The 72089-nt window shown below is 43.2% G+C and overlaps 2 protein-coding genes, 1 long non-coding RNA gene and 1 other non-coding gene across 8 annotated transcripts in view; 3 read left to right on the top strand and 1 right to left on the bottom strand.

The window, feature by feature from the left end:
• LOC120062547 (F-BAR and double SH3 domains protein 1-like) overlaps positions 1 to 23411 on the bottom strand; it is a 32125-nt gene extending 8714 nt beyond the window's left edge. For 3 of the 4 annotated variants that reach the window (XM_039012599.1, XM_039012600.1, XM_039012602.1), the window contains exons 1-14: positions 23334 to 23411; positions 16684 to 16781; positions 16163 to 16208; positions 14596 to 14669; positions 14192 to 14336; positions 12639 to 12775; positions 8167 to 8230; positions 7697 to 7825; positions 6967 to 7089; positions 6553 to 6648; positions 6257 to 6376; positions 6073 to 6177; positions 3681 to 3962; positions 3493 to 3576 (exon numbers count right to left, since the gene is read on the bottom strand). In XM_039012599.1, the coding sequence (XP_038868527.1) occupies positions 3493 to 3576; positions 3681 to 3962; positions 6073 to 6177; positions 6257 to 6376; positions 6553 to 6648; positions 6967 to 7089; positions 7697 to 7825; positions 8167 to 8230; positions 12639 to 12775; positions 14192 to 14336; positions 14596 to 14669; positions 16163 to 16208; positions 16684 to 16781; positions 23334 to 23354 (1524 nt within the window). In that variant the 5' untranslated portion in view covers positions 23355 to 23411. The remainder of the gene's footprint in view (positions 1 to 3492; positions 3577 to 3680; positions 3963 to 6072; positions 6178 to 6256; positions 6377 to 6552; positions 6649 to 6966; positions 7090 to 7696; positions 7826 to 8166; positions 8231 to 12638; positions 12776 to 14191; positions 14337 to 14595; positions 14670 to 16162; positions 16209 to 16683; positions 16782 to 23333) is intronic. The other variant, XM_039012601.1, reaches the window with a different exon arrangement.
• Positions 23412 to 40213: 16802 nt separating this feature from the next.
• Positions 40214 to 49329, top strand: LOC120062546 (stress-70 protein, mitochondrial-like). Its single transcript, XM_039012598.1, has 17 exons — positions 40214 to 40505; positions 41512 to 41570; positions 41703 to 41790; positions 42053 to 42234; positions 42353 to 42477; positions 42611 to 42684; positions 45091 to 45197; positions 45315 to 45477; positions 45592 to 45684; positions 46038 to 46247; positions 46328 to 46555; positions 46667 to 46771; positions 46879 to 46996; positions 47123 to 47217; positions 47358 to 47450; positions 47613 to 47753; positions 47953 to 49329. Exons 1-17 carry the CDS (start codon positions 40425 to 40427, stop codon positions 48040 to 48042), a joined length of 2052 nt encoding a protein of 683 aa, XP_038868526.1. The 5' UTR covers positions 40214 to 40424; the 3' UTR covers positions 48043 to 49329.
• A 913-nt stretch (positions 49330 to 50242) lies between these two features.
• On the top strand, positions 50243 to 55245 carry LOC120062545. 2 transcript variants are annotated; one of them, XR_005478408.1, is made up of 14 exons: positions 50243 to 50301; positions 51307 to 51358; positions 51569 to 51623; positions 51793 to 51837; positions 52084 to 52167; positions 52368 to 52405; positions 52582 to 52646; positions 52868 to 52907; positions 53082 to 53134; positions 53499 to 53543; positions 53790 to 53873; positions 54073 to 54108; positions 54287 to 54357; positions 54739 to 55245. It is a non-coding gene; the product is annotated as an uncharacterized LOC120062545 (long non-coding RNA). The 2 variants fall into 2 exon arrangements; XR_005478407.1 differs by lacking the exon at positions 51793 to 51837.
• On the top strand, positions 50827 to 51027 carry LOC120062601. Its single transcript, XR_005478421.1, has one exon. It is a non-coding gene; the product is annotated as a small nucleolar RNA SNORA74 (small nucleolar RNA).
• Positions 55246 to 72089: the final 16844 nt, after the last annotated feature.

Below are 72089 nucleotides of genomic sequence, written 5' to 3'. Positions count from 1 at the left end.
GCCTACTAGAAAGTGTGTGCCCTCAGGACTGGAGGGAAGCTAAAGTCATTCCACTACCCAAGAATAGTAAAGACCCCTTTACTGGCTCAAATAGCTGACCAATCAGCCTGTTACCAACCCTTAGTAAACATCTGGAAAAAATTGTGTTTGACCAGATACAATGCTATTTCACAGTAAACAAATTGACAACAGACTTTCAGCATGCTTATAGTGAAGGACACTCAACAAGCATAGCACTTACACAAATGACTGATGATTGGCTGAGAGAAATTGATGATAAAATGATTGTGGGGGCTGTCTTGTTCGACTTCAGTGCAGCTTTTGACATTATTGATCATTGTCTACTGCTGGAAAAACATATGTGTTAGGTCTTTACACCCCTGCTATAATGTGGATAAAAAGTTACTTGTCTAACAGGTGTTATTTAATAGAAGCCTCTCAAACATAATCCAGGTAGAATCAGGAATTCCCCAGAGTAGCTGTTTAGGCCCCTTGCTCTTTCCAATTTTTACTAACGACATGCCACCGACTTTGAGTAAAGCCAGAGTGTCTATGTATGTGGATGACTTAACACTATACACGTCAGCTACTACAGCGACTGAAATTAATGCAACACTTAAAGAGCTGCAGTAAGTTTCAGAGTGGGTGGCAATGAATACATTAGCCCTAAATATTTCTAAAACTAAAAGCATTGTATTTGGGACAAATCATTCACTAAACCCTAAACCTCAACTAAATCTTTTAATAAATAATGTGGAAATTGAGCAAGTTGAGATGACTAAACTGCTTGGAGTAACTCTGGATTGTAAAATGTCATGGTCAAAACATGTTGATACAACAGTAGCTAAGATGGGAAAAGTCCATAATAAAGCACTGCTCTGCCTTCTAAACAACACTATCAACAAGGCAGGTCCTACAGGCCCTAGTTTCTACCTTCTTAACACTATCAACAAGGCAGGTCCTACAAGCCCTAGTTTCTACCTTCTTAACAACACTATCAACAAGGCAGGTCCTACAGGCCCTAGTTTTGTTGCACCTTGACTACTGTTCAGTCGTGTGGTCAGGTGCCACAAAAAAATTGCAATTGATTCAGAACAGGGCAGCACGGCTGGCCCTTGGATGTACTCAGAGAGCTAATATCAATAATATGCATGTCAATCTCTCCTGGCTCAAAGTGGAGGAGCGATTGACTTCATCACTACTTCTATTTATGAGAGGTATTGACATGTTGAATGCACCAAGCTTTCTGTTTGAACTACTGGCACACAGCTCGGACACCCATGTATATCCAACATGTCACAAGAGGTCACTTCACAGTCCCCAAGTCCAGAACAGACTATGAGAGGCATACAGTACTACATAGAGCCATGACTACATGGAACTCTATTCCACATCAAGTAACTGATGAAAGCAGTAAAATTATATTTAAAAAACAGATTAAAAAAACACCTTATGGAACAGCGGGGACTGTGAAGCAACACAAACATAGGCACAGACTCATGCATACACACACACACGATAACATACATACTATACACACACATACACATGGATTTAGTACTGTAGATATGTGATGGTGGTGGTGGAGTAGGGGCCTGCACACAGCGTGTTGTGAAATCTGTGAATGTATTGTAATGTTTAAAAAAAATTATAAACTGCCTTAATTTTGCTGGACTCCAGGAAGAGTAGTTGCTGCCTTGGCAGCAGCCAATGGGGATCCATAATAAATACAAATGAGCTATTTCAGCCACACCCGTTGCTGACAGGTGTATAAAATTGAGCACACAGCCATGTAATCTCCATAGACAAACATTGGCAGTAGAATGGACTTACTGAAGATCTGTGACTTTCAATGTGCCACCTTCATAGGATGCCACCTTTCCAACAAGTCAGTTTGTAAAATGTATGTCCTGCTGGAGCTGCCCTGGTCAATTGTAAGTGCTGTTATTGTGAAGTGGAAACGTCTAGGAGCAACAACGGCTCAGCGAAGTGGTAGGCCACACAAGCGCACAGAATGGGACTGCCAAGTGCTTAAGCACGTAGCGCGTAAAAATCGTCTGTCCTTGGTTGCAACATACACTAGCGCGTTCCAAACTGCCTCTGGAAGCAACGTTAGCACAAGAACTGTTCATCAGGAGCTTCATGAAATGGGTTTCCATGGCCGAGTAGCCGCACCCAAGCCTAAGATCACCTTGCACAATGCCAAGGGCCGGCTGGAGTGGTGTAAAGCTAGCTGCCATTGGACTCTGGAGCAGTGGAAATGCATTCTCTGGAGTGATAAATCACGCTTCACCATCTGGCAGTCCAACGGACGAATCTGGGTTTGGCGCATGCCAGGAGAACGCTACCTGCCCCAATGCATGGTGCTAACTGTAAAGTTTGGTGGAGGAGGAATAATGGTCTGGGGCTGTTTTTCATGGTTCGGGCTAGACGCCTCAGTTCTAGTGAAGGGAAATCTTAACGCTACAGCATACAATGACATTCTAGACGATTCTGTGCTTCCAACTTTGTGGCAACAGCTTGGGGGAAAGCCCTTTCCTGTTTCAGCATAACAATAACCCTGTGCACAAAGCAGCCTTCCCCCAAGGCCAGTCAAGTTCTTCCACACCGATCTCGTCAAACCATTTCTGTACGAACCTCGCTTTGTGCACAGGGGTACTGTAGAGTACAGTACAGTAAAGTACAATACATTATAGACATCTATGTTTGGGCTACATTATAATATAATCTGTAATTTTACATTTAGTATCCTTGATTAGACTATAATTTTATGAAAACATATATTATATTAACTCAATCATGATTGGCTTGATTTAGTTACCAATTTTAGAATGTGGATAGTTCAGGATACTTTATCTTCTGATAAAATGTGAATGTTAAATTGTCACAGTAAACGAGGAATGATTGTTAAATAGTCAAATCTGTGCTTAGTCTGCTCAAATAGAAGGTTTAATTTATTCTGAAGATAATACCCACCAGAGGGCTAAATAGTCTTGAAAAATGTTGGCAGTAACCAGGACATAAAGTTAACACTTTTAGAGAGCGGTAACATGATGGCCAATAGTGGTTGTAGTTGAGATCAACTGTGTGGGATCTTATTAATGGTTTACAGAGAGCTCGCCTAATGTTGACAGTGCTTAATGTTGGTTGCAATTGACCCGTTATTTTTCACAACTGTTACGGATCAGTAAAGATAAAGTTGAAGCGACATAATGCCTCTCTTTCTCAAACAGGAAGACCGGCAGTTTGTTTACTTTGTGCTTAGTAGAAACAGGAAGTGAGGAGACCACAGGCATTTGGTAGAGTGGGCAAATGCGTGGGAACAACTGCCTGCTACAGTAAATAGCACTGTTCCATGAGACAAAAGTTGCATCCCAAATGGCACCCTATACCCTACATAGTTCACTGCTTTTGACCAGAGCCCTATGGAGCCTAAATATGGAATAGGGTGCCATTTGGGACGCAGACAGAGAGAAATCTGTCCTCATTTACCTTCAGCCAGTCCTCCATGTCTCCATCCTCTATCACCTGAAGCTCTTCTCCCTCTGTGATTGACAGCTCGTCTCCTTGGCAGGCCTGCAGGAAGATGGGCCAGCAAATTACACACAATAACACCTGAGAGGAAAATCCCATTCCTGTAATGTTGACATTTCTAAAATGTTAAGTCCTGATATTGTCACCTGATAGCTGTAGAGAACCATGCAAGCCAAGGGGTATCCACACGGCACCGAGCAGGAAGTTGAATCGATGAAAGTGTCACCATCTTCATCGTAGTCGTCGAAGTCTGTGAACTCAAACTCGTCCTCGGAGATATCTCCGTTGGACATGCGTGCCTCGCTCAGCCTCCTGTCCTTCTCCAGCTCCTCGTCTGCCTGGGTCATAGCACTGCTCATCCATGGCTCCACGTCCACCCCCGCCGACGCCAGCAGCGCCAGCCTGGACTCCGCCTTCACCCGGCTCACCTGGACACACACACACACACACACACACACACCACTTACTACCACCTGTCACCCCTCCCACACGTCTCTCACAGGATACCTTGTACCAGATTACTTTTCCTCAATGTCATCCCTTTTACAGCCACAACTCAATGTAACACCTCAGACACTGTAACACCTCACACACTATAACACCTCACACACTATAACACCTCAGACACTGTAACAACTTACACACTGTAACACCTCACACACTGTACCACCTCACACACTGTAACACCTCACACACTGTAACACCTCAGACACTGTAACAACTTACACACTGTAACACCTCACACACTGTACCACCTCACACACTATAACACCTCACACACTGTAACACCTCAGACACTGTAACACTTCACACACTGTAACACCTCACACACTGTAACACCTCACACACTGTAACACCTCAGACACTGTAACAACTCACACACTAACAACTCACACACTGTACCACCTCACACACTGTAACACCTCACACACTGTACCACTTAACACAATGTAACACCTAACACAATGTAACACCTAACACAATGTAACACCTAACACAATGTAACACCTCAGACACTGTAACAACTTACACACTGTAACAGCTCACACACTGTAACAGCTCAGACACTGTAACAACTTACACACTGTAACAGCTCACACACTGTAACAGCTCACACACTGTAACACCTCAGACACTGTAACACCTCAGACACTGTAACACCTCACACAATGTAACACCTCACACAATGTAACACCTCACACAATGTAACACCTCACACAATGTAACACCTCAGACAATGTAACACCTCACACAATGTTACACCTCAGACAATGTAATACCTCAGACAATGTAACACCTCACACAATGTAACACCTCACACAATCTAACAGCTCACACACTGTAACAGCTCACACACTGTAATACCTCAGACACTGTAACACCTCAGACACTGTAACACCTCACACAATGTAACACCTCAGACAATGTAACACCTCACACAATGTAACACCTCAGACACTGTAACACCTCACACAATGTAACACCTCACACAATGTAACACCTCAGACAAAGTAACACCTCCACACTGTAACACCTCACACAATGTAACACCACACACAATGTAACACCTCAGACATAATAACTTAAACACACTACATATTAATAAGCCATCATACTAATATTTCATTAAACAGCACAGCAAAATAAGCGTTGTAGTCAACAAGGACATCTGGGGTTGGCAGTAGCATCATACTAGGTTCATATTAGCAGTATATTAACAGCATATTGGCTGCATTATGTTTCCTAAACCCAACTTCTTTCTTGTAAGTAAAGAAACATGGTTTTCCAGGCCAATACAAAAGCTTGATTACATCACATAACGCTTACTCTGAGCCCAAGACAACTGAATAAAGCAGGAGGAGGTGGTGGGTTGAAGGAAACAGTTCCAACTGACTCATGGTGCCAGCAGCATTTGCATTTGTCCTTGTGGGAAGTAGGAAGTAGGCAGTGACACACATTCCATTCAGATCCAGATAGAGGGCATCCACCTGGCTCATCAATGGGCCAGGCAGAGTGGAGGAGAGAGCCCTGCCGTTAGCTCTACAAAGGCTCTAGTAGTAGAAAGCATCCTGCATCTGCAGAGCCATGGCTATAGGCCTAGAACACACGCAGCCTTGGTCTCATCACCCACCAGTCACTTAGCATTAAATAACTACATTCACCTCTACACTACCCCATAGGAGAACCCTTTGAAGATCCCTTTTTGGTTCCAGGTCGAACCCTTTTGGGTTTCATGTAGAACCCTTTCCACAGAGGGGAACCAAAAAGGGTTCTATCCAGAACCAAAAAGGATTATCTTATGGGGACAGCCAAAGAACCCTTTTGGAACCCTTTTTTCTAAGAGTGTAAAGAAGGCTAACACCAGCGTATCAAAGAGGAACTCTGATAAAGCCTGGTTAATGACTGCTTGCCTTATCATTATCAATTTCCTGGTAGGTTGGAATAGTAGGAGGGTAATGTTAATGTGAGGTCATTAACATTACGTTGGGCTAGTAGTAGCTAACAGTAACAGTAGCGTTGGGCTAGTAGTAGTCCTACCTGTGCTTTCCTCACACTCTCCTTCACCTCCACCATCTTCTGTTCCACGCTGACTCCTGTGTCTCCTGACAGCAGTTTGAAACGCCTGTCCAGCATCTGCAGTGCCTATGAGGAAGGTAGACAGAGGTTACACAAGGTCAAGCTCCCGAACCAGAGGTAAACAGAGCTTTCGCCCACTACTCACCCTATCTCCGTGTGAGATGATCTTGTAGTCTTTGGCAGCCTTAGCAGACCACTTGCGGGCCTCCTTGTCCAAACAGCTCTCCCCCTCAGCACTGGAGCTATGTTGCTTCAGAATGCACACCTTTAGAAAGAACAGGAGAGGTGAAGCTGGGATTATCTCACACACAAAAGACTACATGAAAATATCAACATTTTCACCTCAATCAGGGTTGTATTCAAACAGCTTTGTGGATATTAATTGTGATATAATGGTGTTTACATGGTAATCAAGAACAGTGGTACCACAGTGAGCCACACCTTGTCTTGAGGGGCAACCTGGAAGTGAAAGCCGGCTGTTCTGGTGAAGACCGGGAACTCCTGGAGGAAGATCTGGATGTTTCGTTCTCTAGACACCTATCAGAGAACCAAACAAACACTCTCATTACTGCCACATTGGCACATTATTTCTTACATAGTTCACTACTTTGGACCAAAGCCCTATGGACCCTGGTCAAAAGTAATGCAATATATAGGGAATATGGTGTTATTTGGGACACAGACACTAGTTCACATGTCTCCCATAGAACAGAACATCAGTCAGTGGTCTGTCTGGCCTCCATCAGCGGTGCCCAGGTGAGGAATGTCACAGCTCTGGGTATTACAGTGGGGCTACAGTCTGTGGAAGGGTTTTACTGTGAAAAGGGCTTCAGTGGATCCCACGCATGGCCTCACCTTGGTGGAGTTCTCGCAGATCTGGCTAAAGTTACTATGCGTTGACCGGCAGGTGTCGATCTCTGTGCAGCACAAGAGAGTGAAGTGTTCTCGGATTTGCTCATACAGGTCACTGTCCAGTCTCTGTTGGGTAAACGACAGAGGTGAGAGCTGGGGTTATAGCCAAAGCCCTGATGCAGTACAAAATCAGAGGTGATTTGAGAAGGAAATGCCCTTTCCTTATTTTCCTATGTTTCAGTCATTCCAATGTTTCAGTCTGAGGGATTTGAATCAACTGATTCATAATGAATTACATTGGTTACTGCAATAACAAGAGTTGAGTCACTGAGTGATATTTCCCTTGATTGAGAGAGAGATACTTTCAAGAAGATTGTTGTGTTATGAATGTTCTGAGGGGAAAATACCCCTGAAATGAATGGTTTCTACTGAGCTGAACATTTGACTCACCTGATTACTTTGCAAAGGTAAAAAGCCAAAAAATAACATTTGAGGATTTCCTATTTGGGTTCATTTCTGTGTAGTTTGTGCTCTCCACTCTACAGCTAAGACAACCACAATGGGACAGGAAATTATGCCAACTAGCAGTGACTCATCACAAACACAAAGGAAGGTTTTTTCACTGACAGGAGGTATGTCTGAGGGGACTATGCAGTGTGTTCAGTCTTATGACAGACTCATGATGAGAATCCAGAGAGACAGTATGCCGTTAGGAGATGCCAGGTGGTCTTACCCTCATGATGGCAGGCAGCTCTGCAGTGTAGTAGTACTGGTGATGAGAGTTGATGGCAGACAGTGTCAGAAGGTACTCATTACGCACCTCTGTCAGTCTCTGGTCACACTCCCTCAGCCTGGTATTCAGCTGGACAACGGTTACAGGCAGGAGTGAGTAGAGGATAAAATATGTTTCATTATTACAATCAATTCTACTATCAAAATGCATTTGATTTGATTGGTAATCAATAGGCTAAGTGCAAGGTGACTAAGAGGAGTACAATATTCAACAACGCAACTGCACTATTCCTACATGTTTTACTGAAGACATTCCTTCATAGTAAAGCATGTAACGGATAAAACACGATTTGCCCTTTCAGAAATATGTGTACTCTCTGTGTACTAACTAGCCAGGTGACACTTATGTGGCGGTGGTGGGGTACTTCAGCCTATACAGACCTTCATGTGTGTCAGCCTACAGTAGCCTACCTTTGAACTCATTTTCTGCAAGCCTGTCCTAAAATGGAAAATTCCATGGTCACTCTTCTTGAATCTGAAAAAGGTCACATGGGCACGTGATAGAAATAATCAAACCAAGACTCTTAATGACATTATTATGAATAATAATCGATAGACATAAAATATGCATTTCAACCACGTATCTGAACTAAAATGCAATGACTACAGGTTTACAGAACATTTAACATGCCACTAACTGCTCCCTCTCAGATGATGAATAATTGAACTATGGTACAAGTAGCCTTAAAGGCCCAGTTTCAGTCAACAACTTGATTTTCCTGTGTGTTCTATATATTTCCACACTATGAGGTTGGAACAATACTATGAAATTGTGAAAATTATGATTATGCCCTTTTAGAGTAAGAGGTGTTTGAAAAGACCACCAGAAATTTCAGCCTGTTTTGGTGGGATGGAGTTTTGGTCTCCCATGTGACATCACCAGGTGGTACAGTGCCTTGCAAAAATATTCATCCCCCTTGGCGTTTTTCCTATTTTGTTGCATTACAACCTGTAATTTAAATGGATTTAAATTTCCACGTGGACGGGGATATTGGAAAAAAATTGTAGACTTTCAGGTACTCAACAAGAAGGTCTGATTTCATTACTACTAAAACAGGACCCAGGTGGTAAGTATAAAGATCCAGTGCATTTAAAAAACTGGAGGCCTCTTACACTTCAATGTTGTGATGTGAAAATCCTGGCGAAATGCATCGCACAGAGAATAAAAAAAGTTTGACCAGATATTGTTCATCCTGATACTATTTTTTTACATGGACAATATATTGAAGATAATATACAACAATTACTTGAAACAATTGAACATTATGAAACATCAAAGATACCAGGCCTGGTCTTCATAGCAGATTTTGAAAAGACGTTTGATAAAGTATGGCTACTTTAATTTCGGTGAATCTCTTATACAATAGGTTAAAGTTATGTACAGCAACCCCAGATGCAAAATAGTAAATAATGGTTACTCCTCAGAAAGTATTGAGCTTTTAAGAGGAGTAAAACAAGGCTGTCCGCTGTCTCCATATCTATTTATAATGGCCATTGAATGCTAGCTATTAAAATTAGATCCATCAAAAACATCAAGGGGTTAGAAATCCAGGGGATAAAAACTAAAAGGTGTCAATTTATGCCGATGACTCAAGTTTTTTCTAAAGTCTGCAATCGGGATCCCTGCACATTGAAGATCTTGATCACTTTTTTAGCCTTTCTGGACTAAAACCTAATTATGACAAGTGTACCATATTACGTATTGGATCGTTAAAAGACACAGTGTTTACACTACCTCTACACCTGCTGTATTCGGCGCATGTGACAAATAAAATAACATGTGATTTGTAGTTTACCAATAAAATGGACGGATGGTGAAGTAGACATACTTAGTATTCACATCTCAAAAAATATAAATGAACTTACCACAATCAATTTCAACAGAAAGTTCGCAAAAATAGATAAGATTCTGCAGCCATGGAAAAATAGAAAAATATACCGGTTTCATTTGAGGACCAACATGTTGACAGCTGCACCATGCAGGTTGCAAAATAAATGGGAAGAGATTTTTGATTTACCGATTCCATGGCACATGGTTTATGAACTGGTACAAAAAAACAACACTTGATTCAACACTTAGAGTTTTTCAATGTAAATTATTATACAAAATTCTTGCCATCAACAGAAAGTATTAACTTTTTCCACATTTTGTTATGTTACAGCCTTTTTCTAAAATGGATTAAATGTTTTTTTTTTTAATCCTCAGCAATCTACACACAATATCCCACAAAGACAAAGAGAAAACAGGTTTTTAGAAATTTTAGCAAATTTATAACAAATAAAAAACAGAAATACCTTATTTACATAAGTATTCAGAACCTTTGCTACGAGACTCGAAATTGAGCTCAGGTGCATCCTTTTTCCATTGATCATCCTTGAGATGTTCCTACAACTTCATTGGAGTCCACCTGTGGTAAATTCAATTGATTGGAAATGATTTGGAAAGGCACACACCTGTCTATATAAGGTCCCACAGTTGACAGTGCACGTCAGAGCAAAAACCAAGCCATGAGGTCGAAGAAATTGTTCGTAGAGCTCCGAGACAGGATTGTGTCGAGGCACAGGTCTGGGGAAGGGTACCAAAACATTTCTGCAGCATTGAAGGTCCCGAAGAACACAATGACCTCCATCATTCTTAAATGGATGAAGTTTGGAGCCACCAAGACTCTTCCAAATTGAGCCGTCGAGGGAGAAGGGTCTTGGTCAGGGAGGTGACCAAGAACCCAATGGTCACTCTGACAGAGCACTAGAGTTCCTCTGTGGAGATGGGAGAACCTTTCAGAAGGACAACCATCTCTGCAGCACCCCATCAATCAGGCCTTTATGGTAGAGTGACCAGACAGAAGCCACTCCTCAGTAAAAGGCACATGACAGCCCGCTTGGAGTATGCCAAAAGGCACCTAAAGACTCTCAAATCATGAGAAACAAGATTTTCTGGTATGATGAAACCAAGATTGAACTCTTTGGCCTGAATGCCTAGTGTTACGTCTGGAGGAAACCTGCCACCATCCCTACGGTGAAGCATGGTGGTGGCAGCATCATGCTGTGGGGATGTTTTTCAGCGGCAGGGACTGGGAGTCTAGTCAGCATGGAGGCAAAGATGAACGGAGCAAAGTACAGAGAGATCCTTGATGAAAACCTGCTCCAGAGCGCTCAGTACCTCAGACTTGGGCGAACGTTCACCTTCCAACAGGATAACGACCCTAAGCACACAGTCAAGACTACGCAGGAGTGGCTTCGGGACAAGTCTCTGAATGTCCTTGAGTGGCCCAGCCAGAGCCTGGACTTGAACCTAATCGAACATCTCTGGAGAGACCTAAAAATAGCTGTGCAGCGACGCTCCCCATCCAACCTGACAGAGCTTGAGAGGATGTGCAGAGAAGAATGGGATAAACTCCCCAAATACAGGTGTGCCAAGCTTGTAGCGTCATACCCAAGAAGACTCGAGGCTGTAATCGCTGCCAAAGGTGCTTCAACAAAGTTCTGAGTAAAGGGTCTGAATACTTACGTAAATGTGATATTTCAGTTTTTAAAATAAAAAAAACAGTTTTTGCTTGGTCATTATGGGGTATTGTGTGTATATTGATGAGGGGGAAAAAACTATTTAATCAATTTTAGAATAAGGCTGTAACCTAAGAAAATGTGGAAAAAGTCGATATGCGAGTGCCGGGCACTGTATATGGGGCATACAACAGTCTCAGCTTTGTAGATTTTGCTGCGAAGAGACAGAATCACTAGATCATTTATTCTGGTATTGCCCCTATGTAGCTTGTTTCTAGTCACAGGTTCAGGAATGGTTAAAAAATCACAACCTTCACTTAAAATGAACCTTACAAATAGCAGTGTTGGGCGATTTGGTCAGTCAATAAATAATATGATAATACTCGTAGGAATGGCTTTCAACTTTAGCTCACAATCTGTGGATACTATACAATTAGATAGGTTGAAAATGTATATAAAACATCACAGAAGCTATTTTTGTTTATTTTTGGCCATTTTAATCAAAAATGATCACAACTTCATTTTGACCCAGAAATAATTTGATATTGAGATAAAAAATGTCTGCATTGGACCTTTAAGGCTGTCACATGGGAACAAAGCAGGGCTAGAGTAAGAGTATTACTGGAAAATCAATGAAAATAGATATGGTTTTATTTGGGCTTTTGTCTAACACAGGGATGGGCAACTTTGATGGGGATGGGAGCCACAAAAAAATGGAACTCATCATGAGGGGCCACAGTGGCTGGTGGGTCTGCGTACCCACATCCATAGCCCCACCTTGCGAGCAAAACATTTTAGCAGCCAACCTCGTGGCAGCGAAGATCATTGTTTTTAGTTTTATAGTTAATTTCCTGCAATTCCACACATTTTGCCATGGTGAGGAGAGAAGATTTAGCAATTTGATAACTCATTTCATGCATGGGGCAGAGAGAAATGTTTACAGTTTATAATATGAAAACTGATGATCAATGGTTGGTAATTCGACCATGCTTACTAAAAGTTTAGATAGCTGGCCGCTAGATAAATTTACCAATCTAAAAGAAAGTTGCTGACATGGGCTAATTTAGTGACTGCTGATGCACAACCACATTTTGAAATTGCACCTTGTATATTCTATTATTCTAACTCTCAACAGTAAGTTGAGACCCCGAATGAGCCCCCCCCAAAAAAATAAAATACATTTGAATTAATTAATCTTTTTAATTGTCTACAAAAGGGGGACCACGTGCCGCATGCCGCCAGTTGCCCATCCCTGGTATATAACATACAGTATATGGATGGATATTGCACACTGATCGTAAAAACAGACAAACTCCATCCCAAATCAACCTATTCCCTACATAGTGCACTACTTTTGACCAGGCTCACACTCAAAGACTTACTTGGCCTGTGCGTCAGCAGCTTTCTCCCTGGCCACGTTAGCCATGTGACTCAGCTGGTAGTATCTCTTCTTGACCTTGTGGAGCTCTCGTAGTGCATCCACTACCTCACCCTGTACCCTCTGCAGCTGCTCTAGACCCTGTAGGGCAACACAACGCATCATATTATTACAATGTAATACAACAATATGCATGGACGGAACAGCGTATAGGGGTAACTGAAGGAGGAACTCACTGCATTTAAACTATGTCAAACTGTCTCTAGATTGACAGATTCAACAAATCCAATAGATTCAATGCTGGTCACGTTGTGCAAAAGGCATTGTTTTAAATGATAAATACTGTCCGTAGTTTAACAGTGCATGTAGCATGTGGAGGTCAAGGCTGTAAAAGCGTAAGGGGTTTTCCAGGGTTTTCCACTGCTTGAATAGTAACCTTAAGATCACAATATTTTCAACGCTAACAAGTGACTCACGTTCCTACTCTGTTTGATTCTCTGTCATTAACAACAACTACCACAAAGTAGCATAAAGGTCGAGAGGAAGTCGTCAGTAAGTACTGATCAATTTGGTGCCTTTCCTAATAAGGTATAGAGAAAATGAAAGGCTTTGGCTCTTTGTGTTAGATTGTCTTAGAATGTATTTCCCTCCTCAAGAAAAAGTGAAAGTATGACATGAGAAAACCTCTGGTAATGACTTGTGTGGTTTTGTGAATGGAGGCATTGTGGGCTTCATGAAAACTCCACTCAAAAACGACCTAATTTGTATTTTTTCAAGATGATGTGGCAAGTGACGCTTCCTGAAAGACCAATAATCTAGAAAACTTCACTGCTGCATGCAAAACATTTTTAGTACTGTATCAAGAGAGGACTAATGGAGAAAAATATATATATATATTGTTTTGGAGTGGATTTTTTTCTTTAAAACAACATGCTCCGGTTACATAATTTAATCATTTTCATAAGGAGGAAGCTATCATAAGCTACACTCTCTTTTAACCTATATATGTGTCGGGGGGCTAGGGTCAGTCTGTTATATCTGGAGTATTTCTCCTGTATTATCCGGTGTCCTGTGTGAACTTAAGTGTGCTCTCTCTAATTCTCTCTTTCCTTCTTTCTCTCTCTCGGAGGACCTGAGCCTTAGGACCATGCCTCAGGACTACCTGACATGATGACTCCTTGTTGTCCCCAGTCCACCTGTCCATGCTGCTGCTCCAGTTTCAACGGTTCTTCCTGCGGCTATGACCTGTTCACTGGGATTACTATTATTTGACCTTGCTGGTCATTTATGAACATTTGAACATCTTGGCCATGTTCTGTTGTAATCTCCACCCGGCACAGCCAGAAGAGGACTGGCCACCCCTCATAGCCTGGTTCCTCTCTAGGTTTCTTTCTAGGTTTTGGCCTTTCTAGAGAGTTTTTCATAGCCACCGTGCTTCTACACCTGCATTGCTTGCTGGTTACTTCTATCTGGTTACTCAGACTAGGCTGCACTGCAATGTGAATCATACATTATTTCAGTGCATCCTCCAATAAGCCACTGCACAGCTCAGCTCACCCTCTTGGCCTTCAGCTCCTTGGCTGCCCTCAGGCTCTTCAGAGCGTCGGCAGTGAGTGAACGATATCCGTCGGCCGCCGTGAGACGACACACTCCACTCTGTGCCGTGGCCTCAATCAGAGACCTCCACACAGCAAACACACTCCTGGCAGTATACACACACACAGAATGAGAGCGGTGTTATTACACCAGCACTATGGCATCCCCTGATGTTAGACTGTGTGATTAGTGATCGGAGCATCTTCAATCATGAATAATTACAGTATTTGACAGATATTTCCTTCATATATGTCTATGAAACCCTGAATGCAACTTGTTTTACAAAATTGGTGGTTGGAATGGCTGAGAGTAAAAAGGTCATTAACATGTAGTGGGATCAAACTATCAAGCTTCTGATAGGTTACCCAGAGTGCAAAGAGTCTCCCTTGCCTCTTTGCCAGTCTTTCCTCTGGAACTGTATGGCCAGCCTCTGGAGGGCCTTAGAGAGAAGGATATGTTTTATTAAAGATGATAGGAAACACAATCAGGGATATTTCATTACATTCACCTTATAAACCTTGTTGTAACCCATAAATATGAATTTGGTTTGGAGTGCAAGTGCAGGGCCCAGCCTAAAGTGAACACGTCTTGTTTTTGTGTACAGGATAACATGTAGATTTGGAGCGAAAAGCAGAGTTTTTTTAATCAATACTAGAAGCTCTGCCCTCGAGGCCCCTGGTGGAACATCAACACCCCAGTGAAAACAGCCCTATCCAGTGTTCACTTCCTGTTTCAGATTAACTCACTACCGACTTCAGAGAAGTGATCCAGGAGCTTGGCTCAGAAACACACTGGCTCCTTCACACCAAGATATCAAATAGCAGAGCCGCTACACGCCAGCCACCAGTAGTACTAAAGCCACAGACCACTTTTATTCTGAACTTTTCAGATGTGGAGGGATCGGTTCACAGGCCCTTATTTCACCATCGCCACCCTGCTACATTCCCCATGGTGCAAGGGTCTGACGTGAAAACACTGGTCTGAGTGTGTAGGTTAACATTATTACAACTGTTAGACCTACTCCATAGGTCCAATGTTAATGCATTGTTAACAACCAACAGAACCAAGGGACAGCACCACAGGACACTCATTTCACTACGGAAACTAACTAGAAACCACAATGGTCAGAGGCAAGTTCAAAGTCCACGGCAACAAGTGGATAGGAGACTCAATAGGAATGCTCTTATGTCAGACACTACAGGAAGTTACTACAGTAGATATAACCCAGCTAGGCATGTTAGAAAAGGAAAAGGGTCAGTTCAGTGTATCTGAAGCAGACATTTCCACAGCCATTTAATGAAGTTATCAGCTTATCAAACACCCTATTATGTAAATCTTATCAGAATGACGTACACCATGGATAACTCCATGGGGAAACATCCAATGGGACATGAGCACTACAGTACAATATGGGACATAATTATCACTGTTGTTTCTGGTTCCTGAGACAGATGCATACTGTGTGTTGTATTCCCCTGCCTTGCTTATGGACAACACCAAGGTCCCTGAAATACACACTAATATCTGAATCAATATCTGAATGCATTCCATTTCAAAACATTCAATATGAGTGCTTTCAGTAATGCTTTTAAATGTGGGGAGGAGGGTGGTAAGAGTGTTGCTTAAAATAGTTGTTGTGAGGATGCTACCAAAAACACTCTGAGAACAGGTTAGTGTCCAAATACTCCAACCACATTTCAGCTCAATGATACGCCACTCTACAAGATGTCCCAAGGTCGTATCACATGGTTTACTGCCCCCCATCACTGGAGAGGTGAACATAAGACACGGACATACACCCAACTGGGCACAGATGTCAATTCAACGTCAATTCCACATTTCGTTGAAACAATGTTGATTCAACCAGTGTGTGCCCAGTGGGACCTGACCACGGCTTGTCAATCAGCATCAGTATTATGAGAGGCCTCTCACCTGACTGTACTCTTGTTCTATGGCAGCACGCTGTTTACTGAAGGACCTGGACAAAGAAAAATAAACATCACATCTAGGATATGTCAGTGAACTGCATTTAGGCAGTAATTATATCATCTATCCATCTATATCTATATATATATATATGTATATATCTCTGAGAGATAATTGTCAGAGAGCATTAGTCAGCATATACCTCTGTAAACACCCAGGAGGCCTGACCACATGCTAGACATCTGAAGATGTGTTCATAAATCCTTCTGTTTCACTCAGCATCATTAGTGTCTATTGGTTCTTGTTGTGATTACACTGGAGTCATACACACAATATTATCAAATATGTACAGTATGTATTATACAAACACAGGCTTCTGTAGGATGGGGAGAAGGGGGAACAAGCAGGAGCAGGGTAGGTTAGATGGAGTAGGGGGTGGGACAGTGGGCCAGGGTGGGGTAGGGTGATGCAGGGTATAGCAGAGACAGGTAGGGAGGATGGGGTAGGGTGGGACAGGATGGTCACACCTGATGTCCTCCAGGAGTTCTACCTCCTGCTGCTGTTTGCTCTGCAGCCGCCCAACTTGCTCCGCAAAGGCCATCTTCACCTGCTGGGTCTCCTTCACCTGTCAATCAAAACAGTGACACATACCTGTATCAGGACCGGCCAGCACCGGGACTAAATCAAATCAAAGTTTATTCGTCACGTGCACAGTGGATGTCAACAGTACAGTCTATCCAGTCAATAAAAATAAGTGATTATAATTTACAGTGAGGTCCAAAAGTATTGGGACAGATAAAATGTTTTTGTTGTTTTGTCTCTGTACTCCAGGACTTTGGATTTGAAATTATACAATGACTATGAGGTTAAGGTGCAGACTGTCAGCTTTAATTTCAGGGTATTCTTATCCATATCGGGTGAACCGTTTAGAAATTACAGCACTTCTGCTACATAGTATTCGATGGGGCAAGGACTCTACAATGTGTTGAAATTGTTCCGTAGGGATGTTGGCCCATGTTGATTCCAATGCTTCCCACAGTTGTGTCAAGTTGACTGAATGTCCCTTGGGTGGTGGACCATTCTTGATACACACGGGAAACTGTTGAGCATTAAAAACTCAACGGCATTGCAGTTCTTGACAGAAACTGGTGCGACTGGTACCTACTACCATACCCCGTTCAAAGGCACTTACATTGTTTTGTCTTGCCCATTCACCCTCTGAATGGCACACATACACAATCCATGTCTCAATTGTCTCAAGGCTTAAAAATATTTCTTTAACCTGTCTCCCCTGCATCTACACTGATTGAAGTGGATTTAACAAGTGACAGTCCTGGTCAGTCTATGTCATGAAAGTGTTCTTAATGTTTTGTATACTCAGTGTACAGTTGAAGTCGGAAGTTTACATACACTTAGGTTGGAGTCATTAAAACTTGCTTTTCAACCACTCTACAAATTTCTTGTTAACAAACTATAGTTTTGGCAAGTCGGGTTAGGACATCTACTTTGTGCATGACACAAGTCATTTTTCCAACAATTGTTTACCAACAGATTATTTCACTTATAATTCACTGTATCACAATTCCAGTGGGTAAGAAGTTTACGTACACTAAGTTGACTGTGCCTTTAAACAGCTTGAAAAATTCCAGAAAATTATGTCATGTCTTTAGAAGCTTCTGATAGGCTAATTGACATAATTTGAGTCAATTGGAGGTGTACCTGTGGATGTATTTCAAGGCCTACCTTCAAACTCAGTGCCTCTTTGCTTGACATCATGGGAAAATGAAAGAAATCAGCCAAGTTCTCAGAAAAAAAATTGTAGACCTCCACAAGTCTGGTTCATCCTTGGGAGCAGTTTCCAAACGCCTGAAGGTACCACGTTCAGCTGTACAAACAATTGTACGCAAGTATAAACACCATGGGACCACGTAGCCGTCATACCGCTCAGGAAGGAGACACGTTCTGTCTCCTAGAGATGAACGTATCTTGGTGCGAAAAGTGCAAATCAATCCCAGAACAACAGCAAAGGACCTTGTGAAGATGCTGGAGGAAACAGGTCCGAAAGTATCTATATCCACAGTAAAACGAGTCCTATATCGACATAACCTGAAAGGCCGCTCAGCAAGGAAGAAGCCACTGCTCCAAAACCGCCATAGCAAAAGCCAGACTACGATTTGCAACTGCTCATGGGGACAAAGATCATACTTTTTGGAGAAATGTCCTCTGGTCTGATGAAACAAAAATAGAACTGTTTGGCCATAATGACCATCGTTATGATCGGAGGAAAAAGGGGGAGGCTTGCAAGCCGAAGAACACCATACCAACCGTGAAGCACGGGGGTGGCAGCATCATGTTGTGGGGGTGCTTTGCTGCAGGAGGGACTGGTGCACTTCACAAAATAGATGGCAGCATGAGGCAGGAAAATGATGTGGATATATTGAAGCAACATCTCAAGACATCAGTCAGGAAGTTAAAGCTTAGTCGCAAATGGGTCTTCCAAATGGACAATGACCCCAAGCATACTTCCAAAGTTGTGGCAAAATGGCTTAAGGACAGCAAAGTCAAGGTATTGGAGTGGCCATCACAAAGCCCTGACCTCAATCCTATAGAAAATTTGTGGCCAGAACTGAAAAAGTGTGTGCGAGCAAGGAGGCCTACAAACCTGACTCAGTTACACCAGCTCTGTCAGGCGGAATGGGCCAAAATTCTAAAAACGTATTATGGGAAGCTTGTGGAAGGCTACCCAAAACACATTTGACCCAAGTTAAACAATTTAAAGGCAATGCTACTAAATACTAATTGAGTGTATGTAAACTTCTGACCCACTGGGAATGTGATGAAAGAAATAAAAGCTGAAATAAATCATTCGCTCTACTATTATTCTGACATTTCACATTCTTAAAATAAAGTGGTGATCCTAACTGACCTAAGACAGGGAATTTTTACTAGGATTAAATGTCAGGAAAAACTGAGTTTAAATGTATTTGACTAAGGTGTATGTACACTTCCGACTTCAACTGTATATGTGTATTAAAGTAGTCAAAAGTTGTATATCTGGTTCCATATTCATAGCATGCAATGACTACAACAAGCTTGTGACTACCAATGATGGATGCATTTGCAGTTTGTTTTGGTTGTGTTTCAGATTATTTTGTGCCCAATATAAATGAATGGTACATAATGCATTGTGTGATTTTGGAGTCACTTTTATTGTAAATAAGAATGTTTCTAAACACTTCTACATTAATGTGGATGCTACCATGATTAATGGATAATCATGACTGAAATGTGAATGATGAGTGAGAAAGTTACAGATGCACAAAGATCAGACATGCTAACCTCTCACCATTACCAATAACAGGGGAGGTTATACATTTTTTGGGGGGGGGTATGATATTTATGGGGGTGAGGGCTAGGCGATGTGATGTGGCTTAAATGCCAGTGCTGAATTTTTGTCCCAGTCCGCCTCTGGGTACATCAACTGAAGACTTCAGTCTGAAGGTCAGAGTCAGCAACATCAGCAAACTAGTAACGTAATGTGCGTAACCGCGACATTCAAACGAGGCTACAAAGAAAACTAACGGGACTGTAGCGACTGTGTTGACTTCAAAATCGGGGGTGTGAACTAGGTTTCTATTCAAGCGTTGATCGACATGGTAATGGCTCTATAGAAGAGGTCGACCGATTTCAAGTTTTCATAACAATCGGAAATCGGTATTTTTGGGCGCCGATTTGCCGATTTTTTTTTTACACCTTTTTATTTAATCTTTATTTAACTAGGCAAGTCAGTTAAGAACACATTCTTATTTTCAATGACGGCCTAGGAACGTTCTGCCTCGTTTAGGGGCAGAACGACAGATTTTTAACCTTGTCAGCTCGGGGGATTCAATCTTGCATTGATTACATTGCACTCCACGAGGAGCCTGCCTGTTAGCGAATGCAGTAAGCTAAGGTAAGTTGCTAGCTAGCATTAAACTTATCTTATAAAAAACAATCAATCAATGACTGTCATTGCTCCAATGTGTACTTAACCATAAACATCAATGCCTTTCTTAAAATCAATACACAAGTATATATTTTTAAACCTGCATATTTAGCTAAAAGAAATCCAGGTTAGCAGGCAATATTAACCAGGTGAAATTGTGTCATTTCTCTTGCGTTCATTGCACGCAGAGTCAGGGTATATGCAACAGTTTGGGCCGCCTGGCTCTTTGCGAACTAATTTGCCAGAACTTTACGTAATTATGACAACATTGAAGGTTGTGCAATGTAACAGGAATATTTAGACTCATGGATGCCACCCGTTAGATAAAATACGTAACGGAATAAACGTTTTGTTTTCGAGGTGATAGTTTCCGGATTAGTCTGTAACGGTCGTCGTAATCCTCCTCTTCAGACGAGGAGGAGAGGCGAGAAGGATCAGACCAATATGCGGAGTGGTTTGTGTCCATGATTATTTATTAAATCGAAACTGAACACGAAACAAAAGAACACAATGAAACAACCGACAAACAGTCCCGTGTGGCACGAATGCAGACACGAGATACAACCACCCACAACCACACACGTGAACCCCGGCTGCCTAAGTATGATTCTCAATCAGGGACAACGATTTACAGCTGCCTCTGATTGAGAATCATACCCGGCCGAACACAAAACAACCCGACATAGAAAAACACACATAGACAACCCACCCCAACTCACGCCCTGACCAACTAAATAAATAAAAGAAAAAAGGAACAATAGGTCAGGAACGTGACATAGTCAAAGGTATATGGTTTAGAGAGAAATAGTCAACGCGTTATAATTCCTGTAATAACTTGCGGCTGAATTTGAAAGGGGTTCCTTCGTTATTTTACCGTTCATGTCTTCCATAGAGAATGTCTTGATCTACTTCAAATAAGGTCTGTGTTTCGTGCAGGCTTAAACCGCCTCGACGTTTTGATACCCGTGTAAATCTCACTAGGATAAGGTAACGTTTGTCAACATATTTTCATAAATCCACTCAACATTTTTTTTTAATCTTCGCTTATATTTAGCCAATATTGATCAGAGTTACCTTGTCCTATGGATATCTACACAGTTATAAAATTGGCACGGTGATGTAAGCCTACACGAAACACAGACCTTATTTTAAGTGAATCTAAAAATATCCTATGGAATAAATGAAGGAACCGCTTTTCAGATTTTGCTAGGTGTCATGGGAATTATGACTCGCACTTTGGTTGTGTCACGTTCTGACCATAGTTCTTGTGTGTTTTACTTGTTTTAGTGTTGGTCAGGACGTGAGCTGGGTGGGCATTCTATGTTGTGTGTCTAGTTTGTCTGTTTCTATGTTTGGCCTAATATGGTTCTCAATCAGAGGCAGGTGTTTTGTGTTGTCTCTGATTGGGAATCATATTTAGGTGGCTTGTTTTGTGTTGGGATTTTGTGGGTGGTTGTTTCCTGTCTTTGTGTTTTCTCTGCACCAGATAGGGCTGTATCGGTTTGCCACATTTGTTATTTTGTTTTGTAAGTGTTCACGTTTATTCGTCTTTATTAAATATGTTGAGCACAAACTACGCTGCGTCTTGGTCCGATCCCTGCTACAAGGCTGCCGTTACAGGTTGTCAATTCTTACCATGCCCATTATTAAAATAGGATTTCCTGCATATAGAAATTAAAGTTTTGTTTTCAACATTCATCACAGGTAACTTAAACTCTATTTTTATTCAAACAGTTGAGAGTATTTGTCTCCTAAGCAGACTCTTCAGTATCATTGTCACTTCAGAGCTGTGTGCGTGTGTGTATTTATGTATTATATTAAGTTAAAATAAAAGTGTTCATTGTTCATTCAGTATTGTTGCAATTGTCATTATTACAAAAATGTGTGTGTGTATGATATATATATATTAAAAAAATATATATATTTTTTAAATAAATCGGCCGATTAATTGGTATCGGCTTTTTTTGTCCTCCAATAATCGGTATCGGCATTGAAAAATCATAATCGGTCGACCTCTACTCTATAGTATTGGAGAAAAGTTGAAAAAAACTGACCCTCCGTTACATCTTGAAGTGTCATGTCATAACGTACAGCACGCATAAAGCAACTATTTCTGTCTTACAATCTCTCTCCGCCAGGTGTAGCACTCCTCTCATCGTTTAAAAACAAGAAATGGGCAGTGAGGGGGGTAAGGGGGGATACCTAGTCATTTTTTTCGTCATCATTGCATGCGATCATCATTCTCAAAGCCACTGTTTACTTCTAAGATCACTTTAGCACCGCCCTTCAACACAAATATTCAAATAGGTATGTAATAACACATTATATAAACTCTTTATAGTGTTTTATTTACATTTTAGACGCGATAAGGTGATAAGTTGGACAGATCGAGTTAAAAAAGCAATTTTCCCACACGACATCTGTCCTTCTCACTATCACGCATTAGTTTCGCTTCCCCACCCGCCATTTCTTTTTAAAGACCCGATGGGGCTCATTGCCTGCTTGAATTATGCAGAAACGGGCAGTGTTTAGGTCATGTAATTGATTTTCTTGGAAAGGGGAGAAATTGTGCTTTACAATGGTATTGACATTACAGTTGATCTGTAAGTATTACGTTTTTGGGGCGCTAAAACAAGGGCAATTGTACGGACCAAGGCAATGTAGGAGTTTACGTGAGTTTACGTTAGCCACTTAGCTCCGACACGGAGCCTGTACATGCACTATGTTAATTCATTAACTCTACCGCTCTCTCTCTCTCTCTCTCTCTCTCTCTGTGTTATTGTGAATTGTGGGCATCAGAATATAAGAAATAGCAGAATTAATGGTGCAAAATGTGCGTTGAGCATCATAAGGATGCTGACATCATTACTTGGAACCTACGAAAATGCCACAAGTGAAAACGACCAAGTTCAAATTAAGACTACTTCACAGGAGTAGGACTTTTCTATACATTTTCTATTAAACAGTTCAGCTCTTGTGAAATAATTCGCAATAACTTACATTTTCAGAAACTTCACAGTTATGTAAAATGTAGTGTGGCAAATGAAAATATAATAGGTACTTTCGGAGGTACTTTCAAACGTGTTTCAACATCTCTATGGCATTGCCACTTGCCACAGTTCATGTCGTTTGACATAATTGTGAAGTTTAAAAAATGTAAGTTGTTATTGCAAATTCTTGTAAAATTCTTACCTTTCTGGGAGGAGGTTGCATTTTCGGATTCTTTAGGGTCTCCTTTTTATTGTAGCGCAATAGCCTACTTCCCGAATGCTTTTGACACACTACACACTAAAGCATCTCTAGGTAGGTGGAGCATTACGTTGGACTAGCTGTTTTACATGCTCCAAACCTCCCTAATGGAATAGTGCCACCTAGCGGGCACTTATAATGCTGTCCTCCAAGAGTTTCACTTTTGATCGCCAGTAGCCACATAATTACGCTGTTAAGTTTTTTTGTTGTAGAGCCTAGAAGAGCCCAGGAAGGTGGCATGAGAAGCTACCTAGGTATGAAGCCACATCAAACAACTCAAGTAGTCCAATGTCCAAAAACATCCAATGATTTCTTTGTTTATTACATTATTTGTATAATGTTGGTTTAGGATGAGATATAAATTGTCTTTGTTTCTAACCACTAGAATTGAAAGATCAACACCAGAATGTAAAGGTCACCCAATGATATGGCTCTAATATTCTTCAGACAGATTTATCTGTGATGCACTTTGCCATACATAGACCTACATTCAGACCTAGGCTATAGTATCTAATTTACTGGTCATTTCACAATCAGGTCAATACAGGAACAGTAAACGCAGTAGTAGATATGTCTTCCAGGTGTTAATCGAATTATTAGCAATACAATTTCAAATTGATAAATAGTGAATAAAGAAATGATAAAGAAAATAATATAGAATCAAATGTTGTTATAGTTGATCAGTTGGGTGTAGAGCGGAGGTGTTGATAAATTCGAACACTTGTTTCAGCTGCTGCAGGAACATCTTTGGAGACACCACTGGTTCACAGTGGAGGGCCAGCTGAAAGCCCTTCAATGACAGAGAATAACACATACATCTGGTAAGATCTTTGTAATTGTGAGCAATGTTACAGTAATTTCATGGCTTTTCAGTTATCTCTGCCATGTCCAGAATGGCATTATAGTCTAAGAACAAATCTTTTTTTTAACCCCTTTTTTCATGATATCCAGTTGGTAGTTACAGTCTTGTCCCATTGCTGCAACTCCCGTACGGATACGGGAAGGAGCCATGCGTCCTCCGAAAACACGACCCTCTGCACTGCTTCTTGACACACTGCTCGCTTAACCCGGAAGCCAGCCACACCAATGTGTCAGAGGAAACACTGTACAACTGGTGACCATGTCAGCATGCATGCACCCGGCCCGCCACAGGAGTTGCTAGAGCGCATTGGGACAGGGACATCCCGGCCGGCCAAACCCTCCCCTAACCGCTAGGCCAATTGTGTGTCGTCTCATGGGTCTCCCGGTCGCGGCCAGCTGCGACACAGCCCGGGGTCGAACCCGGATCTGTAGTGACGCCTCAAGCACTGCAGTGCTTTAGACCGGTGCGCCACTCGGGGGGTCCATCTAAGAACAATTCTGTACATTTTTAACAATTCTGTGTATGTTGAGGGGAAATAACTTACCTTGGACCAATGAATCGCTAATCTTTTCTTCAGTAGGCCTGCGATACGATGCGCACTCTGCAGTGCCTCCAGTCCCTGTTTGAAGTAGTCTGCTGTGCATGTTCCCTATTCAAAGTAACAGAAGAAAATGTACACATTGCATGACATCCCACTGGGCACAGACGTCAATTCAATGTCTATTCCACGTTGGTTCAACGTAATTTCATTGAAATTGCGTGGAAGCCATGTTGATTCAACCAGTGTGTGCCCAGTGGGATGCCTCTACTGTAACTCCAATTAACATTTCATGTTTCTCTTACCACTGATGTGATGGGGATTTGGAGACACTGGCATTTTAGATCCTACAGAGATAAGTAAATGTTAGAAAACACAGTTGACAGAATTGTTTAATACAACAATTGTACTGCAATACATACATCTAGGTCAACATTCCTTTAGCAGAGACACATCACATTAGGACTGAAAATACTGTGATATGTAGTGACAGGTATCCTAGTGGTTAGATAGTTGGGCCAGTAACCAAAAGGTTGCTGGATCAAGCTGACAAGGTTGTTCCCCGGTAGGCTGTCATTGTAAATAAGAATTTGTTCTTAACTGACTTGCCTAGTTAAATAAAGGCTACATCTTTTTTACAAAAAATGTAAATGAGACAACACAACCAGGTTTTGCTAATTGAAATGAGAAACCAAAGGAAGTTAGTGCAGCCTGTGGTGGTAGGCTATATTGTATCTGTGTGTATTCTGATTGAGATAAGCAATGTCACAAGACAGATTAGAGATGCTCTAGCAGCTTTGCTTTTCAAAAAAAGGTGTGTTTCATGAAGTGCACAGCGTACAGAAGAATCAGACTGGCATGTCTAGCACTGAGATTTGTTTAACCTAGAGTACATTGAAGTGAAGAATAGATTGAGACAATTATCCAAGATTGTTATGGACTCACCATTCCAGATGTGCTGCAGCCTTCAGGACAGTTCTGTGGTTCAGGACACAAAGGTAATATTGATTACATTACATTCATCTCTAAAAGTTGTCTGGACTTAAACAATTGTTGAAAATGTTTTTGTGTAATAATAACTGTCTTACCTTAAGTGCTCCATCAATATAAGATTTTATATCTTTAGCATGCTCCAGAGATCTTCCTAGGCGTTGTACTGGAGATGAGGAGGCCAGGCTAATCATCATTGAGAGCAGCAGAAGTATTGTACCTTTATGTATTGCCATTTTTCTATTGATGAACCCAAGTAGACGACTGGTTCCTAATGACTTGGTTCTGGACCTGTGTGGCAGCATTTAAGAACCATTGTTGAAATGTCCAAGCTTTTGGGGAATCCCTGTTGCCAGTTTTCTCACTATAATTATTTGTCATACTATATTCTCCCACACAGGCAACTTTAGTTTGATGCCATGGCATGAGTCTGTGTGCCACTGTTAACCACATATCACTGAAATCATTTGTGTCATTTCCTTGGGTGATCTTCCACCTTTCTGGCAGGAACAGTCATTATTTACTACTTAGTAGTTTTATTATCTAAACTATTCATTCATTTGCATAAAGAGCCTTTGACAATCTTACAGACTTGTAAGAAAATCAGCACCCCATACATTTTGACATATCATTTTAAATGGGCAATCGGCGATTGGAACATACATTTTTTTACTTAAAACTTAATTACACTACACGATCAATTTGATGTTATTTTAATGGACAATAAATGTGCTTTTCTTTCAAAAACAAGAACATTTCTAAGTGACCCCAAACTTTCGAACGGTAGTGTATATAACAATATTAGTGATATATTAATGATATATTCTTGTGTATTTTATTTTATTCCTCGTGTTACTATTTTATTTTTCTTTGTATTATTATTTGGGAAGGGCTCTTAAGCAAGCATTTCACGGTAAAGTCTACACAAGTTGTAGTCGGCGCATGACACATATACAATTGGATTTGATTTTATATATACCCATTGATCCTTGAATATTGTTAGAATGTGTGCGTACTGGTAGCGAAGTCAGGTGCAGGAGAGCAGAGGTTTGTGAACAGGCGCATACTTTATTTAGGCAAAAGTGCAAAACGCGCAAAACAGTCACAAGAATTATGTTTAACAATAAACATCTTCGTGAAAAATAACACGGAAAAAACAAGCCAGTCTGGAGCGTCAACAATACACACGTAACCCAAACAATCTCACACAAAGACATGATGGGGAACAGAGGAATAAATACATTGATTGGGGAATGAAAACCAGGTGTGCAGGGAACAAGACAAAACAAATGGATACATGAAAAAAAGGAGCGGCGATGGCTAGAAAGCCGGTGACGTCGACCTCCGAACGCCGCCTGAACAAGGAGAGGAGCCGACTTCGGCGGAAGTCGTGACAAATATAATTTATACATGCCTCATGAGCTTAGTTCAACTGTAGCACCTCATCAGAACCCAAAAATATAAGCTTGTTTATTCCATTGTATAAAAAATTATAACTCTCAACAAACACAATATAGCCTCAAAACATGGTAAAAACTATATTTGTGATATCATTGATGGTCAATCCTTGAATCCATAGCTCTGTCTATGAATTTGAGAGTGGTTACATTTCTTCAATCCCATCCCTCAGCTATTTACTAAAACAGTGGTGGGGTAAACACTTGTATGAACTGCAGATTCCCCTTGAACAAAAAATGTCAACCTTTGGCTATAAACAGATGTTATCTTTTACTATACACTGATGCATGCTGATAGATGGTAAAATAGTTATCAATCAAACATTATTAACCATATCAAACACAACACTTGGCTTTCCCTGTGATGAGCCGTTTACAGAAAATGATGATGCCCACACCAGCAACGTGCTTTTCAAAAAAAGTCACTCTACCCATCAACCTGAATTACTGACATGCTAGGAAAAAGCGAAGATAAGAATTTGGGTTGAAGAGGTTATTTTCTTTGAAAGCAATACCAACTGCTATGTCATTGTGCACAGACCCAATTTATTAAGGAACACTGTCGTTGAAATAACTCTAAAAGGAGTCAAAAAATAACAATTAATTTAAAAACATCATACCTGTTACAGTTATATCACAAATTGATATATTACACTGCATACAAGATGTTAATGGAATGGAATTGAACATACAGTAACATCAGTTAGTTTACTTCCTCAGCTCAGTCTAGTTTAACAAAACACTTTTATTAAACAATAGTAAGCTATATTCTTTAGATTAGACTATGGTGAGCTATATTCTTTAGATTAGACTATGGTGAGCTATATTCTTTAGATTAGACTATGGTGAGCTATATTCTTTAGATTAGACTATGGTGAGCTATATTCTTAAGCAAAGAGTTAATTTCCTTCAATTCTACACATTTTGCCATGAACGGAGACAAGATTTTGGCATTTTATAACTAATTTCATGCAATTCTACAAATTTTGCCCTGAGACGGAGAGAAAAAATTGCAGTTTTATAGCTAATTCCCTGCAGTTCTACACATTTTGCCAAAGGGTGGAAAGAAAATGTTGCTGTTTTTAATATGAGATATGAGCAAGCGTGACTAACAAAATCAATGGGGGCCAGCCGGGCGATAATTCAACCATGATTAATACAAGTTCAGATAGCTGGCCGCTAGACTAACTTACCAATCTAAAAAATGTTAGCTAAAATGGGCTAATTGAGTGACTATCAGTGACTGACATAAACGAGAAAAAAACTGCTGATGCACAACCAAAATTTCGAAATTTTATTGAATTGATCAGCGGGCCTATGAAAGCGGCGTCTGCGGGCCGCCAGTTGCCCATCCCTTCTATAGTGTAACATTTTATTTTACAAGATAGATCAAGTTGCCTGGATTCTAGGTCTAGTCCTGGACAATGTACCTCCATGAGGCACATAACACATAGCAGGGAATTGGTACTGGCTGAAGATCCAACATTGTTGACCATTATGACACAATATAGCAACTCCTCTACATCCTGTGTTGTGCACTGTTGATGATGAAGGGGATCCAGAGTTGATATAGCTACTCCTCTACATCCTGTGTTGTGCTCTGTTGATGAAGGGGAGCCAGAGTTGATATAGCTACTCCTCTACATCCTGTGTTGTGCTCTGTTGATGAAGGGGAGCCAGAGTTGATATAGCTACTCCTCTACATCCTGTGTTGTGCTCTGTTGATGAAGGGAATCCAGAGTTGATATAGCTACTCCTCTACATCCTGTGTTGTGCTCTGTTGATGAAGGGGAGCCAGAGTTGATATAGCTACTCCTCTACATCCTGTGTTGTGCTCTGTTGATGAAGGGGAGCCAGAGTTGATATAGCTACTCCTCTACATCCTGTGTTGTGCTCTGTTGATGAAGGGGAGCCAGAGTTGATATAGCTACTCCTCTACATCCTGTGTTGTGCTCTGTTGATGATGAGGGGATCCAGAGTTTTCCTTTTAAACTGCGTGGTGCATGATGTCTGAGGGTTGAATGTTGATGAGCTGTAGATTCTTGACCCAATAAAGGGGATTTAAAAATGGTCTCCTCATTCAAGGAACTCGCTCTTCAGGCTTCCTTCACTGTCTGAAAAGTTCAGCAGCTCCTCCAGCTCATCCCCTGTGTCATCTTCCTCCTCCTCTGCCTCCCGGGACATCTGGGGCTTCCCCTCACCTTTCCCTCCCAACTCCAGGTAGCCCTTGGCTGTGGGGTTAGGCCCTCCGCTCCGTATACCAGCCTCTGCCTTAGCCTTTGTGCCTTGCATCGTGGACGTGTGCTCCTCCCAGACTGGTGTCCCCCCTGGACTGCCGCCTCCTGGCCGTGTGCCTGCCTCTGCGCTGGGGGCTTCTGCGCTGGGGGCCAGTGACACCGCAGACTTGCTGGTACACAGCCCCATGAAGGTCTGCTTTTCTTTTGCAAGCTTACCCTCACTATTTCTCCCACACACTCCCTAGACTAGTGATGCACTGTGCGTTCTTGATGAGACTGGCTAAAACTGGACATTACTACTGGTGTCTGTGTTGCTTCCAAGAGAGGCAGAGGAGCACCCTATTCAGTATTTTCCATAACAGCCGTTTTGAACAGAAGCTTTTGTTCTTCGGGTTCAGCTGGGCTTCAGAGAGCCCTTGACTTAAGACTAGCATCAAGACAGCTTGCCAGGGAAGTCTGTTGGTCGCAGTTCACCTCAACTCTCAGAGCACACACCTAATCTAAATCATAGCATTTTTATACTTATCATGCAGTGTTATTCAGACTATTTGTAAATGCTATTTTGGACACAATTTCTCTAAAAAGCTTCCAAAGGTGTGCTATTAACATTTCATCCGTTTTAAATCAATATATACATTGATAAAATTGAATAATAATTATTGATGTAGAATTTAATTCATTACAATTATATGGATTAGGAGTCAGGTATAGTTCACAGCTATTAATGTCTCATGGGCAAACACATGTAACAATTACATGAGATTATAATTCTGGGATTACACAACTACAAATGAGCTGTTTCTCTACTCATAATTATGTTTATAAAGTGAATAATATACCTTTACCGTGTTATTTATTTTTCTCTGAAAGGAGAGAAGAGGCGCTTATCTATGACCACAGGTGATGTAACGCTCGTCGTTAGGTGGAAGAGAGGAGGACCAAAGAGCTGCGTGGTAAGTGTTCATGTCTTTTTAATAAGCAACACGGAACACTGGAACAAAACAATAAACGAAGAATAACGAACAAAACAGTACCGTGTGGCGAACAAACACTGACACGGCAACAAACACCCACAAACCAAAAGTGAAACCCAGGCTGCCTAAGTATGATTCTCAATCAGGGACAACGATTGACAGCTGCCTCTGATTGAGAATCATACCAGGCCGAACACAAAACCCCAACATAGAAAAACACACATAGACAGCCCACCCCAACTCATGCCCTGACCAACTAAATAAAGACAAAACAAAGGAAATAAAGGTCAGAACGTGACAGTACCCCCCCCCCCCCCCCCCCCCCCCCCCCAAAGGTGCAGACTCCGGCCGCAAAACCTGAACCTATAGGGGAGGGTCTGGGTGGGCGTCTGTCCGCGGTGGCGGCTCTGGCGCGGGACGTGGACCCCACTTCACCATAGTTTTAGTGCGCCTCTTCGCCCGCCTCCATGGCCTCTTTAAAGCGGCGACCCTCGCCACCGACCTTGGACTGGGGACCCTAGACATGGGTCCCGAATGAACGGGGAATTCCGGCAGCGCCGGACAGGCGGGAGACTCCGGCAGCGCTGGAGTCAAGGACGCCTCCGGCAGCTCCAGAGTGAAGGGCGATTTTGGCATCGCCTGGCTGACTGAAGGCTCTGGCGGATCCTGGCTGGCTGGCGGCTCTGGCAGCTCCTGGCTGGCTGGCGGCTCTGGCAGCTCCTGGCTGGCTGGCGGCTCTGGCAGCTCCTGGCTGGCTGGCGGCTCTGGCAGCTCCTGGCTGGCTGGCGGCTCTGGCAGCTCCTGGCTGGCTGGCGGCTCTGGCAGCTCCTGGCTGGCTGACGGCTCTGGCAGCTCCTGGCTGGCTGACGGCTCTGGCAGCTCCTGGCTGGCTGACGGCTCTGGCAGCTCCTGGCTGGCGGGCGGCTCTGGCAGCTCCTGTCTGGCGGGCGGCTCTGGCAGCTCCTGTCTGGCTGGCGGCTCTGAAGGCTCAGGACAGACGGGCAGCTCAGATGGCGCTTTGCAGACGGGCAGCTCAGACGGCGCTGGGCAGATGGGCAGCGCAGGCGGTGCTGGGCAGACAGACAGCTCAGACGGCGCTGGGCAGACGGGCAGCGCAGGCGGCGCTGGGCAGACGGGCAGCGCAGGCGGCGCTGGGCAGACAGCAGACTCTGGCCTCTGGAGACGCACAGGAGGCTTGGTGTGTGGTGCCGGAACTGATGGTACCGGGCTGGAGACACGCACCACAGGGCGAGTGCGTGGAGGAGGAACAGGGCTCTGGAGACGCACAGGAAGCCTGGTGCGTGGTGTTGGCACTGGTGGTACTGGGCTGCGGCGAGGAGGTGGCGCCGGATATACCGGACCGTGAAGGCGTACAGGAGCTCTTAAGCACCGAGCCTGCCCAACCTTACCTGGTTTAATGCTCCCCGTAGCCAGGCCAGTGCGGCGAGGTGGAATAGCCCGCACTGGGCTGTGCTGGCGAACCGGGGACACCATGCGTAAGGCTGGTGCCATGTACACCGGCCGAGGAGACGTACTGGAGACCAGATACGTTGAGCCGGCTTCATGGCACCTGGCTCGATGCCCACTCTAGCCCGGCCGATACGTGGAGCTGGAATGTACCGCACCGGGCTAAGCACACGTACAGGAGACACCGTGCGCTTTTCCGCATAACACGGTGTCTGCCCGTACTCTCGCTCTCCACGGTAAGCACGGGGAGTTGGCGCAGGTCTCCTACCTGACTTCGCCACACTCCCCTTTAGCCCCCCCCCAAGAAATTTTTTGGGGCTGACTCTCAGGCTTCCAGCCTCGCTTCCGTGCTGCTTCCTCACATTGCTGGCTCCTCTCTCCGGCTGCCTCTGCTCTCCTAGCTGCCTCCACCTGTTCCCATGGGAGGCGATCCTTTCCAGCCAGGATCTCCTCCCATGTGTAGCAACCCTTGCCGTCCAAAACGTCTTCCCATGTCCATTCCTCCTTCTTGCGCTGCTCCTGCTGCCGCTGCCTGTTACTACACTGCTTGGTCCTTGGTTGGTGGGTGTTTCTGTAACGCTCGTCGTTAGGTGGAAGAGAGGAGGACCAAAGAGCAGCGTGGTAAGTGTTCATGTCTTTTTAATAAGCAACACGGAACACTGGAACAAAATAATTAACGAAGAATAACGAACGAAACAGTACCGTGTGGCGAACAAACACTGACATGGCAACAAACACCCACAAACCAAAAGTGAAACCCAGGCTGCCTAAGTATGATTCTCAATCAGGGACAACGATTGACAGCTGCCTCTGATTGATAATCATACCAGGCCGAACACAAAACCCCAACATAGAAAAACACACATAGACAGCCCACCCCAACTCACGCCCTGACCAACTAAATAAAGACAAAACAAAGGAAATAAAGGTCAGAAAGTGACAGGTGAGCCTCGTTTACCAAATCACTTTGTTGAATTACCACCCTGTTTCAATCCCTCATTATATGGGGGGAATCATTTCTCAAATATTATCTAGTGGGAAAGCCAAATCATCTTACTGTGAGTTCTGGATCATTTACTATACAGGATAGTTATGTACAGTTGAGGTCGGAAGTTAGGTTGGAGTCATTAAAACTTGTTTTTCAACCACTCCACAAATTTCTTGTTAACAAACTATAGTTTTGGGAAGTCAGTTAGGACATCTACTTTGTGCATGACACACGTAATTTTTCCAACAATTGTTTACAGACACATTATTTCACTTATAATTCACTGTTACACAATTCCAGTGGGTCAGAAGTTTACGTACACTAAATGGTAAATTGACAACATTTGAATCAGTTGAAGGTGTACCTGTGGATGTATTTCAAGGCCTACCTTCAAACTCAGTGCCTCTTTGCTTGACATCATGGGAAAATCAAAAGAAATCAGCCAAGACCTCAGAAAAAATTGTAGACCTGCACAAGTCTGGTCCAACGCCTGAAGGTACCATGTTCATCTGTACAAACAATAGTACGCAAGTATAAACACCATGGGACCACGCAACCATCATACCGCTCAGGAAGAAGACGCGTTCTGTCTCCTAGAGATGAATGTACTTTGGCACAAAAAGTGCAAATCAATCCCAGAACAATAGTCCCGTGTGGCTCAGTTGGTAGAGCATGGCGCTTGCAACGCCAGGGTTGTGGGTTCAATTCCCACGGGGGGACCAGGGTTCAATTCCCACGGGGGGACCAGGATGAATATGTATGAACTTTCCAATTTGTAAGTCGCTCTGGATAAGAGCGTCTGCTAAATGACTTAAATGTTAACAGCAAAGGACCTTGTGAAGATATTGGAGGAAACAGGTACAAAAGTATCTATATCCACAGGAAAACGAGTCCTATATTGACGTAACCTGAAAGGCTGCTCAGCAAGGAAGAAGCCACTGCTCCAAAACCGCCATAAAAAAATCCAGACTATGGTTTGCAACTGCACATGGGGACAAAGATTGTACTTTTGGAGAAACGTCCTCTGGTCTGATGAAACAAAAATAGAACTGTTTGGCCATAATGACCATCGTTATGTTTGGAGGAAAAAGGGGGAGGCTTGCAAGCCGAAGAACACCATTCCAATCGTGAAGCACGGGGGTGGCGTCATGTTGTGGGGGTGCTTTGCTGCAGGAGGGACTGGTGCACTTCACAAAATAGATGACATCATGAGGGAGGGAAATTATGTGGATATATTGAAGCAACATCTCAAGACATCAGTCAGGAAGTTAAAGCTCGGTCGCAAATGGGTCTTCCAAATGGGTATTGACCCCAAGCATACTTCCAAAGTTGTGGCAAAATGGCTTAAGGACAACAACGTCAAGGTATTGGAGTGGCCATCACAAAGCCCTGACTTCAATCCTATAGAAAATGTGTGGACAGAACTGAAAAAGTGTGTGTGAGCAAGGAGGCCTACAAATCTGACTCAGTTACACCAGCTCTGTCAGGCGGAATGGGCCAAAATTCACCCAACTTATTGTGGAAAGCTTGTGGAAGGCTACCCAAAACGTTTGACCCAAGTTAAACAATTTAAAGGCAATGCTACCAAAGACTAATTGAGTGTATGTGTAACCGATGTGAAATGGCTAGCTAGTTAGCGGTGGTGCGCGCTAATAGCGTTTCAATCGGTGACGTCACTCGCTTTGAGACCTTGAAGTAGTGGTTCCCCTTGCTCTCCAAGGGCCGTGGCTTTTGTGGAGCGATGGGTAACGATGCTTCGTGGGTGACTGTTGTTGATGTGTGCAGAGGGTCCCTGGTTCGCGCCCGGGGCGAGGGGACGGACTAGAGTTATACTGTTACATATGTAAACTTCTGACCCACTGGGAATGTGATGAAAGAAATAAAAGCTGAAATAAATCATTCGCTCTACTATTATTCTGACATTTCACATTCTTAAAATAAAGTGATGATCCAAACTGACCTAAGACAGGGAATTTTTACTAGGATTAAATGTCAGGAATCGTGAAAAACTGAGTATAAATGTATTTGGCTAAGGTGTATGTAAACTTCCGACTTCAACTGTAGTTAGCCTACATAACACCATCTCTTCAGGAAGCGTGTCCACACAACACACATCGGTCAATTCCCTAGCTCCCTAGAATAGGGTGGAATGTACCGCTAAACTAAACCACCGATACTGGGTGAGAGATTTTTTTAATCCACTTTGGGGCTAAGGTTAAGAATGGGGGTAGGCGATGGGAGTGTGATCCTAGATCTGTGGTTCGGGACAACTTAATTTGGTCTCACAGGTCTCATCGCATGCTGTTTGTGATTACAAAGTTTTGTCTGAGTTATAGCAGTCAGTGTGCAGGTTCCACCCTTTTCTCTGACGTTCTACAGGGGCAATCAACATGCCTGTGAGACAATGGAACACTTAGCTACTGCTGAAAGGTGCAGTGTTTTTTGCCCTCATAGTATAAATGCTTAAAATTCTCAAATCTTTAAAAGGCAAAGGTCAAGTAATACAGTAGATGTTTTCCTCTGCCCTAAGGACCCAATGCATTTAATCAGGAACAAGATTGAGAGAGACAAGTTATCTCCCATTGGATGTAGTGAATGGATGTGTAAGAAAGCAATTGTAGCCTATTTGACATGGAAGTGCAGACATCTTATATCCAGTCTCTTTGCTGTCACTGTCTCCTGTGAAGAGGCCAATCTCACATTTTATTGTTGTAGTTGGTGAGTGTGGCCAAAAGTAGACTGGTGCTGAAAGAGGACCACACAACAGGGGTGGCATTAAGTTTTGAAGAGGATCAACTGAATTTGAAGATTCCTGGTGTCTGTGAAGCCTGCCGTTTGGTGTGACGCAGACCCGGTGAAGAGTGTGGTGAAACAGAGAAGACACTGTCTGTCCTGTTGAGTTTTAATGCAGAGTCTTTACCCGACAAAGTCAAGTTAGGATATGCCAGTTATCCCGTGAGAGCTTTTGTCCCGAACCCATTAAGGCATTTTAAAGGTGCCAAGCTTATGGCCATGTTAAAACAGTGTGTAGGAGGGAGATTCCTAGATGTGAGAAGTGTGCAGAAGGGCATGGAACTGTAGGGGTACCCATGTTGCTGGGGATCAGAAGTGTCCGGTGAGAGAAAGGGTTAGGGTCAGAGTAGTACAGAAGGTGTCATATGCTGAGGCAGTGAAGAGAGTAGTAGAGGAGGATGGGTCCAGGGCGAGGGATCCGAAGAGTGCTACAGTGCTTTAGTAAGGTTGGCTTCTCAGCGTTCATAGCCATGGTTATCAACTGTACCGCAGAAATGGAACGTAAATCACAGAAAATAGATGTAGTGGCAGCTGCAGAGAAGAACTTAGGTGAGATTTTACTGCAGAAGAGTTAGAAGGTGTGTTAAACTCTAGTGTCCCGTCTTCCCAGGCTGCCAGTCTGGTATAGGACCAGACAGGCCCAAGTAGTGGAATGGGGTGGTGGGTGTTTTAATAGGTAAAGGGTTGGTGTGGCAATTTTTTCTTCAATTTTCCCTGTCCTTTTGCCCCTTTTAATATCACAAAGTGCAAGAACTTCAAACTTACATAAATGTTTAAATAATGTTTACATACTGCTTTACTCATCTCATGTGTATATACTGTTTTCTATGCCACTCCGACATTGCTCGACCTAATATTTATATATTTTTTAAATTACATTATTTTACTTTCAGATTAGTGTGTATTGTTGTGAACTGTTAGATACTACTGCACTGTTGGAGCAAGGAACACAAGCATTTCGCTACACCCACGATAACGTCTGCTACATTTTTGAACGTGACCAATCAAATTTGATTTCACCAATGCAGTAGGTGGCGGTGTATGCACCTGTCAAATGGGTGCGATTCGCCAATACAAACAAGAAGAAAAAGAACACCGCATGACGTGTGCACCATCTTGTGGCGTAGAAGTTGAACTACAGAAAAATGTCCAATTTTATTTTATTTTTATTTCACCTTTATTTAACCAGGTAGGCAAGTTGAGAACAAGTTCTCATTTACAATTGCGACCTGGCCAAGATTGAGCAAAGCAGTTAAACACATACAACAAGACAGAGTTACACATGGAGTAAAACAAACATACAGTAAATAATACAGTAGAAAAATAAGTCTATATACAATGTGAGCAAATGAGGTGAGATAAGGGAGGTAAAGGCAAAAAAAGGCCATGGTGGCGAAGTAAATACAACATAGCAAGTAAAACACTGGAATGGTAGATTTGCAGTGGAAGAATGTGCAAAGTAGAGATAGAAATAATGGGGTGCAAAGGAGCAAAATAAATAAATACAGTACGGGAAGAGGTAGTTGTTTGGGCTATGTACAGGTGCAGTAATCTGTGAGCTGCTCTGACAGCTGGTGCTTAAAGCTAGTGAGGGAGATAAGTATTTCCAGTTTCAGAGATTTTTGTAGTTCATTCCAGTCATTGGCAGCAGAGAACTGAAAGGAGAGGCGGCCAAAGGAAGAATTGGTTTTGGGGGTGACCAGAGAGATATACCTGCTGGAGCGCGTGCTACAGGTGGGTGCTGCTATGGTGGCCAGCGAGCTGAGATAAGGGGGGACTTTACCTAGCAGGGTCTTGTAGATGACCTGGAGCCAGTGGGTTTGGCGACGAGTATGAAGCGAGGGCCAGCCAACGAGAGCGTACAGGTCGCAGTGGTGGGTAGTATATGGGGCTTTGGTGACAAAACGGATGGCACTGTGATAGACTGCATCCAATTTATTGAGTAGGGTATTGGAGGCTATTTTGTAAATGACATCGCCGAAAGTCGAGGATCGGTAGGATGGTCAGTTTTACAAGGGTATGTTTGGCAGCATGAGTGAAGGATGCTTTGTTGCGAAATAGGAAGACAATTCTAGATTTAACTTTGGATTGGAGATATTTGATGTGAGTCTGGAAGGAGAGTTTACAGACTAACCACATATTCTAAGTCGGAACCGTCCAGAGTAGTGATGTTGGACGGGCGGGCAAGTGCAGGCAGCGATCGGTTGAAGAGCATGCATTTAGTTTTACTTGTATTTAAGAGCAATTGGAGGCCACGGAAGGAGAGTTGTATGGCATTGAAGCTCGTCTGGAGGGCTGTTAACACAGTGTCCAAAGAAGGGCCAGAAGTATACAGAATGGTGTCGTCTGCGTAGAGGTGGATCAGAGACTCACCAGCAGCAAGAGCGACATCATCGATGTATACAGAGAAGAGAGTTGGTCCAAGAATTGAACCCTGTGGCACCCCCATAGAGAATGCCAGAGGCCCAGACAACATGCCCTCCGATTTGACACACTGAACTCTATCAGAGAAGTAGTTGGTGAACCAGGCGAGGCAATCATTTGAGAAACCAAGGCTATCGAGTCTGCCGATGAGGATGTGGTGATTGACAGAGTCGAAAGCCTTGGCCAGGTCAATGAATACGGCTGCACAGTATTGTTTCTTATCGATGGCGGTTAGGATATCGTTTAGGACCTTGAGCGTGGCTGAGGTACACCCATGACCAGCTCTGAAACCAGATTGCATATGTAACAGTATAACTTTACGTCGTCCCCTCGCCCCGACACGGGCGCGAACCAGGGACCCTCTGCACACATCAACAACGGTCGCCCACGAAGCATCGTTACCCATCGCTCCACAAAGGCCACGGCCCTTGCAGAGCAAGGTGCAACACTACTAATAGGTTTCAGAGCAAGTGACGTAACTGATTGAAACGCTACTAGCGCGTACCCGCTAACTAGCTAGCCATTTCACATCCGTTACACTCACCCCCCTTTCAACCTCCTCCTTTTCCGCAGCAACCAGTGATCCGGGTCACGGCACCAATGTAACAGTATAACTTTACGTCGTCCCCTCGCCCCGACCCGGGCGCGAACCAGGGACCTTCTGCACACATCAACAACAGTCACCCACGAAGCGTCGTTACCCATCGCTCCACAAAAGCCACGGCCCTTGCAGAGCAAGGTGCAACACTACTAATAGGTTTCAGAGCAAGTGACGTAACTGATTGAAACGCTACTAGCGCGTACCCGCTAACTAGCTAGCCATTTCACATCCGTTACACATAGCGGAGAAGGTATGGTGGGATTCGAAATGGTCGGTAATCTGTTTGTTGACTTGGCTTTCGAAGACCTTAGAAAGGCAGGGTGGGATAGATATAGGTCTGTAGCAGTTTGGGTCAAGAGTGTCCCCCCCTTTGAAGAGGGGGATGACCGCAGCTGCTTTCCAATCTTTGGGAATCTCAGACGACACGAAAGAGAGGTTGAACAGACTAGTAATAGGGTTTGCAACAATTTCGGCAGATAATTTTAGAAAGAAAGGGTCCAGATTGTCTAGCCCGGCTGATTTATAGGGGTCCAGATTTTGCAGCTCTTTCAGAACATCAGCTGACTGGATTTGGGAGAAGGAGAAATGGGGAAGGCTTGGGCGAGTTGCTGTGGGGAGTGCAGTGCTGTTGACCGGGTTAGGGGTAGCCAGGTGGAAAGCATGGCCAGCCGTATATTTTTTTTAATTGAAATTCTTAATTATAGTGGATTTATCAGTGGTGACAGTGTTTCCTGTCCTCAGTGCAGTGGACAGCTGGGAGGAGGTGTTCTTATTCTCCATGGACTTTACAGTGTCCCAGAACTTTTTTGAGTTTGTGTTGCAGGAAGCAAATTTCTGCTTGAAAAAGCTAGCCTTGGCTTTTCTAACATTTCTAACAATGACGCTTTCTTGTAAGGTTTTTACATCTCTGGTATCCGTTGGGTTTTTTGTTGCCAGTTGTGCCCACATCAGAGAGGGGGTAATAAATAGCCAGCTCTTCATTAATGCATGTTGATAAGCTGTGTTGTAAATGGTGACACACATGAGAGTGTAAGGTAAAGTCCAATAGAGTCAAACAGAGTAGTAATATGCAGAAATACAAAATGTCGGCTGATCCCTTGATATGGTCATGCACTTTCATAAACGTTCAAAATGTAGTTACTTTATCCAAATGTGGTGATGTTTCATCAGACCAGACACCGGTATTACTGATGTAATTCTCGTGAAATTGTTCACCCCTTTTTCAAAATGACCTTCATTAAGCCCCATGGTGTGTGATGGCCGCGTCTGATCATGATTATGTTTTAGCAGAATGTATCATATAAAATAATCATACTGCACACTAAACATACATTCCTGGTGTTCTGTGAGTATCTCGTCTGTGATAATTAAATATAATACATGGGGAAAGTATTTTTATTTCAAGATAAATCATTTGACTCAGGCAATCTTTAGGCTACTAAAAAGGGTCAGTTTCACAATGCACAGAGCGACCCATGTGTTGGATAATTCGAGATCGTAGTTTCAAGTCAACTGCGTTGCTGAATGAAGAGCAGTCGTGCCATACCGGGTCTGATAGGAGAAAGACAGTCCTCGTTTTATCTTGGGAATTGTATATTTCTTGATAAATAAGATATACAGACAGCGGGGTTAATTTAAATTCAATATAAAGTCAACAACTTGGATTTTCATTGGGGCTCCATTTTAAAGCCAGAATTGTCAAAATGTTGAGTGTTGCAAGAACAGCTTCAAGGTCTCTCCCCTCTCCAAACTGCTCAAGAAGTGTGTCCTCCTTGATAAAGAAGGTAAATCAGCCACAATTGTTACACAATTGACAAATAATGTTAGTTTAAATGTTTCCAAGAGGTGTAATTGGACATGAAGGATAACTAATTCAAGCAGTAATGGCTAGTTATAGCTAACAACGTTAGCTAACGTTAAATGTCGGAGCTAAAGTAGCTAGTTAACATCGTTTGCTACTAGCTGAGTACCATCTGATGGATAAAGCTGCCATCCCGAAAAAAGACTAGTTAACAATAGTCATGTCGGATAACTAACTGTTAGCTAGCTTATTCTCTGACTATCATAATGGAAGTCTCCCATCAAGAAGAAGAGCTAGCCAGCTAATGTTAGCCTGGCAAGGCGTGACTAGTTGTACTGTTAGTTAACTAGCTAATTTACAGTAGCCAGCTTGCTAACTTTTCGCCAAGCCGGAGTTAGCCAGGATGTTTTCTTTAACTAAATAATGTGTTCTTCGTCTGAATAGACATACCAAGTAATGTACATTAGCGACCATAGTGGGAGCTTACTAAGGGACAAGTAATGGCTAGCTAGCTAACGTTACCCGCTTGAAGTGATTGAATTGCAAGTGGTTTCAAGCCCTTTAGCGGTTTGTTATTTTGTGTAAGATAACAAGTTAATGAAATGTTTAGGTCTTGTTATAAAGGGGGGCGTCATTAATTGTCTCACGTGAAAATAACATCTGTGACCTTCACTGTGGTGTCCCAGGGCGTGATGTTCAAATGTCATAAACCAACATAATTTTAGACAAGCTATGTAGCTATTTCATTCTTAACTGCCTTCATGTTGCTGGACCCCAGGAAGGGGCAGCAGCTAATGGGATCCTTAATAAATACTATTACATTCATAGACACTGTTTTAGACCACATTAGGATTATTGTGTATCCATGCCCTGTGTTAATTTAAAATATACCAGTTTGTTTTCATTTATTGGTTGAAAGTTTATTGGTTGGGACAGATTTCACTAATAAGTAGTCATGATATGGTAGCTAACCAGTATTTTCCCCATAGGCTTGCTGGAATGGATTTCAGCAAGATACTCTCAGGTCTGTGGCCAGACGTGACTATTCGTGAGTATTCTTTACTGAAGTTTCTAACTATTTTCCCAAGTAAACTAATTAATATGTAAATGCATTGATCAATATAGCATCCAAGAACATCTCTGATCATTTGTGCTTACCTTGATTTACTTTGTTTTCCAGATCAGAGGCAATCAAAGGATCAGTGATTGGGATTGATCTGGGTACTACAAACTCCTGTGTGGCTGTTATGGAGGGCAAACAAGCAAAGGTCAGTTTATGTTTTGAGATGGCAGTGTTGTCACCCTCGGGCATGTTATCACATTTATTTATAAAGCCCTTATACGGAGTGCTTATACAGAAACCCTGCCTAAAACCCCAAAGAGCAAGCAATGCAGATGTAGAAGCACAGGTTATCATTTCATCAGGGATTTAATTACGAATGTTTGACCTGTGTGATGAAGAGAATGTCTTTGAAATCATCTTTTGATAGTTGTTTTTCTAGACTGTTACTGACTTGTTTGTTGTGACAGGTACTGGAGAATGCAGAGGGAGCAAGGACAACACCTTCAGTGATCGCCTTCACAGCTGATGGCGAGAGACTTGTTGGCATGCCAGCCAAAAGACAGGCAGTCACCAACCCTAACAACACCCTCTATGCCACCAAGCGTCTCATTGGTCGTCGTTTCGACGACGCAGAGGTTCAGAAGGACCTGTGAGTGTTTACTATATATCTCTTATATACCTTACTAGCCATTGTAAGGCATCATTAGTTGGAAATTATTTTGAGGTGTAGATAAATTCATGACAGCGTTCTCTTTGTGGCTTCACAGGAAGAACGTGCCCTACAAGATTGTACGTGCTTCCAATGGTGATGCCTGGGTCGAGGCCCATGGAAAGCTCTACTCCCCCAGCCAGGCTGGTGCCTTCGTGCTGATGAAGATGAAGGAGACAGCAGGTAATCTGCCTATCAATCAGTCTTCATTACCCCCATAGGGAAAACTAGCATGCCAATTCTCTGTTATCAACTACCCCTATCTGTGTGCTAAAAAAAAAAGCATGCACTCATTGTAACATTGTCCTGGTTTTAGAGAACTACATGGGTCACAATGTGAAGAATGCAGTGGTCACCGTGCCAGCCTACTTCAATGACTCTCAGAGACAGGTATCAGCCTTACTTTATTTCTTCAACTTTGTCTGCTTAATCATTCATTACTGGCAAACACTGGTGACCGAAAGTCACTTTGTCACTAGCTATGCCCTTGCCATTGACTCACAGAATGGTGCTCTATCAAGCCTCTCAACTTTGATCAGTGTATTTGTGTCTGGCTGCATTTACACAGGCAGCCCGATTCAGATTTTTTTTTTTTAAGAGGTCGGCCGATAAATCGGAAAGGCCGATTTAATTAGGGCCGATTTCAAGTTTTCTTAACAATCGGTAATCTGCATTTTTGGTTGCTGATTATATTGCAATCCACGAGGAGACTGAACCGGATTTGACCATATTAATGACCTAAGGCTCGTATTTGTGTGTTTATTATATTATAATTAAGTCTATGATTTGATATTTGATAGAGCAGTCTGACTGAGCGGTAGTAGGCAGCAGCATGTTCGTGAGCATTCATTCAAACCGCACTTTCCTCCGTTTGCCAGCAGCTTTTCGTAATGCTTCAAGCACAGCGCTGTTTAGGACTTCAAGCCTATCAACTCCCGAGATTAGGCTGGCAAGACTATAGTGCCTATAAGAACATCCAATAGTCAAAGGTATATGAAATACAAATGGTATAGAGAGAAATAGTCCTATAATTCCTATAATAACTACAACCTAAAACTTCTTACCTGGGAATATTGAAGACTCATGTTAAAAGGAACCACCAGCTTTCATATGTTCTGAGAAAGGAACTTAAACGTTAGCTTTTTTACATGGCACATATTGCACTTTTACTTTCTTCTCCAAAACAGTTTTTGCATTATTTAAACCAAATTGAACATGTTTCATTATTTATTTGAGGCTAAATTGATTTTATTTATGTATTATATTGAGTTAAAATAAGTGTTCATTCAGTATTGTTGTAATTGTCATTATTACAAATATATATACAAATTGGCTGATTAATCGGTATCGGCTTTTTTCGGTCCTACAATAATCGGTATCGGTGTTGAAAAATCATAATCATTTTCAGTCGACCTCTAATTTTAACCAATCGGATCAGCTCTGAAAAAGATCTTTAACTCCCAGATTAGATACATTTCTTGTGGTATTGTGTAGAAAGACATGACTTTACAATTTCAATTACTAAAATGTCGTATTTTTTAATTTAACTTATTTTGACAGGAAAGACCTATTGAGACCTCGGTCTCTTTTCCAAATGCACCATGTATAATACAATATAAAATACATATTAAACACTATATATACAGACCCAGTCAAAAGTTGACTCACCTACTCATTCAAGGGTTTTTCTTTATTTTTACGATTTTCTACATGGTAGAATAATAGTGAAGATGTCAAAACTATGAAATAACACATATGGAATCATGTAGTAACCAAAAAAGTGTTAAACAAATCAAAATATTAATGCGATTCTTCAAAGTTGCCACCCTTTGCCTTGATGACAGCTTTGCTTACAATGTCTCAACCAGCTTCATGAGGAATACTTTTCCAACAGTCTTGAATGAGTTCCCACATATGCTGAGCACTTGTTGGCTGCTTTTCCTTCACTCTGCAGTCCAACTCATCCCAAACCATCTCAACTGGTTTGAGGTTGGGTGATGGTGAAGGCCAGGTCAACTGATGCAGCACTCATCACTCTCCTTGGTCAAATAGCCCTTACGCAGCCTTAGATGTGTTGGGTCATTGTCCTGTTGAAAAACAAATGATAGTCCCACTAAGCACAAACCAGATGGCATGGCGTATTGCTGCAGAATGCTGTGGTAGCCATGCTGGTTAAGTGTGCCTTGAATTCTAAATAAATCACCAGGAAAGCACCATCACACCACCACCTCCATGCTTCACGGTGGGAGCCACACATGCAGAGATCATCTGTTCACCTACTCTGCGTCTCAGAAAGACACAGTGGTTGGAACCAAAGATCTCACATTTGGACTCATCAGACCAAAGGACCATCATATTTGGACCAGAATGCAACCACATCTGTATGTAATGACAATATGCTCATGTCTCCGCCCTAACAATGGGAGCCGTTGTCCCAAAGGCATGAAGGCAGGCGACAAGCTTAGGTCCAAAATAAGCCCATAGAAACGCAGTTGGCTTATTTTGGCATGAGTGAAACTTCTCGCTTCGCCTCTTCCTCTCTGCTGTGCTTCCCTGCCATCGTTCGCTTTGTGATTGACAGGCGCCTGCCCTATCAATAGATCGCTAGAAGATGCATATGTTCATTCTAGCGGGAGGGGGCCCGACGGACTAACGAATTGAAACTTTAAATAAAAGTAGCCTAAATAATATGAAGTGGAAAATGTAGCAGGCTGAAAATGAGTCTAACCGGCTGAATAGGCGACAGCCGGCACTAATGAAAAACGTTGTGTAATGAGTAGGTAATTTTGTTTACAGGCCACAAAGGATGCTGGTCAGATTGCTGGGCTGAACGTGCTGCGAGTCATCAATGAGCCCACTGCTGCTGCTCTGGCCTACGGTCTGGACAAGACTCAGGACAGAATGTAAGTATAACAACCCTACAAACTGCTGGAAAACTTCTACGATACCTAAGCAATGACCATGACCTTATTTTTATCCATGCTTTTAGCTCATGTTTCACACCTGTCCCTGACTTGCAGCATTGCAGTCTATGACCTGGGAGGTGGCACCTTTGACATCTCTGTCCTTGAGATCCAGAAGGGCGTGTTTGAGGTGAAGTCCACAAACGGAGACACCTTTTTGGGTGGAGAGGACTTTGACCAGCACCTACTGACCCACATTGTGAAGGAGTTCAAGAGGGAGGTGAGAAGGGGGAAGTATCTTGGAAAAATAACTATGTGATACCTTTATCTGACCAAGCACATCTGCCACATTCAAGCCAGCCATTTTTATCAAACCTTTGGTTTCTCCTTCCAGTCTGGGGTTGACCTGACCAAAGACAGCATGGCTCTGCAGAGAGTAAGGGAGGCAGCCGAGAAAGCCAAATGTGAACTGTCATCCTCCCTGCAGGTGAGTTTCATCCCACAGACATTTATTTCATTGCCTAATTGGCAAGCCAATGATAAGAACAAACAAGATCTTGGTCAACAGAAATGACTTGCTTGTATTTTATACAGTCCCTTGACCCTCATGGTTTTTGTTGTAAGATCTGTAACCCCTAGCTGTACCCTCACACTGGGGCAGCTCTAGTAGAAGGGCTAACAAACATCAAATTCCACTGCATCACTCCTCTGAGCTAGGCTGTCCATCATCCAAATGTAAGATAGTTCAAGTATGGATGATGCAATATGTAAAACCTGTATATGTTACCTCCCTCTCAATCTTGATGTAAAAAATGTTTACTGAGATGTTTTCTCCCACAGACTGACATCAATCTGCCCTACCTGACCATGGATGCCTCTGGCCCCAAGCACTTGAACATGAAGATGACCCGCTCCCAGTTTGAGGGCATTGTGTCTGACCTGATCCGCAGGACAGTGGCCCCCTGCCAGAAGGCCATGCAGGATGCTGAGGTCTCCAAGGGGGACATCGGAGAGGTGCTGCTGGTCGGTGGCATGTCCCGTATGCCCAAGGTGAGCAGATCTCCCAGGGTCTATCCCACATCATCATGCTCTGCCCCTCTCTGACCCTCCATTCTACGGTCTCCTCTCAGGTCCAGCAGACAGTCCAAGACCTGTTTGGCCGTGCTCCCAGCAAGTCAGTCAACCCAGATGAGGCTGTGGCCATTGGAGCTGCCATCCAGGGAGGCGTGCTGGCTGGAGATGTTACTGATGTGCTCCTTCTGGATGTCACACCACTGTCTCTCGGTATCGAGACCCTCGGAGGGGTGTTCACCAAACTCATCAACAGGAACACAACCATTCCAACCAAGAAGGGCCAGGTGCGGGACAAAAATCAAAATTTCTTCTGTCTGGTGAAACCTAAATGAATTGTATATACTTCATTGTCTTACCTCATCAGTGGTACTGATGCATTCCTCCTCCTCGTTCAGGTGTTCTCAACAGCAGCTGATGGTCAGTCCCAGGTGGAGATCAAGGTGTGCCAAGGGGAGAGGGAGATGGCAGCAGACAACAAGATCCTGGGACAGTTCACTCTGGTAAGTGTCCTGGCTGATTCATACTAACTACATTTTAAATAGGATATCTTTAAAGTCTCTGGTGTATCTGATGTAAACAATGTCTTACTGATGTTTCGCTCATGCAGGTTGGAATCCCCCCTGCCCCACGTGGAGTACCCCAGATTGAGGTCTGCTTCGACATTGACGCCAATGGAATTGTCCACGTCTCTGCCAAAGACAAGGGCACAGGCCGCGAACAGCAGAGTAAGATCATAGCCAAGATCATAGCCAGATCATCAAACAACCTGCCCTTGAAATGGATGCTTTCTGTTAGTAGGATTTAAGAAATGTATTTTTTACTTTACACTGCTTCTCCTTCACTTCTCCCAGTTGTTATCCAGTCCTCTGGTGGCCTCAGCAAGGACGACATTGAAAACATGGTTAAGAACGCAGAGAAGTACGCAGAGGAGGACCGGAGGCGAAAGGTAGGTTTGACATTCTCTTATCATCAGCTGTCCGTTTAACTTTTATCAGTTACATCCCCAGCTGGAGTTGGGCTGTTTTTTGAATAAGGTGTGACTGAATGCTGACAGTTGTCCTTGGTGTCCTGTTTGTTTTTGCCCAGGACCGTGTTGAGGCTGTTAACCAGGCCGAGGGCATCGTCCATGACACTGAATCCAAGATGGAGGAGTTCAAGGATCAGCTCCCTTCTGATGAGGTATGTGGGACATTTTATTATAATAATACGTAGGATTTTTTAAATCCTATCAAAACCCAAGGACACTGAACAGCAAAATGTACATAACTATGCCTCTGAAACATCCCAAATATCAGGAAATTCCAGTAGTCCTAGTATTTGAGTTTCTTCCCCATCTTTCAGTGCAACAAACTGAAGGAAGAGATTGCCAAAGTGAGAGACTTGCTGTCACGGAAGGATGAAGAGACTGGCGAAAACATCAAACAGGCTGCCACCACCCTTCAGCAGGCATCACTCAAACTCTTCGAAATGGCTTACAAGAAGGTAATTATTTCAGCACCCCAACATTGTCCAGTAGTTTTTTCTTTTCTTCACTTGCATTTGTAAAGGATTGTGGCCAGCCTGGAAGAAGCCTGGATTGGTTGCTTAGCTTGTCAATCAAGAGCCAAACATTCTTTCGCAATGGGTCAATTGATATATTGCTGTTATATTTATTAACCAGCTGTTCTCCATTTGGTCTCAGATGGCATCAGAGAGGGAAGGTAGCAACAGCGGCTCTGGATCGTCATCGTCAGAAGGTGGAGCTGGAGAGAAGAAGGAAGGCCAGCAGTAAAACCTTTGCACTTGTGGTTGTCTGGAGACATGGACTGATGGGCTTGGGAGTGTAGACCTGTTGTCCTGAGTGGCGGCTATTGTATTCTAGTCATTCTCACATACTATGTTTTTGCAGTAAAAAATATACGGTATATGTCATTGAGTACATTTACATGCACAGTAATAATTTGATATTAAACAGATTATGGCAGTAGGCAGATAATGCAATAAGCAGAGTGAGGTGTTTACATGACTATCATAATCAGCGTAAGGTCAAAATTGAAGTAAGCATATGCTGATTAAAACACCAGGACATGTAAACATTTGTAATCGGCGAAGTGAGAGTTCGGAAACAACTGAATGTATGCGTCTTATAGCTTGTATGTGAAAACAAATTCTATGTCCGAATTCGGAATCATATATGCGGTGGTAGAATATTTTGATTGACGATTTTCTGCATTTTTCAGTGTGCCATCGGGTAGCCTGATTTCATGTGTCCATGTAAATGTGATTATTCTTCTTGCAAAGCTTGTAAATGTTTAAATTGAACTATTATATTAATCTGGCTATCCAGAATAATCTCATTAGTGTGTGCATGTAACCATACTCAGTGTATGTTCCTCCACCCCTTTGTAATTTAATTGTGAATGACTATATATCCTGTCCATTTTAAGAAACATTATTTGCAGCTGTTGTGAATTAGTGAACTGTTTATAGCAATTGTGTTAGTCCGACTGTGACACCATTTTGGGTTTCATTTTTCCATGTAGCTCTGCTTGTCTGGACAACAGTGGAAATGCAATAGAAGAAGCTTGGCTTTTCTCTAGCTCCATCCTGTTTTTGTTTATCTGGTATATCTGCTCTATGAAAGCAGTTGGCTATGTACAGTGATATGAGTAAAGTCATGCGTGTATGTGGTTAAAGATGTATAATATGACAATACAACTGCAGGGTTTTATTTCTATTCTTAGATATTTTGAATCTTTAATATTTGTTATTCCATTCAGTACAGAGGAGCACTCATTCTTCTGGACTTTGTCATGAGTATAAGCTGAGAGAATGATTAGAAGCTACCATGCATACAAATAGATTTGGTTTTGCCATAACTATTGTATGATGTTTGAGCTGCTGCCTATCTGACAGATATAGTTGGCAGCAGTAGTCTGTGAAAAGGAGAAAATAACCAGTCTGGTATGATGAGAGTCTGGTATGAGGAGGATTTGTTGTCAAATTTGAGATTGGTTTGATATTTGGGTTCTCAATTACTGTTGCTAACTTTCCTAATAAAATTCTAATTTCAACAGTGGTTTTGGACATGAGGAATTGGCAATACATTGTACATTTGCTGGGACTGAGGCAGGTGATGTGGAGTCAAGCCAAATGTATTTGTCACAGCCATTAACCAGGTTTCCATCCACCCTTTTTATGCGGATAAAAAATGTTTCCACCGACATTTTTCGGTAAACTTTACAAATGTCGACAAAACAAAATACACTAGATAATGTGGCATCTTCTTGTGGAGGTAAACTTCATTATGCGAGAAATGTCGGTGGAAACGCTTTAATGCGCAAATATTTATGAATATTGATATAACAATCATATCCAGGCTGTATCACAACCGGTCGTGATTGGGCCCATAGGGCGGCGCACAATTGGTCCGGGTTTGGCCGGTGTAAATAAGAATTTGCTCTTAATGACTTGCCTAGTTAAATAAAGGTTACGTTTAAAAAATAAATCATATCGTAGTAAACTGCGTCACGCGATGACGTGTGGTCCTCCCACGACGACTCGTCGGGAAAGCGGGCCGTTTATTGCTGCGTTCAAGACAACTGGGAACTCGTAAATCTCCGACTTCAGTGTGTTCAAAACATCTGGGAAAAATCTATTTGAAGGGTCAGCCAACTCGGGCATTACCGCGTTCAAAACAACTGGGAATTTGGAAAAATAGATGCTAGTGATCTTCAGGTCGGTAAGTCGGAGCTCTAGGAGGCCCGAGATCCCGAGTTGGATGACTGTTCAAATCGATTTCTCCCAGTCGGAACCTCCCCCCTTCAATGAACACATTGAAGTCGGATATTCCTGAGTTCTCAGTAGTTTTGAACGCGGCATAAGGTCACAGCTGCCAACGTTTCTTTCTTGGAGGTATAGACCTATCCCACAATTCACAGTGGAACTGTAGTCTATGGTGCCAACAGGACTATAAATTTGCAAGGGGCTAGATTTCAGCCTTTTTTGTCTGACATGAGGATGAAGGAGAGACGTGTTCATTTGTCGTCTGGTAAGCTTTGCATGCTTTTCGGAAATTTTGAATGAAAATCCAGTTATTCATGTGAACTTTGTAACTAACGTTAGCTAAATAAAACAATTGTGTGGAACTTGCAGAAGAGGCAAGGTAGGAATGCTAATTAAACAAACTATGCTGGCTAAACGCTAAGTTAGCTAACGTTAAGTAACTTAAATATACGATTAACGTTACCTTGTTCAGGTAGTTAAGTTAGTAGTTGCAATGGCTGCCATTTTACTATTGACTGTTTTGGAGAGGCAAGTTGGAAAGGCTAAATAATTGGCAAGTTTCACACGCAAGGCCGAGATGACACGTGGTGCCACGCAAAAGTTCGGCCAAGTTGGCTAAAACAATCATTCGCTACCATTTGTTTTGTCACAAGTGATACTTTTTTACCTACACATGTTGTCATCAGATATGGGAGGGCTGCAAGTGGGAATTACTTGATCCCCTTCAAGGTAGCTGTTTCCCATATCCTAACATTCTAGATTTACAAAATCACGATTGGCTAGTTAGTTACCCAGCAGTAGTCAGCTGTACAGGCCAGCCCCATGCCTGAGTTAGTGTTACACTGCTGGGAGAGAAAGGCTCTGCTAATGTGGCTTGGTCCAGCAGACGCTGTTTTAGTGGCTGTTGGTGCTGAACTGTAGCGGAGCTGTGCCCTTCTGAGAGTGGGCTGTGCCCTCACACTGGGGCAACCCTAGTAGAAGGGCTAACAAATATTTAATACAGCCACATCTGTAGTTGCTAGTGAGTTTATATTCTAAGTCATTTATTGATTATTTAAGGAAATCCTGCTGAATGAATTCCAACTATTGAAGGTGAGAATAAGAATATTGTAAATGGGTGTGTTCTGTCCAGTGATTTAACACATCATTCTTATGTATGGTGATGAACCTTTACCTATGACACACAGCACCATTCTCAATGCTTGTCTACATAATACTTGCTTATATGGCTTATAGCGCAAGGTCTAAGCATTCTTTCTTTGCATTTCAGGAAAACATTCATCTCAATTGGAGTCGCTTCAACTCTATTCAATATGTTTAAGGTGAGGATGGCTCAGTAGTTGTAGCTAAACTCCATGACCAAGTACATTACTGTGCAGTGATGTGAGCATTATAGCTTTAACCTAGCTTTCTTACTGATGGTGACGACTTTTCAATTCTGAGCACGTTATTAATGGCTGTTATGGCCGCTACATTGTGTTTGTGCTGTAAGGACTTTGATCATTTCTAACTAAATTATTTTGGTGTTTCAGGGAAACCTGACTGGAATATTACTTAACAACTCCATTGAAAAACACTCCATTGAAGGTGAGGATGGATCAGAATTATAGCTGAAAGACATGTACTGTGCAATGATGATGACATTTATCACCTACTTATTGTCTAGTGAAGAACCTTCGGAACCCTGAGCAGTTCTTTCCTGAATACCTCACGTCTACATTCTGTGTATATATTAATATTTTCCTTCATCTTCCAGTCAAAGCATTGTTGCTTTGACAGGATTTGATGGCTTGATTTAAAGGTAATGTGCCTATAACATGTGGAGTGTCTTTTGGACCCAAGCTGTACTCAAATCATGGCAGAGGCTTCTTCCTCGTTGGTGATCTCTTTTCCTTGGGAGAATAACCCAGGACTTTGGCACAGTTTGAAGTAGTCTCCATCTACAACAATCTGACTAGAAGACCTGAGACACTTTTACTTGTAATATGTTGAAACTCTACTAATGTTGTGTCGCTGTGTAATGAGCTTGGTTTGTGTACCTCCACAGGATTGTTCCTGTCTGGACTTGAATGGGGGTATATGGACTTATGCATCCTGCAGGTGACTCCCTAAACTCCAGACCAAGTGCAAGGTAATGACCTTTAAACATAAGGTGATTTCTGAACCTAAATGGTACTGTCATGAACCTTACTGTGCGCTGATGAGAGCTTTATAGCTTTAACCCAGCTTTCTTACTGTTGGTGAAGACTAGTCAACTCTGAGCACATTTTTGTAATTGCTGTTACTGTTCACAGTATTTACTATAACTAATTCAATTTCTTTGCATTTCAGGACAACTTGACAACTATGGAATGCTTCAACTATTCAAGGTGACGGTGGGAATTATTATACTGAAAGACATGTACTGTGCAGTGATGATGACATTTATCACCTACTTATTGTCTAGTGAAGAACCTTCGGAACCCTGAGCACAACTTCCTGAATGGCTCTTACTGTCTATTCTTGTATGTATATGTTGCTCATATGCTTTCTCTTCTCCCCACAGGAATAATGTAGACGAGACAGGAGATGCTTAGGCTGGATTGATGGCTCAATTGGAGTCGATGCAAGGTAATGCACTCAACATCTGAAGTGATTTTCCAACTCAAACTGTACTTTCATAAACATGCTGTGCAGTGATGTGAGCATTATAGCTTTAACCCAGCTTTCTTACTGATGGTGACGACTTTTCAATTCTGAGCACGTTATTAATGGCTGTTATGGCCGCTACATTGTATGTTTGTGCTATAAGGACTTTGATCATTCCTAACTAAATTATTTTGGTTTTTCAGGGAAACCTGACTGAAATATTACTTTACAACTAAATTGAAGGTGAGTATGGATCAGAATTATAGCTGAAAGACATGTTCTGTGCTGTGATGATGACATTTATCACCTACTTATTGTCTAGTGAAGAACCTTCGGAACCCTGAGCACAACTCTTCCTGAATGACTCTTACTGTCCTTGTATGTATACGTTGCTCATAGGTTTTCTCCTTTCCTCAGGAATAATGGAGATGCTTGGGCTGGATTGATGGCTCAATTGGCGTCGCTGCAAGGTAATGCACTTTCAAATAGGGGATTTCTGAACCCAAATGGTACAGTGCACTGATGAGAGCTTCATAGCTTTAACCCAGCTTTCTTACTGTTGGTGGAGACTTGTCAACACTGCGCACAGTTTGTAATGGCTGTTACTGTTTGCGTAGTATTTTACAAGGACTTTATTTTACTTATCAGGTAGACGTACACTTTAGTTGGATGCTACAGCTCCATTCAAGCTATGGATGGTTTATAATGATTGTAGCTTAACATCACAACATCATTATTCACCTACTTATTGTGAAGAACCCTGAGCACAGTTTCCTGAATGTCAGTCAACATTCTAATCTGTATTGTTCATATCCCTTTTCCTTCATCTTCCAGACAAAGCATTGTTGCTTTGACAGGATTTGATGGCTTGATTTAAAGGTAATGTGCCTATAACATGTGGAGTGTCTTTTGGACCCAAGCTGTACTCAAATCATGGCAGAGGCTTCTTCCTCGTTGGTGATCTCTTTTCCTTGGGAGAATAACCCAGGACTTTGGCACAGTTTGAAGTAGTCTCCATCTACAACAATCTGACTAGAAGACCTGAGACACTTTTACTTGTAATATGTTGAAACTCTACTAATGTTGTGTCGCTGTGTAATGAGCTTGGTTTGTGTACCTCCACAGGATTGTTCCTGTCTGGACTTGAATGGGGGTATATGGACTTATGCATCCTGCAGGTGACTCCCTAAACTCCAGACCAAGTGCAAGGTAATGACCTTTAAACATAAGGTGATTTCTGAACCTAAATGGTACTGTCATGAACCTTACTGTGCGCTGATGAGAGCTTTATAGCTTTAACCCAGCTTTCTTACTGTTGGTGAAGACTAGTTAACGCTGAGCACATTATATAATGGCTGTTACTATGTGCATAGTATTTATTATAACTAATTCGATTTCTTTGTTTCAGGAAAACTTGCAAGCTACATGATTTCAACTATTCAAGGTGAGGATGGTTGAGTTGTAGCTGAAAGACATGTACTGTGCAATGATGATGACATTTATCACCTACTTATTGTCTAGTGAAGAACCTTCGGAACCCTGAGCACAGTTCTTTCCTGAATACCTCACGTCTACATTCTGTGTACAGATTGCTAATATTATTTTTACTTAATCTTCGACAGACAAAGGGGTGGCGGGTAGCCTAGTGGTTAGTAACCGAAAGGTTGCAAGATCGAATCCCCGAGCTGACAAGGTAAAAATCTGTCGTTCTGAACAAGGCAGTTACCCCACTGTTCCTAGGCCGTCATTCAAAATAAGAATTTGTTTACTGACTTAACCAAGTTAAATAAAGGTAAAATAAAACAAAGCATTGATTTGTTTGGACAGGATTGACAGCTTGATTTAAAGGTAATGTGCCTATAACGTGGAGTGTCTTCTGGACCCAAGCTGTACTCATAATCATGGCAGAGGCTACTTCCTTGTTGGTGATCTCAATTCCTTGGGAGAATAACCCAGGACTTTGGCACAGTTTGATGTAGTCTCCATCTACAACAATCTGACTAGAAGACCTGAGACAATTGTAATGTTGTATGTATACTAATATGTCTAATGAGATTTGTGTGTACCTCCACAGGATTGTTCCTGTTTGGACTTGAATGGGGTATACAGACTGCTGCATCCTGCAGGTGATGACAACGCCAGACCACTTGGCTCGACCACCACTGGCAGGGTTCAGTGATGTGCTGATCAATTGTCAATCCCTGTGGTTACATCTGTGGGGTTGGTGTGTTTAGGGTGATGAAATATTTTTGGGCTGGGTTGAATGGTTTATTAAAAAATATATATAATCATGACTAATTCTTGAGCATTTCAGACAGGCTGAGATTATTTGGCATTTCTAACTTTTCATTTTAGTCGGTGCAGTAGAATATAAATCCCGCCAGTTGGGAGGGTTTATTAGTAATTGCGTGTGAACAAACAGCTGACCTGTACCACTAGTTCATATGATCATTGCATAATCCTGACATGTCAGTGTTTCTGAACAAATGTACCACAATGAAATGATTGTATTACCTCAATTGTGGGCCGAACTGCATGAAAGTGACTTTCAAATGGTGTAAAATAAAAATAAATCCATAATTGATTGTTTTTGTTTGTTAAAAAGACGATAGTGGAACAGACTAATCAAATTGTGGTTACCCCAAATGAACCATGTACAATAAATGAGTTGGGGTGAATCTGCAGAGTAGTGTAAGTGTTTAAAGGTCATATTTGGGGGGAGACAGTTTGTCAACCCGGGCCTTTAAATGAGTGCCAATAATAGCCGTAAAATGAGTGCCAACCGTCTAATTGAAAATGGCAGGGAATAACGTTTTGCGACTAAGTCTTTACGATCTCGGGGGTAGATAATGCCACAAATTGTGCAAAGTTATTTAATGCATGAGCTGTATGAACCAACCCGGTGGGGGCGCCTGTGAGGAGCAGAGCTCGAGCCGGTCCAGGATTGGCCAATGGAATGCCACAGCTGTTCCTGGATAAACTCATGTTTCTCATGGCAAAAGGGATTCAGAAGGGCACACCAGGAATCAAGAGAGCAGTGCGCCCCAAAACGGAACTTTTGCTTTTTATGCGAGAAGTGGCGTTTTTTAACCTTTTATTTAAGCAGATACTACTTGGGCAGGTAGTCATTGATATATAAATTAATTTAAACGGAGGATAACCATACCGATATAATTGATTGTACAATACATTGGATTATTACGTCTGACTTGACAGTGGACCAATTGTTTACATCAGTTCAGTAGAAAGCATCTGGCTGGCAGAGGAGACCCAACATGTGAGTGTGCCCACTAATGTGCTCTCTTCACTGAAATTGTACATTCAATTATGTCAATGTGGAGATGTAATTTCAACGTAATTGGGTTAACTCAATCGGGGTTCTTACGTACGTTTGTCATTGAATTCTATATTTTGTCAATTTTTTTCCCAGAACCGAATTAAACCGCAGTTGCTGAAAATGTTCTCTATGGATGGATGTCTGGCTGTGTGTACAGTTATATTTATTCTGCTGTCATCAAGTGAGGCTAGAGGTAAGGGATCAACTTGTTACCTTTGTGCAGTGGATTCAATGTCACAAATAACCTAAATTAAATATGGAAAGAATTATCAGTTTTCGTCTGTCCTCATTGATGTACAAATACATATGAAAATAGATATCCATATGAAAAGATGAATAATATGTGGATGTGATACTGCACCTTTTTGACAGATAATATATCATCTTTTACACTTTATATACGGCACCCAGTGGCGATCAGTGCTGTTTAAGATGACGGAGGAATCTTTTTTTTATTTTTTATTTACTAGCATGACCTTATTTCTATTACAGCATATTGGATGACTGTCATTCATATTCCATTCACCCTGTTCAATGTAACATCGATAGGTTTAGGCTACTACGTGATACTCAAATTTTCCCTATACCCATCATGAGGTTGTTGCAACCTAGCCTATGAATGAAAGTTTACAATGTAGCTGCACACAGTTTGAGAGAAAATGTTGTGACAGACCACCTTGCACACTCTTACCTGCATCTAGCTGATCTAGGGTGTAGTCATTAGTCCAACAGTTTACTTCCGTTTAAGAAACGTTTTTCAACAGAGTCGGCAGTATAGCCGTTACACCGGTGGGCCCCAGTGGAAATAAATTAATAAAACCAAACGTTTTCCTTGACTTAGAAGAGTTCCAGTGTTGTGCTGGATAGTCATAACCATATAGCTAACATAGCATCCCTCTGTTTGAGCCGGTTGTTTTGAGTAGGCTAAACTAGCTAGCTAAGTGAAACTGAAAGTTAAAAATAAAATAAAAAATCTCTGTTCAACTATTGTTTTTCTCTTTCAGTCAACCACTCACCACATTTTATGCACGGCAATGCTAGCTAGCTGTAGCTTATGCTTTCAGTACTAGATTAATTCTCAGATCCTTTGATTGGGTGGACAACATGTCAGTTCATGCTGCAAGAGCTCTGATAGGTTGGAGCACGTCCTCTGGAAATTGTCATAATTACTGTGTAAGTCTATGGAAGGGGATGAGAACCAAGAGCTTCCTAGTTTTTGTATTGAAGTCAATGTACCAAGCGGGGGACGAAAACTGTCTGTCCTCCAGCTGGACCATGCTGTTGAGGCCTCTGTAGACCTTAATTGCAAAACAGTGTGTTTTAAGAAATTATTTGGTGATGTGAATATATTTAATAAAGTTTTATCTAAAAAGTACAACTTTTTTTAATGTTTTACCATTTTTAGGAAATTCACTGAGGAGGATGGTCCTCCCCTTCCTCCTCTGAGGAGCCTCCGCAGAATTGGCACCATAGATCATACTGTGTTTCCAAGCAGAGACACTAGTTGATTATTGTTTATATATGTAACTGATGTGAAATGGCTAGCTAGTTAGCGGGTACGCGCTAATAGCGTTTCAATCAGTTACGTCACTTGCTCTGAACCTAGAAGTAGTGTTGCCCCTTGCTCTGCAAGGGCCGCGGCCTTTGTGGAGCGATGGGTAACGATGCTTCGTGGGCGACCGTTGTTGATGTGTGCAGAAGGTCCCTGGTTCGCGCCCGTGTCGGGGCGAGGGGACGGTCTAAAGATATACTGTTACATTGATGCTGTTGACCCGGATCACTGGTTGCTGCGGAAAAAGGAGGAGGTTGAAAGGGGGGTGAGTGTAACTGATGTGAAATGGCTAGCTAGTTAGCGGGTACGCGCTAATAGCGTTTCAATCAGTTACGTCACTTGCTCTGAAACCTAGAAGCAGTGTTGCCCCTTGCTCTGCAAGGGCCGCGGCCTTTGTGGAGCGATGGGTAACGATGCTTCGTGGGCGACCGTTGTTGATGTGTGCAGAGGGTCCCTGGTTCGTGCCCGGGGCGGGGCGAGGGGACGTACTAAAGTTATACTGTTACATATATACAGTACCAGTCAAAAGTTTGGACACACCTACTCATTCAAGGGTTTTTCTTTATTTTTACTATTTTCTACATTGTAGAATAATAGTTAAGACATCAGAACTATGAAATAACACATATGGAATCATGTAGTGACCAAAAATGTGTTAAACAAATCAAAATATATTTTAGATTTTAGATTCTTCAAAGTAGCCACCCTTTGCCTTGATGACAGCTTTGCACACTCTTGGCATTCTCTCAACCAGCTTCATGAGGAATGATTTTCCAACAGTCTTGAAGGAGTTCCCACATATGCTGAGCACTTGTTGGCTGCTTTTCCTTCACTCTGCAGTCCAACTCATCCCAAACCATCTCAACTGGGTTCAAGTTGGGTGATTGTGGAGGCCAGGTCATCTGAGGCAGCACTCCATCACTCTCCTTGGTCAAATAGCCCTTACACAGCCTGCAGGTGTGTTTTGGGTCATTGTCCTGTTGAAAAACAAATGATAGTCCCACTAAGCGCAAACCAGATGGGATGGCATGTCGATGCAGAATGCTGTGGAAGCCATGCTGGTTAAGTGTGCCTTGAATTCTAAATAAATCAAAGACAATGTCACCAGCAAAGCACCCCCACACCATCACACCTCCTCCTCCATGCTTCATGGTGGGAACCACACATAGAGATCATCCGTTCACCTACTCTGCGTCTCACAGACATGGTGGTTGGAACCAAAAATCTCAAATTTGGACTCATCAGACCAAAGGACAGATTTCCACCGGTCTAATGTCCATTGCTCGTGTTTCTTGGCCCAAGCAAGTCTGTTCTTCTTATTGGTGTCCTTTAGTAGTGTTTTTTTTTGCAGCAATTCGACCATGGAGGCCTGATTCACGCAGTCTCCTCTGAACAGTTGATGTTGAGATGTGTCTGTTACTTGAACTCTGTGAAGCATTTATTTGGGCTGCAATCTAAGGTGCAGTTAACTCTAATGAACTTATCCTCTGCAGCAGATGTACACTACTGTTCAAAAGTTTGGGGCCACTTAGAAATGTCCTTGTTTTTGAAAGAAAAGCACATTTATTTGTCCATTAAAATAATATAAAATTGATCAGAAATACAGTGTAGACATTGTTAATGTTGTAAATGACTATTGTAGCTGGAAACGGCCGATTTTTAATGTAATGTCTACATAGGCGTACAGAGGCCCATTATCAGCAACCATCACTCTGTGTTCCAATGGCACTTTGTGTTAGCTAATCCAAGTTTATCATTTTAAAAGGCTAATTGATCATTAGAAAACCCTTTTGCAATTATGTTAGCACAGCTGAAAACTGTTGTGCTAATTAAAGAAGCAATAAAACTGGCCTTCTTTAGACTAGTTGAATATCTGGAGTATCAGCATTTGTGAGTTCGATTACGGGCTCAAAATGGCCAGAAACAAATAACTTTCTTCTGAAACACGTCAGTCTATTCTTGTTCTGAGAAATTAAGGCTTTTCCATTTGAGAAATTGCCAAGAAACTGAAGATCTCGTACAATGCTGTGTACTACTCCCTTCACAGAACTGTCTCTAACCAGAATAGAAAGAGGAGTGGGAGGCCCCGGTCCACAACTGAGCAAGAGGACAAGTACATTAGTGTCTAGTTTGTTTCTCAAACGCCTCACAAGTCCTCAAATGGCAGCTTCATTTAATAGTACCCGCAAAACACCAGTCTCAACATCAACAGTGAAGAGGCGACTCCGGGATGCTGGCCTTCCAGGCAGAGTTGCAAAGAAAAAGCCATATCTCAGACTGGCCAATAAAAAGAAAAGATTAAGATGGGCAAAATAACACAGACACTGGACAGAGGAACTCTGCCTAGAAGGCCAGCATCACTGAGTCGCCTCTTCACTGGTAACATTGAGACTGGTGTTTTGCGGGTACTATTTAATGAAGCTGCCAGTTGAGGACTTGTGAGGCGTCTGTTTCTCAAAATAGACACTCTAATGTACAGTTTTCAGCTGTGCTAACATAATTGCAAAAGGGTTTTCTAATGATCAATTACCCTTTTAAAATTATAAACTTGGATTAGCAAACACAACTTGCCATTGGATCACAGGTGTGATGGTTGCTGATAATGGGCCTCTGTGCGCCTATGTAGATATTACATTAAATATCAGCTGTTTACAGCTACAATAGTCATTTACAACATTAACAATGTCTACACTGTATTTCTGATCAATTTGATGTTATTTTAATGGACAAAAAAATAGATTTTCTTTCAAAAACAAGGACATTTCTAACTGATCCCAAACTTTTGAAAACGGTAGTATATATATATATATATATATATATATATATATATATATATAAACGCAACATATAAAGTATTGGTACCATGTTTCATGAGCTAAAATAAAAGATCCCAGAAATGTTCCATACTCACAATTTTTATTTCTCTCAAATGTTGTTTCATTCACTGTTAGTGAGCATTTCTCCTTTGCCAAGATAATCTAGCAACTTTACAGGTGTGGCATATCAAGAAGATGATTAAACAACATGATCATTACACCTTGTGCTGGGGACAATAAAAGGTCACACTAAAATGTGCAGTTTTGTCACACAACACAATGCCACAGATGTTTCAGGTTTTGAGGGAGCGTGCAATTGGCATGCTGTCTGCAGGAATGTCCACCAGATCTGTTGCCAGATAATTGAATGTTAATTTCTCAACCATAAGCCACCTCCAATGTCATTTTAGAGAATTTGTCAGTACGTACAACCGGCCTCACAACCACAGACCAAGTGTATGGCTTTGTGTGGGTGAGTGGTTTGCTGATGTCGACATTGTATGCCCCATGGTGGAGGTGGGATTATGGTATGGGCAGGCATAAACTACGGACAGCAAACACAATTGCATTTTATCGATGGCCATTTAAATGCACAGAAATACCATGACGAGATCCTGAGGCCCATTGTTAGGCACATTTTCTGTAAGATATCTTTGACCAACTGATGCATATCTGTATTCCCAGTCAACTGAAATCCATAGATTAGAGCCTAATGAATTTATTTCAATTGACTGATTTCTTCATATGAATTGTAACTCAGTAAAGTCTTTGAAATTGTTGCATGTTGCGTTTATATTGTTGTTCAGTATACATATATATATCTTTTTTCATTATTATTAATTTGTTTAACCTACAGTTGAAGTCGGAAGTGTACATACACTTAGGTTCGAGTCATTAAAACTTGTTTAATGCACACATTTCTTGTTAACAAACTATAGTTTTGGCAAGTCAGTTAGGACATCTACTTTGTGCATGACACAAGTCATTTTTCCAACAATTGTTTACCAACAGATTATTGCACTTATCACAATTCCAGTGGGTCAGAAGTTTACATACACTAAGTTGACTGTGCCTTTAAACAGCTTGGAAAATTCCCGAAAATGATGTCATGGCTTTAGAAGCTTTTGATAGGCTAATTGACATCATTTGAGTCAATTGGAGGTGTACCTGTGGATATATTTCAAGGCCTACCTTCAAACTCAGTGCCTCTTTGCTTGACATCATGGGAAAACCCAAAAGAAATCAGCCAAGACCTCAGAAAAAAATTGTAGACCTCCACAAGTCTGGTTCATCCTTGGGGAGCAATTTCCAAACGCCTGAAGGTACCACATTCATCTGTACAAACAATAGTACGCAAATAATAACACCATGGGACCACACAGCCGTCATACCGCTCAGGAAGAAGACACGTTCTGTCTCTTAGAGATTAACATACTTTGGTGCGAAAAGTGCAAATCAATCCCAGAACAACAGCAAAGGACTTTGTGAAGATGCTGGAGGAAACAGGTACAAAAGTATCTATATCCACAGTAAAATTAGTCCTATATCGACATAACCTGAAAGGCCGCTCAGCAAGGAAGAAGCCACTGCTCCAAAACCGCCATAAAAAATCCAGACTATGGTTTGCAACTGCATATGGGGTCAAAGATTGTACTATTTGGAGAAATGTCCTCTGGTCTGATGAAACAAAAATAGAACTGTTTGGCCATGATGACCATCGTTATGTTTGGAGGAAAAAGGGGGAAGCTTGCAAGCTGAAGAACACCATCCCAACCGTGAAGCACGGGGGTGGCAGCATCATGTTGTGGTGGTGCGTTGCTGAAGGAAGGACTGGTGCACTTCACAAAATAGATGGCATCATGAGGTAGGAAAATTATGTGGATATGTTGAAGCAACATCTCAAGACATCAGTCAGGAAGGTAAAGCTTGGTCGCAAATGGGTCTTCCAAATGGACAATGACCCCAAGCATACTTCCAAAGTTGTGGCAAAATGGCTTAAGGACAACAAAGTCAAGGTATTGGAGTGGCCATCACAAAGCCCTGACCTCAATCCAATAGAAAATTTGTGGGCAGAACTGAAAAAGCATGAGAGCAAGGAGGCCTACAAACCTGACTCAGTTACACCAGCTCTGTCAGGAGGAATGGGCCAAAATTCGTCCAACTTATTGTGGAAAAGCTTGTGGAAGGCTACCCAAAACGTTTGACCCAAGTTAAACAATTTAAAGGCAATGCTACCAAATACTAATTGAGTGTATGTAAACTTCTGACCCACTGGGAATGTGATGAAAGAAATAAAAGCTGAAATAAATCATTACCTCTACTATTATTCTGACATTTCACATTCCTAAAATAAAGTGGTGATCCTAACTGACCTAAGACCAGGAATATTTACTAGAATTAAATGTCAGGAATTGTAAAAAACTGAGTTTAAATGTATTTGGCTAAGGTGTACGTAAACTTCCGACTTCAACTGTAATTATTCTCAGCAAATACTTAAGTTATTTTATTATCTAACAATTATGTTTACTCTACTTCCAATCGCACATTCAAATTTACTGTAAGGTCCAGAGAAACAGAAAAATCCTCTCAGTGGTAAATGTGTTTAATGAATAACTGCTCACCCAGAGAGAGTGGCCTGCGCTGTGTTTACAGACCACGGGGCTGCACATAAATGTGGCTTTTGAAGCAACCCAGTTTTCATCAGTGGAGGAAGGAGGCTGTCAGAGCGCAAGCATGCCTTTTCTTGGAGTTGCTGTGGAAATATAGAGGTACCTAAGTGTGTATCTCCTGCCAAGTTGAAAGCCGTTAACATATATCAAAGCAGGGCTGATGACATCTGCTGGGCTGTGTGGGTAAACCAGGGGAACAAGTGTTGCTTTATACGGAGCAGAGAGGAGCTGTTGGTCTGGCCTCTGTGATCCTCTAGTCTACCCTGCTGACTCTAGTAGACTCAAGGCCACTGGCACTGACATTTCAAATCAAATTTTATTTGTCACATGCACCGAATACAACAGGTGTAGTAGACCTTACCGTTAAATGCTTACTTACAAGCCCTCAACCAACAATGCAATTTAAAAAATAATAAGAGTGAAGAAAAAATATTTACTAAATAAACTAAAGTAAAAAATAAAAGAGCAACAATAACGAGGCTATATACAGGGGGTACCGGTACTGAGTCAATGTGCCGGGCTACAGGTTAGTCAAGGTAATTGAGGTAATATGTACATGTAGATAGGGGTAAAGTGACTATGCATAGATAATATATAATAAACATTGAGTAGCAGAAGCTTGAAAAAAAAGGGTGGGTCAATGCAAATATTCCGGGTAGCCATTTGATTGGAGGTAGAAGCTGTTTAGAAGCCTTTTGGCGCTCCGGTACTGCTTCTCATGCAGTAGCTGAGAGAACAGTCTATGACTTGGGTGGCTGGAGTCTTTGGCAATTTTTAGGGCTATAGAGGTCCTGGATGGCAGGACGCTTGGCCCCAGTGATGTACTGGGCCTTGCGGTCGGAGGCCGAGAATTTGCCATACCAGACAGTGATGCAACCAGTCAGGATGCTCTTGATGTTGCAGCTATATAACCTTTTGAGGATCTGAGGACCCATGCCAAATCTTTTCAGTCTCCTGAGGGAGAATAGGTGTTTTCGTGCCCTCTTCATGGTGTGAATGGACCATGATAGTTTGTTGGTGATGGGGACACCAAGGAACTTGAAACTCTCAACCTGCTCCACTACAGCTCCGTCGATGAGAATGGGGGCGTGCTCGGCCCTCGTTTTCCTGTAGTCCACGATGTCCCCAGAATGGCGCTGTTGGTCTGGCCTCTGTGATCCTCTAGTCTATCCTGCTGACTCAGGGTCACTGGCACTGACATGTCCCCAGAATGGCAGGAAATAAAAACTAAATTCAGGAAACAACAAGCACAGTCCAAAATTAATGATTATTGTTTGTTTAATTTGAAGCAACATTACATTTTGTATTGCGTTATACCTCATTGGATGGGTATGGCCTATTTGAATTCCCTTTGGATATTAATGTTGAAATTAATTGACTAAATGTTGATTTGAGTGTCAATATTAGGTATACGGATTTATTGACTGTTTTTAAACCTTTTTATTCAGTTCAGTATGACACCTGTGATATGTTTCTAAAGTTGACATACCGGCCTTACTGTAGAATTCTCACTTGTGTCTCAGGGTTTAAGTGTGATATCATCATCCAGGTGGGCTCTGACTAAAACTACCTGATGACATTCAGAGAGAGACTGCTGGGCTCTGACTAAAACTACCTGATGACATTCAGAGAGACTGCTGGGCTCTGACTAAAACTACCTGATGACATTCAGAGAGAGACTGCTGGGCTCTGACTAAAAGTACCTGATGACATTCAGAGAGAGACTGCTGGGCTCTGACTAAAACTACCTGATGACATTCAGAGAGAGACTGCTGGGCTCTGACTAAAAGTACCTGATGACATTCAGAGAGAGACTGCTGGGCTCTGACTAAAACTACCTGATGACATTCAGAGAGAGACTGCTGGGCTCTGACTAAAACTACCTGATGACATTCAGAGAGAGACTGCTGGGCTCTGACTAAAAGTACCTGATGACATTCAGAGAGAGACTGCTGGGCTCTGACTAAAAGTACCTGATGACATTCAGAGAGAGACTGCTGGGCTCTGACTAAAACTACCTGATGACATTCAGAGAGAGACTGCTGGGCTCTGACTAAAACTACCTGATGACATTCAGAGAGAGACTGCTGGGCTCTGACTAAAGCTACCTGATGACATTCAGAGAGAGACTGCTGGGCTCTGACTAAAGCTACCTGATGACATTCAGAGAGAGAGGCCACCACAAGACTGCTGGGCAAATCAGATCTTGACCTTATTCTGTGGATTAGTCCGTCCATTGTTCTCTCTGTTGATCCTCGTGTCTGTTCACTGCACTCCTCTCACACTGTGTGTGTGTGTGTGTGTGTGTGTGTGTGTGTGTGTGTGTGTGTGTGTGTGTGTGTGTGTGTGTGTGTGTGTGTGTGTGTTTGTGTGTGGTAAAAGGGAAAACACTCTGTGTTGTTCTTGGATTGCTCCTTTCCTTTCTGCCTTGTCTGAGTCATCCTAGGAATGTCATGTCAGAGCCCAGGACGTTGGGAAACGTGTCTCTCTCCGGCAGTGTAGAGAGAGGTGCTATGCGGGAGGTTTGGAACGGGAACAGGTTCATTGTAAAGTACTGGTTTTGATCCAGGTGAGGGATGCAGCCTATTGGGTTTTGTCTCCGTTATGTACTGTTCCTTGCTGGCCTGATATACAAATACCTCTTGTTATTCTGGTGGGTCAGATCAAGAGTTCACAATCCTCATTTCATTGAAATTTTATATAGTGTCAGTGTCATGCATTCAAGTATTTATTTTCGCACAAGAGAGAGTTTTTGGTGTTTTTGAACGGCTTCAACTTTTGTGTATGAGTGTGCTTGACATAACTGTTATCATACAGTGTTCACAGTTTCACCATGTGGGATTAATCCAAAATTCAGTTTTCCCTTGTTCACAGTATGAATCCTCCACTAATCATAGTTATGACTGCCAAGACTGTTATGAGCAGGGCTCGCGAAAGGAAGTCCAGGCAACATGTATGCCATTGACCGCTGATAAATACCAAGTCCATGCTGGCTGGCCCTCAATGAATGAAGAATGATGCTGCAGGAGCAGGCACATCACTGGGTGGGCTAACATATATACGCTCCACACACCAGCCAGCAAAGATAAAGTGTGAACACAGCCAATTTGTCGAATGTTCTTGTTCCTCCTCTCCCTGGTGCGTTGAGATAGTTCCTGTTTCTCACTGGCTCTTTGTGGTGTCTGGATTGGAAAGAAGTAGCCCACATTGACACCAGACACTAAGGCTCTAGGTAGCCTATCTACCACTGCCAGCCCAACCCAGCTCAGTGCCCCGATGCTCAGCCACTCTCACCCACTCTCACCCAGCGTCCATGGCTCTGTGCCGGCTATCACAGCTCCAGGACCAGCCAGCCATCTGCCGGACCGACATGCTCAGATGGGCTTGGAGATTGCTGGTTCTGAGCTGATTTAAAACTCCAAGTCAACCAGACCGTACCCAAAGCTAATAAATAGGAAGTTGTTTAATTAGTACTTCCACTCAGCGGTACAGAACTCTGAAGAAACGGTTTCTTTCTCCGACGCAGTGACAGTCATGTTTGTTCTTTTTCCTTTTTGTTGTCTTGGACATACATCAAAGAACCCACCTTGCGCTTTAGCCTCTCAATCTGAAAATGATTTTGAGGAGTCTAGTTGGTGTTAAATGAGACATAGTAACATGCTGCATTCTTCACAGTGTCAGTGAGGGAGTGTTTGTGCCATGGCCTCTCCTCCCAGAGACCTCACAGCACAACAAGGCCTTCTGGCCAATCAAGGCCCCTAAACAACCTTGTAACAACGTAATAAATAAATAGGAGATCATCGGATTCAGCTGATAGGCACGCAGCCAGGCTGCTGATTATACAGGCTCTGCTGAGCTATGGAGACTGACAATTGACTGGGGACTGGCTGGAGCCATGGGGACTGGCTGGAGCCATGGGGACTGACTGGGAACTGGCTGGAGCCATGGGGACTGACTGGAGCCATGGGGACTGACTGGAGCCATGGGGACTGACTGGGAACTGGCTGGAGCCATGGGGACTGGCTGGAGCCATGGGGACTGACTGGAGCCATGGGGACTGACTGGGAACTGGCTGGAGCCATGGGGACTGGCTGGAGCCATGGGGACTGACTGGAGCCATGGGGACTGGTTGGAGCCATGGGGACTGACTGGGAACTGGCTGGAGCCATGGGGACTGACTGGGAACTGGCTGGAGCCATGGGGACTGGCTGGAGCCATGGGGACTGACTGGAGCCATGGGGACTGACTGGAGCCATGGGAACTGACTGGGAACTGGCTGGAGCCATGGGGACTGACTGGAGCCATGGGGACTGACTGGAGCCATGGGGACTGGCTGGAGCCATGGGGACTGACTGGAGCCATGGGGACTGACTGGGAACTGGCTGGAGCCATGGGGACTGACTGGAGCCATGGGGACTGACTGGAGCCATGGGGACTGACTGGGAACTGGCTGGAGCCATGGGGACTGACTGGAGCCATGGGGACTGGCTGGAGCCATGGGGACTGGCTGGGAACTGGCTGGAGCCATGGGGACTGACTGGGAACTGGCTGGAGCCATGGGGACTGACTGGAGCCATGGGGCTGACTGGGGACTAACTGAAGCCACGGGGACTGACTGGGGACTGAATGAGGCCATGGGGACTGACTGGCACCATGGGGACTGACTGGGGACTGGGGATTGGACTGGCCTCTTCAGCCTCTGATGGCCAGCAGCGTAGTCTGGCACAAATCCACTTGTCAAGAGGGTGGAGGATGGATTGAACCCTGGACTTAAGTTTCTTTAAGTTTCCTGGTTACAACTTGTTTAGAAATAAACACTTAAGTCCTCATATCCCAGTATGTTTGAGGTACAGTAGAAGGATTGCAGGCAGCTGCAAACTGCTCCGTACAGCTAGTGCTCCGTATAGCTAGTGCTAGTTAACCAACACATTTTCATTAGGGAGAAGGCTTCTTATTAGATTGGAACATGATGTTCATTGTGGCAGATCTCACAGTGTGTGAAGCACACACCAATGTGTTAACGTCCGGCTCTTACCAGTCCACATGAATTCAGCTTGCCAAATCCCATATTGTATCTCACTCCATATTTTTTCAATTCCACAGGAGAATTGTTTTGAAGTAGGTCCCAGCTTTCTTTGTTGTTGTGATCTCTGTTAAGCGTGCACACTTAAAACAAGTCTGTGGTGTTTCGCGTGAGGGGAAAGGAACTTAACGTAAACAAGCCAGTTAATGAGCTGCATTTGGTTTGAAGCATATTGCTCAAGCATGGCTATTTGAGAAGTGTTGGTATTTATAGAAGAGACATTAAAACACGAAGGAAGGAGAGCGGCTGGTGTTCAAACATTCCCTGGTTTCGATAAAGGCCCCCACTCTGCTGGAGGTCAGTGAGGTGTCAACCTGAGTGTGCCCTGGGTGTGCTCTTTACCTGCCTGAGCCCGAAGCTGCACTGTTTGCACAGGTGGGAGAGGGTACCTTGGAGTGAATGAGAGATTGGAAAGACACTGTCATCCCTCCCTCCATTGTTCACTCCATTCCCGTGGATTTAGCTTGTCGGAGCAGCGCACTGGTACAAGACCAGGCCGAGTGTTCGTCACGACCAATTTGTTCTCATGTGGGGCCCCTCCTCCTAATGGAAGCTTGCTTTGTGGCAGTCTCTTTGTCCCATGGTAAAGGTGGGATTACACAGCATTTAACCAGGAGGATTACAGGAGCCTACCAACCAGCACCACTCCTCATAGCCCTACAATATAGGCTTTTAAAATGTCACAGAAAAGACGCTGTGAATATGCCCATTCTGTGCGTTTGTCCCATTGACTCAGGGCGGCTTCTCTGTAGAATCCTGTGGTTTTCTCAGAACACCAACATTCCAGGCATTTAGAACCTGTGGCTCAATGGAAGGGCCTCCTTAATGGCCTTCATCCCTACTCAGCTGCGTCACCCATTCAATGGCAGCTAGAGCCCACTACTGCCTGGCCCTGGTTCAATGCCGTAGGTCAAACAATGTTATGGGACTAAGCAGCACAGAAAACACGATCCCCAACAGTCATACATAGAGCTCACAGTGCTAATGAAAGGCCCCCCTGATGAAAGAGAGCGAGGGAGCGCCCACCCGGCCACCCTGATGAAAGAGAGAGAGGGAGCGCCCACCCGGCCCCCCTGATGAAAGAGGGAGCGCCCACCCGGCCCCCCTGATGAAAGAGAGAGAGGGAGCGCCCACCCGGCCCCCCTGATGAAAGAGAGAGAGGGAGCGCCCACCCGGCTCCCCTGATGAAAGAGAGAGAGGGAGCGCCCACCCGGCTCCCCTGATGAAAGAGAGAGCGAGGGAGCGCCCACCCGGCTCCCCTGATGAAAGAGAGAGTGGGAGCGCACACCCGGCCCCCCTGATGAAAGAGAGAGAGGGACCGCCCACCCGGCCCCCCTGATGAAAGAGAGGGAGCGCCCACCCGGCTCCCCTGATGAAAGAGAGAGCGAGGGAGCGCCCACCCGGCCCACCTGATGAAAGAGAGAGCGAGGGAGCGCCCACCCGGGCCCCCTTATGAAAGAGAGAGAGAGAGGGAGCGCCCATCCGGCCCCCCTGATGAAAGAGAGAGAGAGGGAGCGCCCATCCGGCCACACTGTGATCCTACAGCAGCAGCAGGTTTGTGTAAAGCAGTAGTGGTCTGCCCCTCCCTGGCCCTCTGCTACACGCTCTTGTCTGGGTGATTGTTATGCAGCCCTGCCTTGCCCTCCCTCCCTCCATGCCTTGCCCTCCCTCACTCCCTGCCCAAGCTACCCTGCCCTGCCCTCCCTCCCTCCCTGCCTTACCCTCCCTCCCTCCCTGCCCTGCCCTCTCTACCTAGTCTGCTCTACGCAGTGACAGACAGACCAGCAGCCTCAGCGGTAGCAAGCTGTGTCTGTGAGTGTGAGACACAGCTGAACATGTAAACATTAAATACTGTGTAGAGCCAGAGCCAACCCAGGATTAGGAGCCTGGCATGAGACACTAGCTGTCTGTTGGTGTGGACTGTTGACACAAAGGGTTGTGCTTAATAAGCAGGTGCTCATTATTTCTGATGGGGCCGGCGTTCTACAACATTACCCAGAATCCCTGTGGAGCTGTGGCTCTGTTTATGAGGGCAAAATTGGAGCATTGTTGCCCTTCCTTGTGGTCTGAGATGCTGGTGGTCCACCCTGTGTGTGAACAGATACATGTAGTCCCATACCACCTCCACTGGGTGACTACAGGCCAGGGCTGTGGGTTGGGTCCTCTTACCTTCATAACATTGTGCCCAGATCTGATAGGAAACAACACAACTATGGAACCTGAGCCTCCAGGCTTCAGACAGAGTGTGTAGATAGAGCGCCCAGTCCCCACCACTCCCTCCTGTGACTCACATGAATTCCATTCATGCTGAAAGGAGAGAATGACATTTACATCTGCTTCAGTGAGTGTGTTAGGACCGGTGGTATGGAGAGGGGAGTCAGAGGTGGGTACATCATTGCCCCCATGCCCATACTACACAATCACCCACCCACCTCCCCACATGGGCCTGATGTCAGGGCGAACAGATCAGGCTTTGTGCCCTCGCCAGCTTCTGCCATGGTGGCGGTGGAGCGGTCATAGCATTTGCTCCAACATGCCAGAGCTAAAAAGAGGCAGACACTCGACGTCACCCTCCAGAAATGTAAAATGTTTTGAATTTAGGGAATGACCAGGTTTCTGTGTGTTTTTCTATGAAGGTAGGGGAGTGAGTGTTCTTCCAAGATTCCAAGACGGAGTTCTATGGTGTCTGTCTGAGAGACAGCTGGAGGGTTGGATGGGCTCTAGCGGGGTGAGATGGACGGACGGAGAGGGAACCAATGAAAGCCAGCGTAATGACAGACACATACTCTGCTGTCCATTTACAGCCACGGCTGCAGCACTACAGTCAACTCCAGCTTGTCTCAAAACACCTCTAGGTGGAGTGTTGGAAGAGTCTTGAGTAGAATGACGCTGAAGTGACCTGCCCTCTACTCAAATGTGTGACCCCACCATGAAATCATCACGGGATTGAGATGATGTCTTGGATGTGCAGAGTTACACTGAACAAAAGCATAAACGCAACATGTAAAGTGTTGGTCCCATGTTTCATGAGCTGAAATGAAAGATCCCAGAAATGTTCCATATGCACAAAAAGCTTCTTCCTCTAAAATGTTGGGCACAAATTTATTTACATTCCTGTTAGTGAGCATTTCTCCTTTGCCAAGACAATCCATCCACCTGACATGTGTGGCATATCAAGAAGCTTATTAAACAGCATGATCATTACACAGGTGCACCTTGTGCTGGGGTTAATAAAAGGCCACTCTAAAATGTGCAGTTTTGTCTCACAACACAATGCCACAGATGTTTCAAGTTTTGATGGGGTGTGAAATTGGCATGCTGACTGCAGGAATGTCCACCAGAGCTGTTGCCAGATAATTTAACGTTCATTTCTCTACCATAAGCCGCCTCCAAAGTGGTTTTAGAGAACTTGGCAATACGTCCAACCGGCCTCATAACCGCAGACCACATGTAACCACGCCAGCCCAGGACCTCAACATCTGGCTTTTCCACCTGCGGTATCGTCTGAGACCAGCCACCTGAACAGCTGATGAAACTGTGGGTTTGCACAACCAAAGAATTTCTGCACAAACTGCCAAAAACTGTCTCAGGGAAGCTCATCTGCATGCTCGTCGTCCTCACCAGAGTCGTGACCTGACTGCAGTTCGGCGTCGTAACCAACTTCAGTGGACAAATGCTCACCTTCGATGGCCACTGGCAGGCTGGAGAAGTGTGCTCTTCACGGATGAATCCCGGTTTCAACTGTACCGGGCAGATATGGCAGACAAGTGTGTATGGCGTCATGTGGGCGAGCGGTTTGCTGATGTCAACGTTGTGAACAGAGTGCCCCATGGTGGCGGTGGGGTTATGGTATGGGTAGGTATAAGCTATGGACCAAGAACACAATTGCATTTTATCGATGACAATTTTAATGCACAGAGATATCGTGACGAGATCTTGAGGCCCATTGTCGTGCCATTCATCCGCCA

Source organism: Salvelinus namaycush, chromosome 17 (assembly GCF_016432855.1).
Source record: "Salvelinus namaycush isolate Seneca chromosome 17, SaNama_1.0, whole genome shotgun sequence".
NCBI lineage: Eukaryota > Metazoa > Chordata > Actinopteri > Salmoniformes > Salmonidae > Salvelinus > Salvelinus namaycush.
The sequence above is the reverse complement of the archived record's forward strand: the minus strand, read 5'-3'. Positions and strand labels throughout refer to the sequence as shown.

Bases quoted from the DNA above. Each gene is read 5' to 3' on its own strand.
- LOC120062546 (XM_039012598.1), top strand. From the start codon at position 40,425: ATGTTGAGTGTTGCAAGAACAGCTTCAAGGTCTCTCCCCTCTCCAAAC. The intron at 41,571-41,702 runs GTGAGTATTCTT...TTTGTTTTCCAG, and splicing joins GTGGCCAGACGTGACTATTC to ATCAGAGGCAATCAAAGGAT. The intron at 47,451-47,612 runs GTATGTGGGACA...CCCATCTTTCAG, and splicing joins ATCAGCTCCCTTCTGATGAG to TGCAACAAACTGAAGGAAGA.